Source organism: Toxorhynchites rutilus, chromosome 2 (assembly GCF_029784135.1).
Source record: "Toxorhynchites rutilus septentrionalis strain SRP chromosome 2, ASM2978413v1, whole genome shotgun sequence".
NCBI classification, from domain to species: domain Eukaryota; kingdom Metazoa; phylum Arthropoda; class Insecta; order Diptera; family Culicidae; genus Toxorhynchites; species Toxorhynchites rutilus.
In genome coordinates, this window is record NC_073745.1 from 156,349,642 (window position 1) to 156,421,730 (window position 72,089).

Here is a 72,089-nt window from a genome sequence, read left to right on the forward strand (position 1 = left end):
AAGACCAATGAGTTCGAGTCCTCACGGTGCGAGAGTAGAGTAAGAAATGAACGAAAGCAAAGGAAGCGTCATTTTATAAACCATAAAAGTATAGAATCTAAACCCCATCCTTATTATATTCGTAAGTATACAGTAAGCTTATATAATAAAGAGGGTGGGGTTTACATTCGATACTTTTATGTTTTATAAAATGACACTTCCCTTGCTTTCGTTCATTTCTTACTCTACTCTCGCACCGTGAGGACTCGTTTCATCGGGACTAAGCAAACAGCTCGTTAGTCTTTCGGTGGTAAGGCACACGAAAGCAGCTCGGATAAGCGCACCAGCCGCAGGATAGGTGAGGAAGCCACATCGCTATCGACCGGGAACTTTGCGTGAAATTCATCGCTATCGGAAGTCGACCGAATTGCTGATCCGCAAGCTACCTTTGCAGCATTTGGTTCGTGAAATTGCTCATGACTTCAAAACCGACTTGCGCTTCCAAAGTTCCGCGGTTATGACGCTGCAGGAGGCTTATTCGAATATACAAATTTGTGTGCTATCCACGCAAAACGCGTCACATCATGTCCAAGGACATTCAGCTGGCCCGTCGAAACCAAGGAGAGGGTGCTATATTAGATTAGCATATAATCAACGGCCCTTTTCAGGGCTCCAAATTTGATGGATTAGAGTTCAGAAAAGTTTTTGCAGGCCAAACTGAAACGAGAATTTTCGTTTGGATGCCATACAGCATCGAGAAAATTCCGGAAAGATCTAATCGTTGCTGAAAAATAATCTGCCAGTTCTCTGGGAATTGAAAAATACATCCATGCGAAAGAATTTATTTTAATGTTTTCTAACCATATAACACAGCGACCAAATACATTTGATTTCGTAATTTTTCAATCAAGTGTAATTAGCTGGAAAGCTTCTGAAGATTATTCTTTCCCATCAGTAGGATATTTTCGTATCCAATATTGTATGCGCGCGCAACGGAAAATGTTTCGTATCGCGAAAATTATATAATTTTCAATCGATTATTGCTCAGTCGCCGAAATGGTTCATACTCAGAGAGTTCATTCGCCTCTAGTTTGCCTTCCAAATTGCCATCGTAAACCACACCTTCTCTCGATTCAATCACGCACGAAAAGCATACTTAAATGATATTCTGGTGGTGAAACCCATTAATTTTTCGTGAGGCGTCGTGCACAAATTACGTAACGCGATAAGAGGGGAGGGGGTAGATGTTGCGTTACTTTCTGTTTATTAGAGATAGGAAATTGCGTTACGAAAGGGGTGGAGGGGGTTCAAAATCCGGATTTTTAGCGTTACGTAATTTGTACACGACGCCTGAGGACATCGACAAGACAACATCGTTACTGAACGAGCTGAACGGCGAGGGATCGAGGGATTCATTACCTGGCCTGACCTGACCTGAAATGCAATCAGTTTGTTTTAACTGTGAGGGAGCGCAGAAAAGCCGATCGATCAGAAGGAGAAGAGAAGGTGACCAAGAGAGTATCAGCATCGAAATACGGTTCCTCAGGAAGACATCGAAGCAGCCGCCACACACACACACACATACACGCGCGCAACTCTTTTCGTTTCGGTTATCGAGAAGAAACCTGGAAAGAAGTGATCGTTGCTGAAAAATAATCTGCCAGTTCCCCTTGGAATTGAAAATTACATTCAAGCGAGTATATTTTAATGTTTTCTATCCATATAATACTGCGACCACATACATTTGGTTTTGTGATTTGTTAATCAAGTGCCGTTAGCAGGAAAGCTTCTGAAGATTATTCTTCAGAACAGGGTTTTTTGTATCCAATATTGGATGCATAAAACCTTGAGCCTCCAACGTAACGCTCTCGTTTTTGAAGTCACCCAAATATTTATTTATTCATTCATTCAGGATGGATTTCGATTCAACTTCAAACAAATGATCTCTAAATCAACGATAGTCCTACGTCACCCTTGCGGTTATACCATAGATATAACCCACTTCCTGTTTTCTTGGTGAAATGCATCGATTTGTCTTTCTTTTCTCTCCGTGAGCACTTTTCCCTTCGGCATTTTACTTCTAGCGACCATTTTATGCACGACCGATTTACACTGATAGTAATATATAAAAAACAACATTTCCCAAACGACTGCTAGACAATGCTGTCGCTTGATTTGACGACAAAGTTATTGCTTGCGATATTCTCGGCGTTTGTAACAAATATTTGGTAACTCTGACAAGGACCGATGAATGAATGGTTGCATTGATCGACGCAAACAATTTGTGAAGCAGTATAAAACCTAGTGGCGTCAACTGGAGGCTGCGGAGGGAGCGGACAGCCCCCGGGTGTACGATTTTAGAGGTGCAGAATGAACCGAATTTATATGAAGTAATTGGATAAATATGATTTATTCCTTTTCTGGCGGGGTGATGGGAGGCGCATATCGACTTTTCCGCCCCGGGTGCGAAAGTTTAACTCGACGCCACTGATGAAACCAATTCGAAAATCGTCAAGTCAAGTCAGCATTAACATATGGTGCTGACGTCTTGCTGTCTCGAGAGATACTGAAACCCTAAAATCGCGGAAACAGCTTGTATACTGCTTCGCGGGAAATAGTGCTCCCTGATATGTTATTTGCTCGTTATAGACATCAAAGCTAAGTGAGCTGTCGAGCACCGATTGGACCTATGAGAGCATGAGATTTTCGTTCAAATAATGTTTGTTATTTCTCACTTGTTCAACAGTTTGTTTCCAAAAATATTTATTTCATTCAGTGTAATAGGTAGGTAGAAATATTTCCAATCGCTTGATGCAAACATATCTACGATCAATCGAGAAATGGTCGAGTTATAAGCGTTCAGAATCTTACTTTTCTCTGCATGCTCACTTTTAAGATTTCCATTTTACTCTATACTTTCCTGTCAAACTTAGTCCTCCCTGGAGGTAATTGAACTTTTCAGTTTAAAGGTTCTATAGTACAAACAAAGCAAGGAACCAAAACCAAATCGGTAACCAATTAACAGCTTTTCTTCAAACTTTCCAAATAGGCTTCATCAAGGACTTGAGATACAGTTTTTGGCTTTCTTAGGTCTATAATTTTCAAGGCACTAGGCACATGGAATGAAAATATATGTCCGTGGATGCCAAGCTTTCAAGAAACGTTAAGTTCACGGAATTTCGGAAACTTTCAAGTAAAAACGATTCGAACGGGCAACTCATCTACTTTCATAGCACGGTGGATAAGGCTTTGGATCCTATTATAGAAATCGAATCGAGAAGTCGATACAATCACTATCACTATCACACCGAGCAAAATTTCGTATTTTGTAAATCGATATAATCTCTTACTGAGCTCGAATTTCATGTGTTGCAATTGTATATATTTAAACGTTTCTGAAATGTTTCCTAAAGCAAAATATCAGGGACGCAAACCAGAACAAAATAATTCTCTGAAGATATACAACAAGCGAACCAAAAAACTCGAAAAATCTGACACTTGCATCGATAGCTATCACTCGGTCGATGGTATCCATTTGCTCTAAAATAGAGCTAACGAGAAAAATTGTCTTTTCGGATGAAAACAATTTCAAATTGTCCAAGACGACATATTGGAGGCCTACAGCTCGAAGAATATCTCAGATAGTAACAGACACATCCCACGGTAAAACATCGCCGCATCCGTAATAGTTTTGGGAAATATTTGCAAACGCGGCAAACTGAATCTTGTTTTTATTTAGTAAGGCATTAAAATTAGCGCTTTATATTATATAACGAATGTTTATCAGAATGTCTTAATGCCAAATATGGAAATATCATTACTTGTTTCAACAGGTTCTTATACTTATACAACGTGTTCTTATACCGCAAATCTGGTTCAAAACAGGTGTCGGGAAAATATGACGACCGACCTCTTGGACAAAGATATTCATCTCCTGCTCCACCAAATATCTCACATTTTCTTGAAAAGTGATAGTTTTGTTCCTTATCGCAAAATGTATGCGTATTTTTTATTTATGTACCGTTTATGTACTGTACCGATTCAGATGATCGACATATCAAATTAAAGCCAATTAGAAAAATCATTTTTTGAAATAATACTACAGTTGTAGGAAATATGAATTTTGTTCTCGTTATTATTGATTGTATTTGTTTTTTACTGTTTTCATGGTGTCGGGAATGACGGCGCTATATTTTTCTATATTTTTTCTTGAAAGTTGAGAATTTTTGCATACCATATCTAAAAATCAGAGGCGTTTTTTGTTTTTGATTTATGAAAATAGGAGAACTACGGTTTGGTTTGGCATGGAATGGCTAAATATTAGAGTGGCAATGAATGTATGAAAAAAAAATATTGATCGAATTTAGAGAACTGACCATGTACATTTTGTTTTCTGGGCCAAAAAAACCACATATGCTAAATTTCAGTTTAATCGGACATGATTGAGGGATGCCTTAAAGCGCTCAAAGTTTTAATTTTTTGATCCTTGAAAATCTTTGAGCGTTTTGATATATTATATTACATTATTATATTGAATGGCGTTAACGTTCCCATGAAACTTTTGCCGTCTCAACGTATACATTAACTAGCGTCATTTATTAATACCAATTTTTTAATTTAAGCCAAATGACACGCCTTGAATGTATTCCGACGGGCAAGCTCTAGAATACGCGTGACTACAGTGCAAATCGAAGGAAATTTCTTTGACGAAAAATCTTCCGGCCAGAACGGGAATCGAACCCGTGTGAGACGCTAACCACTCGGCCACGGGTGCACCGTTTTGAGGCACCCCTAAATCATGTCCGATTGAGCTGAAATTTCGCAAAGGTCATTGTTTGTACCAATAAACAAAGTGTACATGGTCAGTTTTTTTTTTAAATTTGACATGAACATTTTCGCTGCCCCCTATTATATATATATACAAACAAGCCTTAACTTTACCGACGAATTCTCTGATGACCTATAAAATTACGCCGCAAAATAAACTCGCAATTGTGTGGTGTTGTCAATGCAATTGTTGACAACACCATTGTTTTTACCAATACAAAGGTGTCTAGCGCATTGCCCCACCTGAATACTGTATCGAGTAAAGTCTGCGATTAGTGATGTCTAAATTTTTCATTTATTCGATTATCGATTAATCGTTCGGACATTTTTCAATATTCGATTCATTCGAATAATTCTCGCGTAACTTTTGAAAAGGTCCAATGTAACATTTTCGCCAACTCGAGAAAAACGTAGTTGAAGACTCGAACATTATTTCGCGAATTGTCTTAAAAGATATCAATCTTTATCACTGTTTTCACCACTAGCTGTCAAGAATAACTCCGTAAAACCAATCGTAACTATTGTTCCGTGATTTGAGATTAAGGTTGAAGCCTCGGAGCGAAAAATTTTACATTGGACGTTTTGACTGCCCGCGTTTGCACATTGGACATATTACGTTGCACTATAAAAATTTGAAACTAACTAATAAACAACAATCCAAATATCAGCATTTCGTTCTAAAGACTGATTATTATTGTTATCACTCGTTGAATTGCACTGAAATCGATAACAACACCTGTAAGAAACAAATTCCAAAACGACCGAAGTACGACTGCGAGTTGTATTGAGTGCTTTGTTACTTTGGACGTTTCGGCCGTCGGAGGAAAGTGGCGTCCGAAGTAACAGCCGGGTGCTTAAAATTCGAATCTGTACATTGGATATTTTTTATATCGGCGACAAAAAGATAAAGAAGATAGATACGTGAACGATTGTTTTTGTAGTACATTCAATGATTGAAAACAAATAGCGTGCATCCTTTAACTCGATTTGTTTACATTTGTTACATAGGACCTTTTCAAAAGTTACGCGAGAATTGTTTTTCAATATTCGATTAATCGAGCGAATATTTATCTCTTGTAATAATCACGTATCACGTTGTCATTCTGGTCGCGTGGTCTATCGGGTTGTCGATGTTAGATGGTTGGATGAAAAAATGTTGGATAAAAAAGCTATATAGCCTAATTCTTAACCTAAAAATGCATTAGCCTTGAGTAAAATTCTTTCTTTCATTAATCGCGATTACAGTGGCAATTATTCGATGTATTCATATTTTGATTTTAAATTATTCGATACCAAATTACTCGATTATAATTTCAGATATTCGATTATTTGAATTAATCGAACGATTAACCGACGTCTCTATCTGCGATTAGTTGACATTCAACATCTGTTGATATTCGTTATTTTTGTTGAATGTTACTCTATTACCTATAAAGAATTTAAAAATATAGTGAAGATCACAATGGCAGCAAAGGGAGCGCACATCACAAGCAATATAGAAGCACGTCCATCAATATTCGAGGTTGTAGCAGCTGATTATCTGAATGCAACATTTTATCCAGCGCTCCAAAAAGTAGCAAATGTAAGAAAGTTGAAATTGTGTAGTCCCAAATCAAATCAATTTTTAGATGACTTACAGTTTTATCGAATTATTATCGCTATTTCTTGAATTTCATTATTCATTGAACGTGAATTTTAAATTTTAGATGACTTATAAATACTTTTTCTTCTGCAGTTCTTGGATACAATAAAGCCAAACTTCTTCGAATGTCTCTCGAGTAACTATGACGAAATTTATTTACTGTTCAATTACATTGTCCAGAGTTATTACGTCCGCAACAAAGGCGGTTCTCTATCTGAGGTTTTTTATGGACTCACTCGCGTTTCTCCAAAGACGAATAAACTCACAAGGAATCAAGAACGATGGACAATAGGATCGCTCGTTTTAACTCCCTACGCGTATCAAAAAATCGATAAAAAAATACATAAATGGAAAGAAGATTATGAGCAGGGGAGAACAATATCAAAGTATAAGCAACAGATTGTCCGGATTGTACCATATTTGAAGGCATGTTTAGAAAGCATGAAACTATTGCAATACATTGCTTATCTCACTGGATTCAGCTCTACGCACTCACCTATTCTACGGATTTTGAACCTTTCGTTAACATATTCGACGGAAGAAAAATCTTTGACGTTTAAGGATATTCTATCTGGTCAAATTACGTAAGTATATGAATCGTACACATCAGATGTCTGGTATCATAATTTATTTTCAGGCCGGCCAGCGTACTCAGTACGGCTTTATTAAGATCTTTGGAATTATCCGCGTTCTTTCTGCAATTCATCGAATGGTGGCACAATGAGGCCAATATGGGAGATTTGTCGAAACTCCCAGTGCCTGACAGACCGTCGATTGATGCTACGAATGATAAATATAACGGCAAATGTCCATTGTGCCTTCAGCGCTGGCAAATACCAACAGCAGTATCCGTTTCGGGGTAAGCGTTTAGATTTTTTCGAAAAATACATTTATTATGAATATTTCGATCCACAGATATGTGTATTGCTATCGATGCATTGTAGCATACTTACAAAACAAGAGCCAATGTCCTGTGACTAAATACCCAACGACTATCAACGATTTGGTGAGGATCTTCGATGAAACTGATTAGCCTAAAATGCTACCAATGTATGCAGATTGGTATCATAAATGTTATATGGGAGAATGTGATATTTTACATACGAACTTGTTAAGCCAGACTAATAAATTAATTATTCCATTTGTATGTATTTTTATTATAGCAACACACTTTTCGGAATCCGTAGCTCTGACGCATTAGTCACTGGTTTGAAGATAGAAAATTGACGCTGAATGTGTTCACTTTCTCCGCTTAATTTTGGTTTCACTTCACAGAAATTTATCTGCGTTTGTATCATTGTCCAGTATTCTGAATGACTGAATGTTTCTTTTATAACGGGAAATGTTGCTTAGCATATCTGTTTTCACCATCACGTTATGAATTCATGCCCATAACTAATTAGCTGAAATCCACATGCTCATACTATTTGTTGAAATTCGCATAGATAATAGAAAATACTGGTGACTACTGTTTTGCGTTCCAACAAAATATGATATGTGATGAGAAATATAAAAATAAATAGACGATTCCAAAAACTAGGGAAATCTTGGAGAGAATATGCAAAACATCTAAAATTTGTGTTATTAAACATAAGAGCTAGGAATCGACTGTTAAAAATGTTAATTATAATTGAATAAAAGTTATACACACCAGTACTCCTTTCCTTCGACAAAGATCCGTAAAACGTTAGAAATCTCCATTGTGTAGTAGAAAGAACTAGCCTCGAATAGACAGAAGACCTCCTATTCCCTCGGTGTCCAGAATATGAGTTACGAAACCAAAGAGAAACGTTTCCAAATCCAAAATCCGAAATTGAAGACTATTCCCAGAATAAGTCCCACGAAGTCCGTTCTGGTAATTTCCAAATTTTCCTAAGTCGATCCTTGTTACTTAGTTGTAAAAATTGAATCCAATTCACCAAGTGTCTCCACTCTTATTCAAAATATCCAGAATTCCAAAAAAGCCATGATCGAGAAATGACTTTGACTGCCAATTGCCAAAATAAGAACTGCTGGAAATGTTCTTGTATGCGCGGTTGACTACAGAAATATCATTTTACCGTTCCGTCAAACGAATGTAGATTACTTTCGACTTACATCCGTTTTTTAATCCATTGGTACATAATAAATTCATAGTGACACTCCAAATGATATCCAAGATAACAGTATCCATATGCGTTTCGAATCCGACGTTCCTCCTCGTCCTCTAATCCTTGCCTCCTGTAGCGTTTTTTTGTTCAAAATCTAGACAGATTTGATTTGTCCACAAGGGGTATGGTTCCTCCATCGCGAGAAATGAATATCAATTTTGGTTCAACGATATTTCTGTGAACCGTCGATATACTATCCAATCTCCAACAACTCTTATTCTACCAATTATTATCATTAATTCCGAAATGTTGAAATGGTGTTGAAAACGGAGGAGCATAAACTACCAATTTCAACGGAAATATTTTCACGGAGCATCACATCTCCTGAAGCTAGGTCGTGTAAAATCCTGTGATCCCTGATTCCATTTCCTTTGAATATTCCAGTGATCCATAACACGAAAATTCGGTGTTCTAAATGACCAAGGGGGAATCCGATCTCTAGATGTGCTTAAAATCCTGATCCTATGTCCCAGCAGATTCACGTCAGGAAAAGTCCCATGCGTAAATTACAAACAGGGAGAGTCCTTGTCCTGTTTGGAAGAAGAAGAAACAGGTTTTAGAACAGATAGTTTTCATGATTTCGTCGAAAAAAATGCAGAGAAAACTTTCTGACTCATCCTTCCCCGATAGGAATCTTCGTGTCGATTTTCAGAGGCTAGAAGAAAACAAAATTCAGTATCTAAAATCCCTACGGAACCGTGCATATCTTATCTCGGAATTACACAATGATTATCTGATAGCAATAATACGTTCAAATGTTACAGTTTCGCTTGAATTGTTCTTAGCACTAATATCGTTCTGATTACAATAAGGACCGTATAGTATTAAAAGTATCAACTTCCGATGAAAATGAAATTATTCTTCCGGGTCACCATTATTTTTCCAAAGGAATGTACGAAAATGAATTATTTTTCTTGCGAAAACAGAACTGCTGAATCATCGCGACTGGTCCAGCTTTAGTGATTTATAGTGAATAAAATAGAACATTTGACATCTTCGCGGGATCAGGAAAACTGTGTGAATGATGGCGCTGAATTGATTTTTGTTTTGTTTTGTGAAAATGTACAAAATTCGTCAAATTACTTGGAATCCTTTCCTCAGAATTCGTGCTATCATCTTCCAATGATTCTCTATCTAGTAATTGAAAGAGCGAGAACGAGATCGCGAAAAACTGCGTTGTACCGGTGAATAGGTAGGCGTTCCACGACGTCTGCGAGGGGAGTAGGATCTAAAACAGAAACAGAAATTATTTTTGTAAAACCACAACATTTTTGACAAATTCCTAACCTGTCGCGATATTCACCACCGCGCCGTTCCTCGTTTCCGGAATCTTCTCTCACGCGGATATAAGCAACTTCACCCTAAAAGAAATATTTTTTTAAGAAACAGAAGGCTTTGAGTATTTTACCATATCTTATATTCGAATCCATCCTGACAGAGCTCTTCAGTCTATACATGCAAAGATCCAGCGCTAATGGCAATTGTGACCTTAGTAACGAAATAAACTAACCTCATGTGACCGGAACCGTGAATCATCCAGCTTTTTTATGGCATACTTCATATCTTCGTGTCTTAAGAACTCAACTACTCCCGTTCCATCCTTATAAACATCGGCAAAACAAACGTCGCCAGCTTCCCTCATATGATCTTTGAGATCTTGCCAGGATCCAGAAGCTGGCAAACCAGTGACAACAACTCTGAACTGTGATCTTCTTGCCGGTGGTCCACGATTGCTGCGTTCACGTCCACCACTGCGGTCACTATTTCCACCCCGGCTACCCCGGTAACTGCCGGGTCCACCACCGCGTGGAAATTCAACCCGCAGTCGATACCCATCGTAATCATAACCGTCGCGGGCTTTAACAGCATCGTCAGCATCGCTGAATTATAGAAAAAAAAACAATTGGATTTGTTGTTAACTGGACAAAACATATCTTACCGAGCATCTTCAAATTCTACGAAAGCAAATGGCGGCCCTCGACGGTTTTTCAAGTCAACGAATGTTACTTTACCAAATTTGTGGAATAAATCTTGTATGTCCTTGGTGCGTATATCTGGAGGCAAATTTCCGACATAAATGCGGCATTCATTTCGACCGTGTGAGGACATCGTTTAGATAACTATATTTGTTTCAAAAGTAAGCAAAATGGCTGTAGAATAAAGATTCACAAATCTATCGTTTTCGAACAAACGCGATGAACAGGATCACGAAAATGACGCTTCAAACTTCTTTCAGAAAAGCTTGAATGAGTCCAAGATAATCTCATAAAGATGGGAAAAAAAACCAAGTGCTCTGGGAAGGTGAAACGACATGTCAAAATTGTTGTACTCAGAGAAAAAAGTGTATAAATATATTCCATTTTGTTGTGTGCAAGACGGGTCTATGGTACTAGGTGAGGCCGTTTCGTCACTTAATTGTTTAGGGGAGCGGTATATTAAAACAGTACGGAAGATAGCAGAAGGGGAATTATTTGCTTGAAGCATGAAAAAACAGACTGATCACGAGTGAGCTTGGACTCAAGCGTATTATGTGACTTCCAAGATGGCCGCAGAGTGGTTTTAGCATATTGGCCCACTTTAGGATATACTTCTAGGCGCCTTGGTTGTGTGTATTATTAAGTGCGATTCACATCAACATTCACGAAACGTTCACGTTACGTTACATCGATTATTCTCCCATTGCAATTTTATGGCAGCATTAACATACACCAGCAACGACAAGTCGAAGTTGCCGTTACCGATGTATGTGAATGTTTTCATAAGAATTGCGTGGGAGAATAATCGACGTAAATAAACGTGGAGTGACGTGATATTGTCTGTGGCACCACTCAGTGTCGCACTGGAGGCAATTTTGACCTGTAATTGGACATTTTCGATGAAAGTGGTACAGTGTTGACATCTGGTGGTGACTTCCAATATGGGGCCATGATTTGGCCCCGAACACAGTGTTTACAAAAATGTTCAATTAGAGGTAAAAAAGTCCAATTAACCCCTTCCCGTATTATTTAATACGTCACACATCAAGTAATTTCACTAGCATTCTAGTACCCACGAGTGAGACTCGATGTTGTACGGGAAAAGTTAAACGTGTCGTATTACAGGACTGTCCAATTAGCAAAATGTCGTATTACATGTAAATTACTGTATATTTGGTTACCATTCTCGATCGTACTAATCTGGATCAGGCGGATAGATTCAAATTGGTTGTCAGAAAGAATCCAATAGAAATGTCAGAAGAGATACAATAATAAAGATGGAAAAAATGTGTTATAATCCAATACATAGAGGAAGTATTGTTATTAGAGGCAGAAATCAAATTAATAAAAATAACCGAACTGCCAAACGGTATACGTAGAAATTCAGTGAGCTGGAGACATGAAGGGCTATCTTCCAATACAATCTGGAATAACCGAGCCAAAGCCGTTGTAATCATACCGCTTTTAAAGTCCGCACACATTAAGGGTGCTAAAATGCATGTGGGCACAAAATTACCCGCACCATGCATATATTTGCAATGCCAATTTACCCAGACTACTTGGTTTAGGAGTCTGCGATGGGGAAACTCATTACGATCTGCAGAAATGCTTGCTGGTAGAAAAGTTGGCAGTGCGTTATCTTACTAAGCGATCGATAGTAAATCCAAAACAATTGACCTCTTTTTGTGTTATGAATCGTAAAAGTTATGGAGTTAAAGGAGTTTGTAATATATAGGGAAAAGTAGAACGACTTCGCTTTTCGGAGGTTGGACTCCGACTCTTTATTAAATTTCAATTGTTTACATCGCAGCTCACTGGCTATCCATGCAGCGTGCCTACGTGACGCTTTATGCTGCTGTCAGCATAAGTCGCAATCGCTCAGAATATCGAATTGCGCTTTATGCTGATAGCGTGCATACAAAGTATCGACAAGGTTGGTATGCATCACAAGAATAACTACATCCACACAACAAATATCAGTGATCCGCACACACCGCAACTCCTTCGACGTCACTGCCGTTCATGAGCTGGCTGAGCTGGCAGCAATCACCCTCGCATTGTGGATATTTTCCAACAAGCCTGCCTAACATTTTAAAAACAAACATTGAATTAGTGGAAAAAGTCCAATGTAACATTTACGTCAACTCGAGAAAAACAAAGCTGAAGACCGGAACATTGTTCAGCGAATTATTTAAAAAGGAAACGGGCTTTATCTCTACTTCCACAACTGGCAGTCAATAATAACTCTGACAAACCAAATTGAAGCCTTGGAGCGAAGAATGTTTTGAACGTTTTTACTGACCGTGTTTACACTTTGGGATGCACGATAAGAATTTGAAAATAACTACTATACAACAATCCAAATACCTGCACTTCGAGCTAAACTAAGTGGTGCGGACTCAATTCACTTCATTTTCAAGCAAATTCATGCATTTTTTCAAGTGATTTCTTGCAATAAATTCTCATACCACCAGAGATGCCAGATTTACAGATATGTTTGTAAATTCACAGACATATCAGTAAATTCTTTTAATTTTAGTTGCAGACTTTTTTGATATAACAATATTTCACAGGTTTATGAAAAATTAGAGGCTTTATTCATCACATCAAATATATTTGACTCACCGTATGATATTTTTCCATAGTTTTAATACATTAAAAGTCTTCATATTTAGTTTATATCAGATTGTAATTTCCCGATAATGTCAAGAACGACCGGAGACAAACCAACAAAACCGAATTAGCGCTACCGGCGCATAGCGAATCATTTTTTAGCAAACGTGTGGACGGCAACATGTGCGTCGCTAATTTTCTTAAAAATGACTCTCCTAGAGGGGTTTCTTTTGAGCAAACGACAATGAGTTGATTCTCAAAGCCCTGACTCAACATCTTTGAATAATATTAAGATTGACTACATCCAAGCGATAACGGAGATCGTTTCATCCCAGTTCATGAGCATCCCTTCAACCTCGCACTCTAAGCCTGTATCTATCTATTTATATAAAAATGGAAAACCAAATCTGTTCGTAAGCGGAAACCCCGAAGAAGGGGCCCGATTTTAGCCTTCTTTATTTTGTTGTACTTGTCTCTTCTCGTAGATCAATATAGTGGAGAGCAAAACCGGAAAACTCTGAAGGAATGTCGGAAAATTTGAAAAATTGAATCATTTGACATAAAATTACATCATGATGAGCGTTGTTAGGCCATTCGATATTTGCACTAGCGAAGTTGATCTTTGTTCGAAAGTGGAAATGGATTCTCAGGCAAAACAACGCATTCCTATATTTTGTATCCATCTATCTATATAAATAAAAATAGTAAAAAGGACAAATGTGTTGCTAATCGCAACATCCGAAGAAGGTAAAGTCCCTTTTGAGCCATCTTCATTTTGTTGTATTTGTTGTATTCTGCCCATAGAATAAACTGACCAGACGTCCCGCGTTTCGCGGGAGAGTCCCGCATTTCGACAAAATGTCCCGCGTTATGCTTTCTTTACAATGCAGGCTTTTAATCGCATGCGAAATACTCACTCGCAATATTTTTCAGTGCAGCTCTTTACAATGGTGCGCGATATCGAATATTAACAAAACATTTACACATTGAATCGAATATTAACAAAAATGTGTGAACATAATTATGATTTTGCAGCAATACGCTTGCAATAGATGATCGACTCAGCTCTCACTTCATGAAGCGTTTCATATGTATAAAGCTGAATATTTATTTCGATATATCGTTCCTCCCATCTAGCATATATTGTTCCACCTATCTTATGTATGTAGTATCTCCTGTCAAAGCAACGCGATTTTCGCAGTCAAAGCTTGGACAGTTCTATCTTTTTTCGCACTGTCATGGGTGATTTCGCACTTTGCTCTTTTGGTTGACGAATAAAAATCGTTAGTGATGATGATGATGATGATGGTCCCGCCTCCTTGTTTTAGATTGACTGTGAATACCCTCATTCAGAGAAATCGAGAAAATTTCCTTTACGAAAAATTCCTAGACCGGCACTTAAAAAAAACTTTCAATTTAATATCCTCTATATCTGTGTCTCGTGCGCGACGCTCAAGCTTTTGTAGACTACTTTTATTTTTTTTTTAACTAATACAACTATAAGACCGACAAAATAAAAATAAAAATAGTCCATCATCACCAAGATCATGACAGACATAATAGAGATCAATACAAATTTAAAAAAAGATGATTTAAAAAAAAATTAAATAATCTACATAATATAATTCGTTCAAAAAAAAAACTTCGTCAGTAAAGATCTTCGTCATAAAAATAAACAAAAACTCGTTCAGCTGTTAAGCGAACACAGCTTTTACATGTGAAATACAGTGCCTCTTAAATTCTGTAAGTGTTGTTGCGCATTTAATATGTCTTGGCATCGAGTTGAACACATTTATTCCTTTGAAGTACAACGAATTTTGTGAAGCACATGACAAGAAATTAGGTGTTCTTATTTCATTCGCGTTTCTAGTGTTATAACTATGAAAGTCACTTCCTCTTTCAACTCGATCACACAAATATCGAGGCAGCAAACCGTTAATTACTTTAAAAATGAACACCATAGTTAAATCAACAATTCTTTGCTTCACGGATAACCATTGCAGAGCGTCCAACATTAAAGATGAGGAAGTGAATCTGTTACATTTTAGTATCAACCGCATTATTTTGTTTTGCAAGCGCTGTAATCTCGATATTTGTGTGTCATTGGCTAAAAATAAAATGGAAGAGCAAAAGTCTAAATGAGGAGAGATGATTGATTTGTATAGCTGTATTTTGCTGCAAATAGTTAAATCGTTTTTCAATCGACATAAGATTCCATACTTCTTGGCAATTTTCTTGATGACATTGTCAATGTGAGTGTTGAACTTGAGTTTGTCATCAATAATCACGCCAAGATATTTAATGTCCCGAACTCGATCAATAGTCTCATTATCAATAACGATGGAGACGTTTTCATTTAAACGATTTCGCGAGATTACCATATATTTAGTTTTACTTATGTTCAATTTCAATTGCTTATACTTCAACCATCTACTTAAAGAATGTAAATCTCCATTCAAATGTAAAACGACCTGATCTAAATCATTAGCTGCAATGAATAACACAGTATCATCTGCAAAAAGATTGATATCACAAAATCGTAAAACTCTTCGCATGTCATTGATATACATAATAAATAAAAGGGGCCCTAATACACTTCCCTGAGGTACTCCAAGATTATTCCCTAGGGGATTCGAAATTGTATCATTAAAAATAGTCCGCTGAGTTCTGTCATTTAAATAGCTTTCGAACCATTTATATGCAGTACTCGTAAATCCAAAGCGCTTAATCGTGTTCAACAACAAGGGCCTAGAAATTGTTTCGAAAGCGCGTTTTAGATCCAAAAAACAGCAATGATCTTTGCACTCTAGTTTCTCTTTCCATTTTGCTAATACCAAGTTCAATGCGGTTTCACAGGAATGACCTTCCCGATATCCCGATTGTTCTGGTATTAGCAAAGCATTGCAATTTAAATATTCCAGTAGCTGGCCTTTAACGACTACTTCTAATATTTTCTCTAGCGTGTGCAACATATTGATGGGACGAAACTCTTCGGCTTTAATCGTTCCAGCAACCTTTTGAATTGGAACTATTAAAGATTCCTTCCACACCTTAGGCACATGCCCAGTTAGCAAAGATTTATTAATAAGGTCCAGCAAGATGTGATCGATGACATGAAAGCAATCTTGAATAACTCTAGCATTGACATTATCCACTCCAGCCGTTTTTCCTAAAAAAAAGCAAATAGTTCTAAGTTCATTTAATGTTATTGGGTGAAAACTTTCAAATCTACAACTACTGTTAACCGGCTGTTTTATTTCATCAGGTTCATCAACCAATTCAATGGACTGATTGATCAATGAAGCACTATTGACAAAATAATCGTTAAACTTAGATGCTATAGCCTGTTCAGAGTGTTCAAGTGTGCCATTAAAAGTTATGGACCGCGGTTTGCTATTACTTGGTTTTAATAAAGATTTCAAAATTTTCCATAACTCCTTGCTGTTGCTTTGATGCAGATCAATCTTCCTCTGAATATATTCACAACGAGTTTTCTTAATCGACTGTGAATATATATTGCGCGCGTTTGTGTACATATTCCAATGATTTCCATCATTTGTTCTACAAAATTTCTTGTACCATCTGTCTCTCTCACGTTTAAGGCGTAAAAGATTCTTTGACATAAATAGCAACACCGCCAGTGTGCCTAGAATGTGATAAACACGCAGCAACATTATATCCCGGAATAATATACTGATCAAATGATTCTATTTCAACAATGTGTGTTTCAGACAAAAGGACTAGAAATGGACGCTTTTCCTCAACAATCTGACGTAACGCTACGTAGTTTGTTGACAGTCCCGCAATATTCAAATACAAAATATAATATTGGTTCACAATTCTTCTGGAACCTGGTTGCTATTTATTGAAATGCAAGCTGCTTTTGACGTAGGACTACGTCTTTCATTTCTATACCGGGGTGTAAAACCAAAGTTTCGAGAACGAAAGCGTTACGCTGGAGACCGAGATTTTGAGCGTTAATAGCTCTTAAACAACTGAACGAAATGGTATGATAAACACTTCATTTGAAAGATAAAATGTCTACGCGTCATATACTTGTTACTTTTTCATCCAAAAACTTGTTTCAATAGTCTTAAAATTGCTTTCAAAACAGGCTATTGAAATCACCAATCGGTATATAAGCGAGCGCCGCTCGTAAACCCACTCAGTTATGATTGAACAGCGATTGGAGCATGTTGTCGCTGTTGTTGTGAAGCTAATTTCGTTTATCATGAAAACGCTGATGAACGGTGTCACCAAGAGCCTGTTTGTGCACCTAAGGCCAAAAGGGAATCCATCAGGAGGAGAGTGATGCCACGGTTCCGCTTGAAACATCGGAGCAGCCGCCACACACACACACACACATACACGCGCGGAATTCTCGTTGCTATCATCGTTGCTGAAAAATAATCTGCCAGTTCCCCTGGGAATTGAAAAATACATTCATGCGAAAGAGTTTATTTTAATGTTTTCTATCCATATAACACTGCAACCAAATACATTTGGTTTTGTTATTTTTCAATCAATCGCAATTAACAGGAAAGCTTCTGAATATTTTTTTTCCCCATCAGTGGAAATTTTCGTATCCAATATTGGATGCATAACATGAAAAACGGAAAATGTTTCACATCGCGAAAATCAAGTCATTTTCGAGCGATTATTTGCTTTCTACTCATATAATGCTGCGACCAAATACATTTCGTATTGGATTTTTTCAATCAAGTGCGATCAACGTAAGACCACGTCTTTCGGCAATTTATTAGAGGTGCAATGAATCTTTAGGAATTCCCGCTCTACGCGCACTGGCAAACAATGTTTACTCAACAATTTCTCAAACGAGAAATGGGTGTTGTGAGAAAGGATTAGCGAACGCGAAAACGACAAACGGGAGAAAGATACGTTTGGAGGTTGAAGGAAATTGGCAGAAAACTTCTTCATTCTATCATTCAAATAATGTGATTCATATCACATCGTTTTGCCAGAAAGAGATTATTAATGTTCAATCGAGTCCTCCGAGGAAATTACCCAGCGCAAATTAGAGTCGACTATCGATTGCGGCATTCGTACACAAATAATTTTATAATGCAGTTTCACCAAAGTGATTTCTTCGGATATATTCACTACATCATGTCATGTATTTCATATTCTTCATTAAGAAATCCATATCCATGGCACCTATCGGTAACGAATTATTATCGAAACCACGATTTTCGCTAAATGCTCCTTTCAGTTCGGCCTGTAAAAAACTTTTCTGTACTCTAATTCATCAAATTTGGAGCCCTGAAAAGGGCGGTTGATTATATGCTAAGCTAATATAGCACCCTCTCCTCGGATACGATGGGCCAGCTGGATGTCCTTGGGCATGATGTGACGCGTTTTGCATGGATAGCACACAAATTGGTATCTTCGAATAAGCCTCCTGCAGCGTCATAGCCGCGGAACTTTGGAAGCGCAAGTCGGTTTTGAAGTCCTGAGCAATTCCACGATCCAAATGCTGCAAAGGTAGCTGCGGATCAGCAATTCGGTCGACTTCTGATAGCGATGAATTTCACGCAAAGTTTCCGGTCGATAGCGATGTGGCTTCTCCACCTATCCTGCTACTGGTGCGCTTATCCGAGCTGACTTCGTGTGCCTTACCACCGAATGACTAACGAGCTCGAGTCCTCACGGTGCGAGAGTAGAGTAAGAAATGAACGAAAGCAAAGGAAGCGTCATTTTCTAAACCATAAAAGTATATAATCTAAATCCCACCCTTATTATATTCGTGAGTATACAGTAAGCTTATATAATAAAGAGGGTGGGGTTTACATTCGATTCTTTTATGTTTTATAAAATGACACTTCCCTTGCTTTCGTCCATTTCTTACTCTACTCTCGCACCGTGAGGACTCGTTTCATCGGGACTAAGCAGACAGCTCGTTAGTCCTTCGGTGGTAAGGCACCACGAAAGCAGCTCGGATAAGCGCACCAGCCGCAGGAAGCGTGAAGAAGCCACATCGCTATCGACCGGGAAATTCGCATGAAATTCGTCGCTATCAGAAGTCGACCGAATTGCTGATCCGCAAGTTACCTTTGCAGCATTTGGTTCGTGGAATTGCTCAGGACTTCAAAACCGACTTGCGCTTCCAATGTTCCGCGGTTATGACGCTGCAGGAGGCTTATTCGAAGATACCAATTTGTGTGCTATCCATGCAAAACGCGTCACATCATGCCCAAGGACATCCAGCTGGCCCATCGTATTCGAGGAGAGCGTGCTATATTAGCTTAGCATATAATCAACAGCCCTTTTCAGGGCTCCAAATTTGATGGATGAGAGTTCAGAAAAGTTTTTTACAGGCCGAACTGAAAGGAGCATTTAGCGAAAATCGTGGTGTCGATGATAATTCGATACCGATAGGTGCCATGGATATGGATTTCATAATGAAGAATATGAAATACATGACATGATGTAGTGAATATATCCCCATATCGAAGAAATCACTTTGATGAAACTGTTTACCGTTTGTCGTTTTTAAGTGTTGGGAAAGGGCATTATTTTTGCTGAGTAAATTCCAAGAAAAAATCCATTCCTTCTTTAAGCGTGATTCATTCTGCTTCGGATCAACGGAAGAGTGATAATCATTTCATACAAAAGATAAAATGTCCAAGAGTTATATGATTGCTATTTATTGAGTCGGAAAATTGTTTCAATAGCTTAATGATAGCTTCGAAAACAGGTTATAAAATGACGCTTCCTTTGCTTTCGTTCATTTCTTACTCTATTCTCGCACCGTGACGACTCGTTTGTTTGGGACCAAGCAGATAGCAGGTTAGTCTTTCAGTGGTAAGGCACACGAAAGCAGCTCGGATAAGCGCACCAGCCGCAGGATAGGTGAAGAAGCCACATCGCTATCGACCGGGAACTTTGCGTGAAATTCATCGCTATCGGAAGTCGACCGAATTGCTGATCCTCAAGCTACCTTTGCAGCTTTTGGATCGTGAAATTGCTCAGGACTTCAAAACCGACTTGCGCTTCCAAAGTTCCACGGTTATGACGCTGCAGGAGGCTTATTCGAAGATACAAATTTGTGTGCTATCCACGTAAAACGCGTCACATCATGCCCAAGGACATTCAGCTGGCCCGTCGAATCCAAGGAGAGGGTGCTATATTAGCTTAGCATATAATCAACGGCCCTTTTCAGGGCTCCAAATTTGATGAAAAGTTTTTTGCAGGCCAAACTGAAACGAGAATTTTCGTTTGGATGCCATACAGCATCGAGAAAATTCCGGAAAGATCTAATCGTTGCTGAAAAATAATCTGCCAGTTCCCTGGGAATTGAAGAATACATCCATGCGAAAGAGTTTATTTTAATGTTTTCTAATTATATGGCGAACACAGCGATCAAATACATTTGATTTCGTAATTTTTCAATCAAGTGTAATTAGCTGGAAAGCTTCTGAAGATTATTCTTTCCCATCAGTAGGATATTTTCGTATCCAATAATGGATGCATAACATGAAAAACGGAAAATGTTTCGTATCGCCAAAATTATATAATTTTCAATCGATTATTGCTCAGTCGCCGAAATTTTCATACTCAGAGAGTTCATTCTCCTCTAGTTTGCCTTCCAAATTGCCATCGTAAACCACACCTTCTCTCGATTCAATCACGCACGAAAAGCATACTGAAATGATATTCTGATGGTGAAACCCATTCATTTTCGTGAGGCGTCGTGCACAAATTACGTAACGCGATAAGGGGGGAGGGGTTAGATGTTGCGTTACTTTCTGTTTATTAGAGATAGGAAATTGCGTTACGAAAGGGGGGGAGGTTCAAAATCCGGATTTTTGCGTTACGTAATTTGTGCACGACGCCTGAGGACATCGACAAGACAACATCGTTACTGAACGAGCTGAACGGCGAGGGATCGAGGTATTCATTACCTGGCTTGACCTGACCTGAAATGCAATCAGTTTGTTTTAACTGTGAGGGAGCGCAGAAAAGCCGATCGATCAGAAGGAGAAGAGAAGGTGACCAAGAGAGTATCAGCATCGAAATACGGTTCCTCGGGAAGACATAGAAGCAGCCGCCACACACACACACATACACGCGCGCAACTCTTTTCGTTTGCTGGTTATCGAGAGGAAACCTGGAAAGAAATGATCGTTGCTGAAAAATAATCTGCCAGTTCCCCTTGGAATTGAAAATAACATTCAAGCGAGTTTATTTTAATGTTTTCTATCCATATAATACTGCGACCACATACATTTGGTTTTGTGATTTGTTAATCAAGTGCAGTTAACAGGAAAGCTTCTGAAGATTATTCTTCAGAACATGGTTTTTTGTATCCAATATTGGATGCATAAAACCTTGAGTCTTCAAAGTAACACTCTCGTTTTTGAAGTCACCCAAATATTTATTTATTCATTCATTCAGGATGGATTTAGATTCAACTTCAAACAAATGATCTCTAAATCAACGATAGTCCTACGTCACCCTTGCGATTATACCATAGATATAACCCACTTCCTGTTTTTTTCAAATCAAAAAGTCTCTGATATACTAAACATTCAGAGCTAAATGCGGCATGATTGACGTCCAAATTCAATTTCCGTTCTTTATTCATTTTCAAACAATTAACACATTTCAACACAGTTGACTTGCATTCAGATGTCTTGTGTTTCTGACTACACCTTGAGCACGTTTCAAAATTTTGTTTGCAATCCGTGCTCTTGTGTCCAAAAAGTGAAGAAAAAAAGGGAGCGATGGCAAAAAGACGGGTGGGTAATGTCGGGGACATAACCGGAGTGACGTAGGACTATACAAAGGGGACAGCTTTTGTTAAATATATATTTTAAATATTTTTTTTATTTTCTTCTCCTACGTGAATACCTACCTATCTACCTGAACAATGGATTAGTTTACTGTTTACTCTTTATGAATATGTTGAGGGTTGAAAAGAACCTTTGGTGTTGTGTTTTTGTTATCACTCGATATTCCCATCTTGTTCGGTTAAACCTTCCTGTTTAGCTATTACGTTTGCCACTCGCCACAGCATTCACAGTTGGAAAATTTCTTCGTATCCAGCTTGTGACATATTGTTCAGTAAATTACATTTAATGCGACGTGCCGGAGAAGCACTTTGCCACTCACTGAAACTAATTGTTGCCTTGATGAGCGCCGAACCGAAGCTGCTCTGTTCTTGAGGCGGGTTTTCTGATTGTCGTAAGCAGGTTTGCAAGCCAACTCGAGCACTCCGACGGCCGAAACTCTATAATCGCTGTTAGGTATACTGGTGCTCCGGCACCAATCCGTTCGGCCTAGTTACCCTTGCGGAGCAATCAGTGAATGCGACCAACAGAGAACTGGAGACCTGCACGGTTCGAGTGAGACTTTGCCTTTCCCTTGACTTGTCCTCCTTTGTTACGTCCGATGCCGATGCCGTACAACCACACGGGTTTACGGTTTGAAAGAAAATAAGATATTTTTTTGGGGTCCGCGTGTTTTATACTCTAGCGGTACACACTCACAGGATAGAGACAAATCGGCAGACTCAGCCAGAGGGGCGAGTCCAACGAGACGAAAAACTACATTCATTACGATTTGTTCGCTCGTTGGATTCACATGCAGGCTAAAAAGGGTCCTTTTCAGGATCACAAAATTATCTTCAATCTAAAGAGTTTATTGTTTTGTTGTCACTCGATATCCCCATCTTGTTCGGCTAAACCTTTCTGTTTAGCGATTGCATTTGCCACTCGCCTCAGCTTTCACAGTTGGAAAATTTCTTCCCATCCAGCTTGTGACATATTTTACAGTAAATTACATTCAATGCAACGTACCGAAGCGCCACTCAGTGTCGCATTGGAGGCGATTTTAACCTGTAATTGAACATTTGCGATGACAGTGGTACAGTGTCGACTTTCAATGTGCGGTCATAGTTTGGATCTCTATGTTTACAAAAATGTCCAACTAAATAAGTCGCATTACATGTCCGTCCAATTAGCTAAATGTCGAACTAATTGTAAATTACTGTACTTTCAATCTGGAAACAATTTAAGAGTTGGTGAAAATTGAATAATCTTGAAAGTCCCCAACTATCAATAAGCTCAGAACTACTGCCAAATTCACATACTCATCAGATCCTGGCAAACAAATTATGAAAACATCAATTTGTGTTTTATTATTATTTTGGATAATGTTTTAGAACGCATTGAACTTTATTTCCTAAACTCTTTTTTGGAAGGTTTAATGGCCCTGAAAAGCGCATTGTTTTATGGAATGGTTCCAATTTAGAAAACTTAGTACTCGTGGTTTTGAAAAAACAAACCATTTCGAACGCCCTCGATGCCGCCTTGTTCTGGATTTGCCACCAAAGCAGATTGTAAAAAGAACCAACTTTTTTGTTCTGCTACCTGCTGCCGTTTTGCGATTGCGTTTGCCACTCGCCACTCGCTGCAACTGCCTGTTGTTGTCTTGATGTGTTCTGTTCTGAATGCGGTTTTTCTTATCGTCGCGAGCAGCTTTAACAGCCAACTCGATCACTTCGGCGGCCGAAACTATATAACGGCGGCTAGGTGGACTGGTGCACTGGTACTAACGCGCTCGGCCTAGCTACCCTTGCGGGGAACTCCATATCAACACGGTTCGAGTGGGATTTTGCCTTTCCCTTCACTTTTCCTCCTTTACCATGTCCAGACATGGGTGCTTGGGTTGGTTTGTTGATGTGTTGTGATGCGAACCGATGTGGTGTACGGTTTGAATGAGAATGATCGTTACGGCAGCGGAGCGGGGATTTTTAAGCTGACTGGCTGGCTCGAGAATTACGCATGTGTGAGACTGCGACCAATGTTTCGTTCATTTTTTTCTTTTTCCTTTCCAATCGTGCTTCATTCTATTTCGCTGCTGCTCTGGTTGCCCGTTTTGGTCGGTACGATTTGAGGAGCACAAAATGGACCAATCAAAAATGGGCACATAGTGAATTTTGAGAATACTTGATATTTCACAATTATTCAATTATTTATCTCAAGAAAAATTAAATGTTATTCGTTATGATAGATGCGTAGATATATTTCCTATCAATTGATGCAAAAACCTTTGCGATCTATTGAGAAATGCTCGAGTTATAAGCGTTCCAAATCTTGCATTTTTTCCTACTTGTTCAGTGCCTAGATTTCCATTTCACCCCCTATTTCTTCCGGTTAGACGTAGTCCTACGTCAAAAATCGCGCTCATTGTGAAGGATTGTAAATCCGGCATGACAATGGTTAGCGTGGAAACACACTAGACGGCTCTGCCGCGCGATTTTCGCAATGACAAGTCACAGCAGGAGCTTCATGTAAAACACATTCAGCGACTTTCGACGGTTTCACTATCTGCCATTATTATATTTTTATAGACGGATCCAAGACGAGTATATGGTGTCGCGACCGCCTGGATGATCGTCCATTGTGATCGCTCGGATCAGCTTCGGTATCGACCGCTGCTGCTGTCGCTGCTATAAGCAGACCGATTCGAACTACCGTTGAAGGAGACCGATGCGACGCTCGGCTCAATTGCTGACTGCACGGAATCACTTCACTGCTTCTATAAGCAGAACGATACGACGCCCAATCCGATTCGCTACCGCTGCAGGAGACCGATGCGACGCCCAGCCCAATTTCTGGTCGCAAGGAGTTACTTCACTGCTGCTACCGCTGCTATAAGCAGACCGATGCGACGCCCAGTCCAATTAACTAACGCTGAGGGGACCGATGTGACGCCCATCTCAATTGCTGGTCGGACGAATTGATTTCACTGCTACTGTCGCTGCTATAAGCAGACTGATTCGACGCCCAATTCAATTCACTACCGCTTAAGGAAACCGATGCGACGCTCAGCTCAATTGCTGGCTGCACGGAATCACTTCGGTGCTGCTATAAGCAGACCGATACGATGCCCAATCCGATTCACTATCGCTGAGGGAGACCGATGCGACGCACAGCTCAATTGCTGGCCGCACGGAATTACTCCGCTGCTGCTGCCGCTGCTAAAAGCAGACCGATGTGATGCCCAGCTCAATTGCTTGTTTCTCGGGTCGGTGCCAATCCTCGTTGTTGTTGCTGCTGCTAGCACTGCTAGGTGTTGCTTGTTCCACGTCCGTTGTAAGAATAATTGCAGCGCCGAAATGCGCGCGCTTTTGTAGCATTGCTTACCCGCGTTCCTTCTTCTGATTGGTCTGTTGTTCTAATGGCATGTTACTCATATATCTTCTTCTTCTTATTATTCTTTTATTTTATTTATTCAACCGCCAAATGACCTCTGAGGAATAAAGTGATACATTTTAAATCATCATTCTCTATACTCTACATATGGTACAAGGTACAACTGTTGGAACAGTAAGCGGATTAGAGGGGTGGTATAAAAAACAGAATTGAGGAAAACGGAAGAGTGGATAAAATATTGCATTATTATTGAAATATTGCATTTCTCGACAATTTGGATGGGATTCGAGTATCCGCAGCTACATGACCGCAGAGTGGTTTCCACGTATTGGTTCACCTGATAGTACATTTATTATTGCCTTGCTTTATTTACACCTTTCAAAAGCGCATAAACACTGAGGCTGATGTGACATTAGGCGGATTCGCCGCCGCGCATTCCGCGACGGTTTTTTCTCGATATAAATTCGCTTTCAAAACCGCCCCGCTCTGTGTGACATGGCTCATTCACAATACACTGTAGATCATCCGCTTCGGTTTTACTCGCGGAATCCGCGGCGGCGAATTCGCCTAATGTGACATCAGCCTAATACTCTCCCAAAACCGTTGCGGCGCATCATCTTCATCGGGCCCCCGCAGCGAACGAGGAACCGTACAACAGTGATTTTGGAACCGTACACACCCGCCCCGCCGTATGTGTTTTATCGCATTCACATTTCATTATCGAGGTCCCGCGGCGGTCTGTCTTTGCAAGATCCGCGCGGGAGAGCCGTCCAGTGTGTTCTTACGCTTAGCGATATCGCGCGATAATCTGTCATAATCTGTCTGTCAAACCTGCTTCCCTCTAATCACACTGTCATTATTTGTTATGGACAATGTCGTACTAGATTAGTGGAACAAAATCATATCGCTAAAAATGTGATTGCAAGTATAAAACTCCAGATAATTAATAATTGAAAAACTAACGAATTCAATCAAATATAAACAAAAATGTGTAAAAATAATTATGATTATACGCTTACAATAGGTGATCGATTCAGCTCTCACTTTATGAAGCGTTTTATATGTATAGAGCTGAACATTTATTTCGATATATCGTTCCACCCATTATATATTTTGTTCCACCTGTCTGATGTATGTAGTATCTCCTATCAAAGCAACGCGATTTTCGCAGCCAAAGCTTGGAGAGTTCTATCTTTTTTTCGCGCTGTCATGGGTGATTTCGCGCTTTGCTCTGATTGGTTGACGAATAAAAATCGCTATTGAAAAAAATAATCGCACACAAGGATGATTGTAAATCCGGCATTAGATTACGTCCCGCGAAACGTCCCGCATTTGGCAAAAGAAGCGAAAATGTCCCGCGATATCAATACATTTCAATGTTAGAATTTGATCATGTTTATTTCTTAAATGGATGAACCTCAAAAAAAACATTTATTTGGCAGACTGTTCAATGAATCTGAAGGTTACCTCGTTGAGCAAGTTTTATCGCACCGAACGTGTACTTTTTGTTTAGAGAGTGTCAAGTGGGAACGACAGCAATAAAATTGGATTTTTTTTAATAAAAGTGTCCTATTGATCCGCAGGGACCGACGTGAGTCAGACGAAAAATTAATTCTCGGTCCTATAGCTCCGTCGGGGCTCAACGTGTTAGATAAGCCGGAAGAACTAGTGGATGCTGGAAAGGAAGAGGCAGAGATGTTTGATGAAGTATCGTAAATGAAGTGCCAGGCGGACTTACGGCCAGAACCTCAACCATGACCGATGAAAAGATAAATGTCGGCATGTTCTTTAATCTTTACGTGGCTTTAGCGGTCAGCTGTTTCTCCGTTTTGTCCATGAAGTTATTGAAGGAAATCTTCCGTTTGAAATTCACCCATTTTTTTATCCTTCGCAGCTGGGGGATGTTGGTGAGGTTGGCGGTCTTCGTTACGATCTTATTTTCGGTCGATTCCTCTCCGTTGCGTGTTACCTCTTTAGTTAGGTGGCAACTTCCGGCAGGCACTTCGTGTATATCTCTGCGTTCACCACAAGACTCGAAAGCAGTGCGGCTTGGACATTCCTTTAGCGCCGATCGTCAGCCAGAGTCATCAATGCTTACCTCATTTGTGGGGTACCGGTCCCCTGTCATTCGTTGAATTCTAGCATCAACTAGATTTCGTCATTCATTATGAGCACGACATTGCGCTTCGCAGGAAAGAAGTTTTTCACCAACACCTCCAGCTACTTCATCTGACCTCTTCTGACGCTTACATATAAAAATTTTAATTCTGGCCAGATACTTCTCTACCGTTTGGCCGGTTGTTCCGATCTCCCGGCTTGAGTAGCGGCAGGTCGAGGATGTTGTAAATACCAAATCGATTATATCCGGTGGACACGAAGTGTCTCAGAATGTCCATCTTCTTCGCTGGTGGAGCTGGCAGTGTGAAAAAATCATAAAGTTGCTTGAAGGCATTCACCAAGGCTGCTGCGAATCAACAGCGTTGAATCATTTTTGTTGAAGGCATAATAAACATAAGATTCAAGGAAAGTTTGTTCCATTGTATTATCTTTTCTAATTTTTTTCCATCGCCATCCGAAATTAGTGATTTTTTCTAATGCATTTTTAAAAAATGACTTAAAATATTCCATTCGGTATTTTGAAAAAAATGGTTGAATTCGAATCGTGATTTCCAGGGTTAAATGCTCTTACTGAGCGATTTTTTTTAAACGTGAGCAAAATCTGTACCACAGAAAAATTACAACTATGTGCCGATAAGATGAAAGAAATAATACAGATCAGGTTCAATTGCAAGGACACATGTTAAGAATTTCATGAATAAATGTTATGTTCAAATGACGTATATATATAAAGTTTTGGGTGTCCCGCGTTAGATCTCTGACCATCTGGGCACTTCACCATAGAACAATGTTATGATGAGAAAAAGTTTAAAAATTCGTTCTAATGAATTCATATTAAAACAATAATTTTGGGCGGGACGAAGTTCGCCGGGTCCGCTAGTATATATCTATCTATCTATCTATCTATCTATATATATAAAAATGGAGTGATGTCTGTCTGTCTGTCTGATTCTTATAGACTCGGAAACTACTGAACCGATCGACATGAAAATTGGTATGTAGGGGTTTTTGGGGCCGGGGAAGGTTTTCGTGATATTTTGAGACCCCTCCCCCCTCTCTAAGGGGGGCTGCCGTACAAATGAAACACAAATTTCTGCATTACTCGGAAATTAACCAAGCAAACGAAACCAAAGTTGGCATGTGAAAGTTTTAGGGTGCAATAAATGTTTCTATGATGGTTAGACAGTCCTTCCCCCACTCAAAGGGGGGGCTGCCATACAAATGAAACACAAATTTCTGCATTACTCGAGAATTAATCAAGCAAATGAAACCAAATTTGGCATGTGGAGGTTTTAGGATGCAATAAATGTTTCTATGGTGATAAGATACTCCTTCCCCGTTTCTTAGAGGGGGCTGCCATACAAATGAAACACAATTTTTTGCATTACTCGGAAATTAATCAATCAAACGAAACCAAAGTTGGCATGTGAAAGTTTTAGGGTGCAATAAATGTTTCTATGATGGTTAGACAGTCCTTCCCCCACTCAAAGGGGGGGCTGCCATACAAATGAAACACAAATTTCTGCATTACTCGAGAATTAATTAAGCAAATGAAACCAAATTTGGCATGTGGAGGTTTTAGGATGCAATAAATGTTTCTATGGTGATAAGATACTCCTTCCCCGTTTCTTAGAGGGGGCTGCCATACAAATGAAACACAATTTTTTGCATTACTCGGAAATTAATCAATCAAACGAAACCAAAGTTGGCATGTGAAAGTTTTAGGGTGCAATAAATGTTTCTATGATGGTTAGACAGTCCTTCCCCCACTCAAAGGGGGGGCTGCCATACAAATGAAACACAAATTTCTGCATTACTTGAGAATTAATCAAGCAAATGAAACCAAATTTGGCATGTGGAGGTTTTAGGATGCAATAAATGTTTCTATGGTGTTAAGATACTCCTTCCCCCTCTCTTAGAGGGGGCTGCCGTACAAATGAAATACAAAATTTTGCATTACCCGAGAATTAATCAAGCAAATTAAACCAAATTAGGCATATGGAAACTTTAGGGTGCAATGAATGTTTCTATGGTGGTTAGATACCCCTCCCCCCTCTCTTAGGGGTGGCTGCCATACAAATAAAACACAAATTTCTGCATTACTCGAGAATTAATCAAGTAAATGGGCGGGACGAAGTTTGCCGGGTTAGCTAGTATATTATATATATACAGCCATTCCATGCGTTCTCAAGGGGAAAAATGATTTTTCATACCACCGGTTAACTTTGAAGAATCATATCTCATAAACAAAAAAAATGCATCTCTGAAATCGAGATATGTTATGTAAAACAGCCTCATCTTTCAAGAAAAATATTAAAAATATAGCCCTCTAGTTTAAAGCCATGAATACAATATAAAACAAATGCAATAGATAATTACGAAAATCTTTCAAACTCAAAGATCCTTGTTCCGTGTATGTCGCAGAAACGGGTGCGATATACTATGCTCTAGGGATCATTGAAACACTGCCCATCGACCATTATTTTATTTTTTCAGACAGTCTCAGCTCAATAGAGGCAATCCGCTCAATGAAAGTTGATAAACGCTCATCTTATTTCCTAACAAGAATAAGACATCTATTGAGTGTTTTGGTCGAAAAATTATTCAAGATTACCTTAGCATGGGTTCCCTCTCATTGCTCGATTCCGGGGAATGAGAAAGCGGACTCGCTAGCTAAGGTGGGCGCTTCAGAAGGCACAGTTTTTGAAAGGCAAATTGCCTATAATGAATTTTTTCACATTCCTCGTCAGGACACACTCGTTAGTTGGCAGCGCATGTGGAGTGAAGATGAGTTCGGTCGCTGGTTACACACGATTATCCCTAAGGTTTCGACGAAAGCTTGGTTTAAGGGATTGAATGTCGGTCGTGATTTCATTCGCGTGATATCTCGGCTTATGTCCAATCACTACAACCTAAACGCGCATCTCTATCGCATTGGGCTCGCAGCAAACAATCTTTGTGATTGTGGCGATGGCGATGACATCGAGCATGTTGTCTGGTCGTGTATCCGGTTCCATGCTGCTCGCTCTCAGCTCTCTAGAGCACTGAGAGCAAAAGGCAGACAATCGGATATCCCCGTCCGGGATATCTTAGGTAGCCGGGATCCTGATCTTCTGCTTCATCTATACCTGTTCCTCAGAAACGCCGATGTCAACGTTTAATGATGTTTCCTTCGTTGTGTCCCCGTTTCATATCCCTCCTATCCGATCGATAAACTTTTACTTAGTCGCGGCAATACATACACACACTCATTACAGATGTACGGGCCAAAGATTGTGCAGTCCACTGATCATTCAACAAGAGCCAAAGGTTGTACCGCTCATGACAACTCTACACGAACTGATGATTGCGCCGGCTAGTGACCATTCTATCCTGGATTCCTCGAGTCGAGAAAGATGCACCACGCTAGATATGGGGTACAGACTAGGGGGGCGTTGCTGATTAATGGTCAGCTGCATCCCAATAGGAAGTAGCCCGTGTCGGGCACACGTATAGAGCATCGAAGACTGCAACATACCAATTATGAGAACACTTGTAATACTAACCTCGAGCCAACCGCGAGTAATCGGTTACACATTACTAACATAGTTGTAAGACAAAAATTGTCAAAATATTGGACTCCCGGCCCCGTCAGGCTAACGCCACATGTGCCTTAATAAAAAATATATTTTGGAAAAAAAAAAAAATTACGAAAATAATATCCATTTTTTTGCAAGTTAAATATTTTTTAATGAAAAGCTAGCTCATTGGCTTCATTTAGATATGTCGATAATCTAAACCGGGTCAGTGGTTCTGAAGTTATGATTTTTTGAAAAAAGTCAGTTTTTGGAAAAAGTGGGGAAAAAATTATTTTTCGGACAACCCTAAAATGGAAATGGTCACTCTAACGAAAAACAGGAAGTGGGTTATATCTATGGTATAACCGCAAGGGTGACGTAGGACTATCGTTGATTTAGAGATCATTTGTTTGAAGTTGAATCTAAATCCATCCTGAATGAATGAATAAATAAATATTTGGGTGACTTCAAAAACGAGAGTGTTACTTTGAAGACTCAAGGTTTTATGCATCCAATATTGGATACAAAAAACCTTGTTCTGAAGAATAATCTTCAGAAGCTTTCCTGTTAACTGCACTTGATTAACAAATCACAAAACCAAATGTATGTGGTCGCAGTATTATATGGATAGAAAACATTAAAATAAACTCGCTTGAATGTAATTTTCAATTCCAAGGGGAACTGGCAGATTATTTTTCAGCAACGATCATTTCTTTCCAGGTTTCCTCTCGATAACCAGCAAACGAAAAGAGTTGCGCGCGTGTATGTGTGTGTGTGTGGCGGCTGCTTCTATGTCTTCCCGAGGAACCGTATTTCGATGCTGATACTCTCTTGGTCACCTTCTCTTCTCCTTCTGATCGATCGGCTTTTCTGCGCTCCCTCACAGTTAAAACAAACTGATTGCATTTCAGTTCAGGTCAAGCCAGGTAATGAATACCTCGATCCCTCGCCGTTCAGCTCGTTCAGTAACGATGTTGTCTTGTCGATGTCCTCAGGCGTCGTGCACAAATTACGTAACGCAAAAATCCGGATTTTGAACCTCCCCCCTTCCGTAACGCAATTTCCTATCTCTAATAAACAGAAAGTAACGCAACATCTAACCCCTCCCCCCTTATCGCGTTACGTAATTTGTGCACGACGCCTCACGAAAATGAATGGGTTTCACCATCAGAATATCATTTCAGTATGCTTTTCGTGCGTGATTGAATCGAGAGAAGGTGTGGTGTACGATGGCAATTTGGAAGGCAAACTAGAGGAGAATGAACTCTCTGAGTATGAAAATTTCGGCGACTGAGCAATAATCGATTGAAAATTATATAATTTTGGCGATACGAAACATTTTCCGTTTTTCATGTTATGCATCCATTATTGGATACGAAAATATCCTACTGATGGGAAAGAATACTCTTCAGAAGCTTTCCAGCTAATTACACTTGATTGAAAAATTACGAAATCAAATGTATTTGGTCGCTGTGTTCGCCATATAATTAGAAAACATTAAAATAAACTCTTTCGCATGGATGTATTCTTCAATTCCCAGGGAACTGGCAGATTATTTTTCAGCAACGATTAGATCTTTCCGGAATTTTCTCGATGCTGTATGGCATCCAAACGAAAATTCTCGTTTCAGTTTGGCCTGCAAAAAACTTTTCATCAAATTTGGAGCCCTGAAAAGGGCCGTTGATTATATAATAAGCGCACCAGTAGCAGGATAGGTGGAGAAGCCACATCGCTATCGACCGGAAACTTTGCGTGAAATTCATCGCTATCAGAAGTCGACCGAATTGCTGATCCGCAGCTACCTTTGCAGCATTTGGATCGTGGAATTGCTCAGGACTTCAAAACCGACTTGCGCTTCCAAAGTTCCGCGGTTATGACGCTGCAGGAGGCTTATTCGAAGATACCAATTTGTGTGCTATCCATGCAAAACGCGTCACATCATGCCCAAGGACATCCAGCTGGCCCATCGTATCCGAGGAGAGGGTGCTATATTAGCTTAGCATATAATCAACCGCCCTTTTCAGGGCTCCAAATTTGATGAATTAGAGTACAGAAAAGTTTTTTACAGGCCGAACTGAAAGTAGCATTTAGCGAAAATCGTGGTTTCGATAATAATTCGTTACCGATAGGTGCCATGGATATGGATTTCTTAATGAAGAATATGAAATACATGACATGATGTAGTGAATATATCCGAAGAAATCACTTTGGTGAAACTGCATTATAAAATTATTTGTGTACGAATGCCGCAATCGATAGTCGACTCTAATTTGCGCTGGGTAATTTCCTCGGAGGACTCGATTCCTCCTTTGAACATTAATAATCTCTTTCTGGCAAAACGATGTGATATGAATCACATTATTTGAATGATAGAATGAAGAAGTTTTCTGCCAATTTCCTTCAACCTCCAAACGTATCTTTCTCCCGTTTGTCGTTTTCGCGTTCGCTAATCCTTTCTCACAACACCCATTTCTCGTTTGAGAAATTGTTGAGTAAACATTGTTTGCCAGTGCGTGTAGAGCGGGAATTCCTAAAGATTCATTGCACCTCTAATAAATTGCCGAAAGACGTGGTCTTACGTTGATCGCACTTGATTGAAAAAATCCAAAACGAAATGTATTTGGTCGCAGCATTATATGAGTAGAAAGCAAATAATCGCTCGAAAATGACTTGATTTTTGCGATGTGAAACTTTTTCCGTTTTTCATGTTATGCATCCAATATTGGATACGAAAATTTCCACTGATGGGGAAAAAAATATTCAGAAGCTTTCCTGTTAATTGCGATTGATTGAAAAATAACAAAACCAAATGTATTTGGTTGCAGTGTTATATGGATAGAAAACATTAAAATAAACTCTTTCGCATGAATGTATTTTTCAATTCCCAGGGGAACTGGCAGATTATTTTTCAGCAACGAGAATTCCGCGCGTGTATGTGTGTGTGTGTGTGTGTGTGGCGGCTGCTCCGATGTTTCAAGCGGAACCGTGGCATCACTCTCCTCCTGATGGATTCCCTTTTGGCCTTAGGTGCACAAACAGGCTCTTGGTGACACCGTTCATCAGCGTTTTCATGATAAACGAAATTAGCTTCACAACAACAGCGACAACATGCTCCAATCGCTGTTCAATCATAACTGAGTGGGTTTACGAGCGGCGCTCGCTTATATACCGATTGGTGATTTCAATAGCCTGTTTTGAAAGCAATTTTAAGACTATTGAAACAAGTTTTTGGATGAAAAAGTAACAAGTATATGACGCGTAGACATTTTATCTTTCAAATGAAGTGTTTATCATACCATTTCGTTCAGTTGTTTAAGAGCTATTAACGCTCAAAATCTCGGTCTCCAGCGTAACGCTTTCGTTCTCGAAACTTTGGTTTTACACCCCGGTATAGAAATGAAAGACGTAGTCCTACGTCAAAACTAAAAAAATACGGGTCTAATGTTTTGGGATAAAGAACAAAACTACCACTTTTCATCGAAATCTGAGAACCACTATATCGGTTTGGCATGGTATGGCTGTATATATACAAAATATACATATACAAAATATATAATAGTATACAAAAGACAATCTTACGTGCATCGCGATGCACTAAATATCAATGAATCTATGAAAATCAACGTTAAAAGGCATTTCTACAGATCCGTACACCTTTATAGACATTTCCACATTTTGAACAGACTTTCACATATTTTTACAGACTTTTTTAAAAAATCATCTGACAGCTCTTCGTTCCACTTTTTATCGAATGTTTTCAAATCGCATGAGTAAACATTTACGTGACTGTGACTTCGTTTGTTTTTATTTCGTTAGGAGAAATATTATATCAGGGAAAGTGGACATTAAAAATGCGTTGCTCAGTGAAAGGCTGCCCGAATACGAGTGAAAATGTTCGCGTTAGCTTTTATCGTATACCCTCGGAAACGTGACACGCTGGGTCCATATTTGCGGAGACGACAAACTAATTCCGAATAATGGTTCCCGTGTCTGTGGAGTAAGTACGATGTTTCAATTATTGAAAACCAAATTTTAGCAAATCTTTCAAATACATTTACAGGTTACAAATACATCGTTACATTTCATCCGGAAAAGAAACCGTATTGTCTTCTCCACCATTAAGCCGGAAGTTGACTCAGAAGATTACGTCCATCATCAACACGAAGCGCAGATTGCTTTACCGTTATATTCATCACCAGAACTAGCGGATCATAACTAAGCGGATTTCATTCCGTCAGCTTAACTAGCATAGCTAGTTTCACCAACGTTAGAAAAAGAAACGTCTCCAAAACATTTCACATTTCACTATGTATGTACGTATTGAAATTCGCCAATGCCGAATTTTGCTCCCACATTAAAATCTTGGAGTGAACTGGGCGTTATTCGTAGGTTGTTTATATTCTGTCAGGTTCTGATACCTTGCAATATACGATGCTCTTTCAGAGATGCAATGGTCAATTAGAAATTGACGGAAAAATGTAGTTCGTTCATTTTATAAGTTTAATTATTTTTGCCTTTGATAACAATACATTTTTCATAGTGTTGATTATCATAAGAAAAATAACACTCCTGATCATTGGATCTTTTTTGACATTTCAATTGGATCTTTTTTGGCAGCCGTTTTGATTCAGTCCGCATTACCTAGGAGCTAAAGGTAGATTATTATTGTTATCACTCGTTGATTTGCACTGGAAATTATAATAACACCCGAAAGAAACAAAAACTCAAAATGACTGAGGTACAACTTCTTGTTTTGATTGATTGTTATTTCGAACATTTCAAGCGTCGAAGGAAAGTGGCGACCGAAGTAACAGTCGAGTACTTAAAATCCGAATTTTTACATTGAACATTTTTTGCATCAGTGATTAAAAGACGCAGAGAATAGATACTTTAACGATAGTTTCTGCAATATATTCAACGGTTAAGAACTGATAGTGTGCACCTGTGTGCACCCATTAACTCTATTTGTTACATTTGTAACATTGGATCTTTTCAAAAGTTACGCAAGAATTAATCAACAACCACCTGTCTCACCCGTCCATATTTATTTTAAGTTGAAGATTTTTGAATCATTTGAATAATCAATTAACGAAAACTTCACCAATATGTATATGTTGGCCGAAGTCCCTTCTTTTTCAATGAAAAAAAGCGAAACATGTACGACTTCGAGCAGCGCATATAGACCGCAGAAAATAGTGCATTGACAGCAGAAAAACATACCGCCTCTAACTGACAATCAGATACGTCACATTTTTTTCATTCAAATACATCTAAATTTATTTTATTTCTTTATCATTCCAGAATTATACAATTAATTCTGTTGTTTTTTGGTTTAATGACGTTAGCATTACTGTATATGCAATTATATTAGGACTATGTCCTCGAGACAAACATTGGGTATAGTTTTGATTGATATATTTTTGATATTTCATCTCTCGTGAACGAGAAAAAGAAAAAGTATACAAGTGCAAAGAGCAGAAAGCAGAAGGGTATATATCTGTGAACGAAAGATAATAGAAAAACTCATCGGGAAAGCGAACGTGTGCAACTATCCAGCGCATAATTTTAGTCGTCTTTCAATTTTATATACCGAAAGAGTGCGTCAATGCATTGAGCGATGTCGAAAAATAAAATCGCGAGTTCCAAACTCGAAAGTGATCATATTGAAATAAAGTCAAAAGTAGGTAATTGGTACGCATATCTGTTTGAAATATGTTATCATATTTATGTTATAGTTTGACGCTGAATTCCGACGGTGGTCCCTCAAACGATCCGAACATCACAATTTCGAGGAATTCCAATCCCTGATCGAGCGCCTGCACAATTTAGAACGTTCCCAGTTGCTAGTATCTTATATTGATCCACGGGACAACGATTTATTGCCAATCAATAATGACGATAACTTCGGTAGAGCTCTCTCAACCGCCCGACCCCTGCTTCGAGTTATTATTCAACGAAAAGGTAAGAATGACCGTAAGCTTCTTTATGATTCCGCTGTCGCAGAAGCGAAAGTATGCTCGTTGCATATGATAGTGTATAATGTGTTTGATTGTTTCCTCAATTGTCGCGATTCTCCTATCAGAGTGTATCGTATTATTGCATTCTCGAGGAATGAATCACATAATTCATTATGCTGCCTTGTTATTGAAGCCGTAATCATACTGTTCTTTATTTGCATGTTCAGATTTTTTCATAGCAGTTCGATTTCCGGGAATCTGCTCCCACTCATCTCGAGAGAAACGTTCTATCGTGGTCGATAAGAACAATAGAAATATGAGGGGAGGCATGTTTCTGTTGTTCCTAACAAGCAAGATAGAATGTGTTATTTTGGGAGCTTACAGTTTCTTCGTTAGATTTGGTCTTGAAAATGTGTATTGTCATTACATTTTTGTCGAAAATTGTTATATCGTTAATTGTATTTTCTATTTTCTATTGCATTTTCAAGGTGACAGTATAGAAGAGATTACTGGTTATGGAACTATAAGACCACGTAATTTGATCAGCAGTATTCTTGGACAAACGCCGGTTAAATCGAAAAGTTTAGCCATTTCCAATCCACATGATTTCCGGCAGGTAAGTAAACCCTGTTATAGAATGAGCGAATTTTTCAGGTGCGAAATTGGTTTTTGCGAAATTTTTTAACTATAGTAATTCACATTGAATTACGAAATCATGCGAATCTGTCAAACTATCGTCCTTACAACAAAAACAAGTTGTATGAGATTGGTAAAACAAATTCATATTACTCACAATGGTAATGGTCGGTGTTAAGTGTTAAGAGAGAACCGAGTCGCAAAAATGATAAAAAAGAGTTATTGATTGCATTTACTTAAACATTTCGTAAGCTACATACCACATTTATTAGATACTAGCAATCCATTTTTATTATATATATGAACAATCATGCATACAGCGGGAAGAACATATCGAAATTGTTTTGGAAGCTCAATAAAACCTTCAAGTTCGTTTTTCTCGAAATCATAAAAATGTCACATTGTCCGGTCTGACTTAACATCGATCAAATGTGAGTTCAAGTATATCTTGAACTCGATACAATTCAATATTAGAAAATTCAGTAGAGTACAAATAGAAATTCGGAAAATTATGTATTATCCTGCAACTAGCTTGGGTATTGCTTAGATCGTTCCATTGATGTGAAGTTGAGCGTTTTTTTTTATATCTTGTTGCACCCATCTTGATTGTTTTGTTTAAACTTTCTGATGCGGGCAGAGGATACTGTCAAAGCAACGCGACTTCGTATTTTTCCGGAGCAACAGTTTGGGAAATTCTATCTTTTGATGTAAGACTTCGTCTTTCATTTCTGTACAGGGGTGTAAATTCAATGTTTCGGAAACGGGAGCGCGACGCTTGGAGTGCAAGGTTTTGAACGTGAATATCTCTCTACCGGCTGAATGGAGTGGAATGATAATTACTTCAATCGAACGATGAAACATCCAAGAGCTATATGATTGTTAATTATTGACCCAAAAATTTGTTTCAATGGCTTACAAATTCTTTTGAAAACATGATATTGGAATCACACAAATATGTATATAAACTAATGCTCGCTCGGAAATCCACTCAGTTATGATTGCGCAGCGGTTGATGTACGATTGCTGGAATCTCCGTGTTTCCCAAACACAGATTGTCTTCATTGAGAAGGGTTGAAAACCAGACTTAAAAACAGGAAGTGGGTTATATCTATGGTATAACCGCAATGGTGGCGTAGGACTATCGTTGATTCAGTGATCATTTGTTTGAAGTTGAATCTGAATCCATTCTGAATAAAGAATAAATGAATATTCGGGGGACTTCGAAAACGAGAGCGTTACGTTAGAGGTACAAGATTTTATGCATCCAATATTGGATACGAAAATATCCTACTGATGAGGAAGAATAATCTTCAGAAGCTTTCCTGCTAATTGCCCTTGATTGAAAAATCACAGAACGAAATGTATTTGGTAGCAGTGTTATATGGTTAGAAAACATTAAAATAAACTCTTTCGCTTGCATGTTATTTTCAATGCCAAGGGAAACTGGCAGATTATTTTGCAGCAGCGATATCTTTCCGGATTCTTCTCGAAGTCCATCATCAGTGGTTGATGCTAACTCGATGACCACCTGTTAATTGCACTTGATTGTAACATCACAAAACCAATTGTATTGTATTTTAAACCAATTGTATTTGGTCGCAGTATTATATGGATAGAAAACGTTAAAATAAACTCTGATAATTGCACTTGATTGAAAAATCACAAAAACAAATGTATTTCGCCGCAGTGTTATATGGTTAGAAAACATTAAGATAAACTCTTTCGCATGAATTTATCAATTCCCAGGGGAACTGGCAGAAAATTTTTCAGCAACGATAATATTCTTCCGGAATCTTCTCGATGCTGGATGGCATTTAAACGAATGAAGTTCCGCACGTATATATCTGTGTGTGTGCCGGCTGCTCTGATGTCTCAAACGGAACCGTTTTTCGGTGCTGATACTCTCTCGGTCGTCTTCTCTTCTTCTGGTGGATCGGTTTTTCTGCGCTCCCTCACAGTTCCAAACTAACTGAATGCGTTTCTTTCTTTCTTTGTTTCTTTGTTTATAAGAGGCTTTAAACTTGTAAGTTCATTCGCCTCTAAAAAGCGTTTCATGTCATGTAATGAATATCTTGATCCCTCGCCGTCCAGCTCGTCCAGCACGTTCAGCTCGTTCAATAACGATGTTGTCTTGTCGATGTCCTCACGAAAAATGATTGCGTTTCATGATGATGATGTTGAATTAAAGAGGCTTTCAACTTTTCAGTTCATTTGCCTCTAACAGATTGCGTTTCACCACCAGAATATCGCTTAAGTGTGCTTTTTGTCCGTGATTGAATAGAAAGAAGGTGTGGTTTACGATGGCAATTTGGAAGGCAAACTAGAGGCGAATGAACTCTCTGAGTTTGAAACTTTCAGCAACTGAGCAATAATCGATTGTTTTTCGCGATGCGAAACATTTTCCGTTGCGCGCGCATCCAATATTGAAAACGAACATCTTCAGAAGCTATCCTGCTAATTGCACTTGATTGAAAAATCACAAAACCAAATGTATTTGGTCGCAACGTTATATGTTAGAATACATTAAAATAAACTCTTTAGCATGAATGTATGTTTCAATTCCCAGGGGAACTGGCAGATTATTTTTCAGCAACAATAACATCTTCCCAGATTCTCTCCGATACTCGAAGCCCATCAGTGGTTGATGCTAACTCGATAACCACCTGTTAATAGGGTTAATAGCACTTAATTGAAAAATATTTGGTCGCAGTTTTACATGGATAGAAAACATTAAAATAAACTCTTTCACATTAATGTATTTTTCAATTCCCAGGGAACTGGCAGATTATTTTTCAGCAGCGATTAGATCTTTCCGGAATTTTTGACGTAGGACTACGTCTTTCATTTCTATACCGGGGTGTAAAATCAAAGTTTCGAAAACGAAAGCGTTACGCCGGAGACCGAGATTTTGAGTGTTAATAGCTCCTAAACAACTGAACGAAATGGTATGATAAACACTTCATTCGAAAGATAAAATGTCTACGCGTTCTATACTTGTTACTTTCTGATCCAAAAACTTGTTTCAATAGTCTTAAATTTGCTTTCAAAATAGGCTATTGAAATCACCAATCGGTATATAAGCGAGCGCCGCTCGGAAATCCACTCAGTTCTAATTGAACAGCGATTGGAGCATGTTGTCGCTGTTGTGGTGAAGCTCTTCATTTATCATGAAAGCGCGGATGAACGGTGTCACCAAGAGCCTGTTTGTGCACCTTAGGCCAGAAGGGAATCCATCAGGAGGAGAGTGATGCTACAAACGGTTCCCCGGGAAGATCTCGAAGCAGCCGCTACACACACACACATACACGCACGGAATTCTTTCCGTTTGGATCGGATTATAATCTGCCAGTTCCTCTAGGAATTTAAAAATACATTCATGTGAAAGAGTTTATTTGAATGTTTTCTATCCATGTAACACTGTGACCAAATATGTTTCAATCAAGTGCTATTAACAGATGGTTATCGAGTTAGCATTAACCACTGGGGTGGGCTTTCAGTATCGAGAAAAATGTGGAAATATCTAATCGTTACTGAAAATAATCTGCCAGTTCCTCTGGGAATTTAAAATTACATTCATATGAAAGAGTTTATTTTAATGTTTTCTATCCATGTAACACTGTGACCAAATACATTAGGTTTTGTGATTTTTCAATCAATCGCAATCAACAGGATAGCTTCTGAAGATTATTCTTCCCCATCAGTAGGATATTTCCGTATCCAATATTGGATGCATAAAACCTTGTGCCTCAAACGTAACGCTCTCGTTTTGGAAGTTCTCCAAATATTCATTCATTCAGAATGAATTCAGATTCAACTTCATACAAATGATCTCTAAATCAACGATAGTCCTACGTCACCCTTGCGGTTATACCATAGATATAACCCACTTCCTGTTTTTCGATGCTGAATGGCATCCAAACGCGTGTATGTGTGTGTGTGTGGCGGCTGCTTCGATGTCTTCCCGGAGAACCGTTTTTCGATGCTGATACTCTCTTGGTCACTATCTCTTCTCCTCCTCATTCTTTGTGTGGACACCGACTGGACAACATCGTTGCTGTACGGGCTGGACGGCGAGGGATCGAGTGCCTTTCTCAAGGCAAGAGGGCGGAGGTGGTAGCGCTGGAGTAGAATAGAGTAGAGTTTTCAAAGGGCCTTTCTCAAGGCTAGAGACGAATGAACTGAAAAAGTTTAAAGTCTCTATAATACAATACCTTCCTTCCTTCCTTCTCCTCCTGATGGCTCGGCTTTTCTGCCCTCCCTCACAGTTCCAAACAAACTGCATGTCTTTCAGGTTAGGTCAGGCTAGGTAATGAATATCTCGATCCCTCGATTCCTCGCCGTCCAGCTCGTTCAATTATGATGTTACCTTGTCGATGTCCTCACGAAAAATGAATGCGTTTCACCACCAGAATATCGCTTAGGTATGCTTTTTGTGTGTGATTGAATCGAGAGAAGGTGTGGTTTACGATAGCAATTTGGAAGGCAAACAAGGGGGGAATGGACTCTCTGAGTTTGAAACATTCGGCGACTGAGCAATAATTGATTGAAAATTATATAATTTTCGCGATGCGTAACATTTTCCGTTGCGCGCGCATACAATATTGGATACGAAAATTTTCTACTGATGGGGAAGAATAATTTTCAGAAGCTTCCATGTTAATTGCGATCGATTGAAAAATCACAAAACAAAATGTATTTGGTTGCAGTGTTATATGGATAGAAAACATTAGAATAAACTCTTTCGCATCAATGTATTTCTCAATTCCCAGGGGAATTGGCAGGGTATTTTTCAGCAACGATTAGTTTGTTCCAGATTTTCCTCGATACTCGAAGCCCATCAGTGGTTAATGCTAACTCGATAACCACCTGTTAATAGCACTTAATTGAAAAATATTTGATCGCAGTGTTACATGGATAGAAAACATTAAAATGAACTCTTTTGCATGAATGTATTTTTCAGTTCCCAGAGGAACTGGCAGATTATTTTTCAACAACGATTGAATCTCCCCGGAATTTTCTCGATGCTGAATGGCATCCAAACGAAGAGTTCCGCGCGTGTATGTGTGTGTGTGGCGGCTGCTCCGAACTCTTCCCGGGGAACCGTTTGTGGCATCACTCTCCTCCTGACGGATTCCCTTCTGGCCTAAGGTGCACAAACAGACTCTTGGTGGCACCGTTCATCCGCGCTTTCATGATAAACGAAGAGCTTCGCCACAACAGCGACAACATGCTCCAATCGCTGTTCAATTATAACTGAGTGGATTTCCGAGCGACGCTCGCTTATATACCGATTGGTGATTTCAATAGCCTGTTTTGAAAGCAAATTTAAGACTATTGAAACAAGTTTTTGGGTCAAAAAGTAACAAGTATATAACGCGTAGACATTTTATCTTTTGAATGAAGTGTTTATCATACCATTTCGTTCATTTATTTAGGATCTATTAACGCTCAAAATCTCGGTCTCCGGCGTAACGCTTTCGTTTTCGAAACTTTGATTTTACACCCCGGTATAGAAATGAAAGACGTAGTCCTACGTCAAAACAACTACTGCGACAAGGGCAGATGGAAACAGTTTGACCAGGCGGGTTTGTTATTGATTCAATCACATTTATCATCCAACAAATCCAATACTCTTATTAAGTAGTAGCTGACCCTGCGATCTTTGTCCAGCCACAATTGATATTTTGATTTAAATCATTTCGAACACACAAGTTCCCACAGAAACTATTTTTATATACGTAATTTATACTCGCGCTATACAGTGCCGAAGAAAGCATTAAAAACGCTGCTCAAACAAAAAAAGAAAGTGACAAAACTTTGAGAAAAAACAATCCAGTGCTTCAATCCATTTATAATAATTTATTTACATTATTCGAAGTAATTTATTTATATTGTTCAAAGCCAACGCGAAATCGCAGAGTATTTGGGACGATCCAAACCCTTTGTGTCCTCCACGACCGCGAGAAATCCGAAACGACTGGACGCCCAAGGTAAACGACCGCGAAGGATGACTCTGCCGTAAAGCGAGCCTCCAAGAAAGATCCCTTCAAAAGCTCGAAAAGATACGGGACTAATTGTACTTGTTCGTGAGTTCCCGGCCAGTTTAGCGGCGGTTGGCGGAACAGGGGCTAGGCGATAAAAGCCCTCGGAAGGTCCCGAGGCTGACGCCGAAGCATCTGAGACGCGGCTAAAGTTCGCGAAAGGCTACTTCGATTGGATCGGTCAGGAGAAGGATATGCAGTGGCGAAATGTACTGTGGTCGGATGAGACGAAGGTAAACCTCATCGGCTCGGGCGGAAAAACTTGGATTCATCGCCCAATAGGCTGCGCTTACATGCCAGCAATATTCCGTGTTTCACATAGAACACTGCGTACGAGACGAACAATGTTCACGCTGCTCTCGCAGCTTGGTGTTTGTAGACAAACATGATTTTTTCGTACCTCAAGTTTGAAAATGTGTCGTGTTTGTTTTACATGATGTTCAAATATCATGTACATGTCTCTTGTATTTTCACCCAAGCAATGGAAATGTGTAAAGTTAAGGAAGCGAATTAGACACCACACCACCACCACTCAACACACGGTGTATTGGTGTGTTGACATGGGAAAGGGAAGAATCTATCATAACAATGGGTGCTTCCGCTACATGAACAAGTACCAAAATTGATTAGAGCGTGACGGAGATGTTTAGTTTCCCACATCAAAATACCAAGAATAGGTGTGAACTTTCCTTAAAAACATCCATCTAAAACTAATTTTTAAGTATTTATTTATTTACTAGCTGACCCGGCAAACTTCATCTTGCCCAAAATTTGTTTTTTTTTTGTTATCAATACATTCAAACATTCAAGTTTTCTTACTAAGCGCAAGTTCATGAGTCCAATCGTAGAATTGTTCATTGATTGATCTTCTAATCGACCCCGTTGAATTTAACTTTTACTAAAAAAATCATAGTACTTATACCAAAACTCATCATTATAATATCAGATTATTTTCAGACACAATTCTCGTTCAAGATTTTTCAACAACTTGCAAATAACATGTTTCTCCGTTACATGGAATAAATGTTTGATACAGAAAATATGATAGAATAAAAACAGACTCCTCCCCTCTTCTCCCCTGCGTTGCGTGACTATATTGCCCTGTTAATTTTCCCAATGGGCTCGATCTGTTGTTCGGTGACTACTGTTTCGACAATGAAAGCATTTTTCTTCGTCTTGAAGGTGAAGGTGGAAGCTAGTCACTGTATTAGTATAGGTAAACCCACGTGTAAAAATGAGGGTAATAGTGTTTGTGAGAGAAGAGCAAAGCACACGTAAATAGATCAACTCACAATTCAGGCTGTGCGGCGCTTCATTGACACGAGTCTTTGAATACATTTGAAAAAATAACAATACTCTAATAAAATGTTTGAACGATATGTTCCGATGAACAATTGCAAATATAAATATATATAGAAGGTGCATTTGCATATGAAATAAAATTCTGATTATACGCGAGCGTAACATGAGCAAATTTATAACACATGCGAGTTGGGGCTCTTTTGGTATTAACAAGTTCTTTCGTATAGTAACTCGATGTTGATAATTCCTTAATGTTTTCCTTCGTTGATCGTATTGTTTTCACATATTCACGTTGGAGAGCCTTAACCCTTCTGTTCGTTGGCCACACATTTTAATTGAATGTAATACTTTTCCGTTTACTGTTTTTGAAAACATAGGCAGCCGTGGCAGTGTTCCGAGCTCTGCAATACAATTTTCTTACCCTATGTTAAAGTTGCTAAAACTTATATTATAGACTCATTAAACGTAAAAATAATAATTGTATTGACATCAACACAATTTTATTCTATTGATTTTTATGGCATGAAACGCTATGACTCAGGAATAACACTTTTTTGAGTGGTTTTTATAGCTGTTTCGATTATGTTGTCTGGCATCAGTGTCGAAAAAAAACGATGCTTTCACCATTACAAACAAAACCGTTGCCGAAAATTGAAAAATGAAAGTTTAACTTTCAGAGCACTAGCTCGAGTTTTCCGACGTTTTTCACTATACAGTGCGACAGCAGATGAAAATTTAATATCTTGTGAGTAATCGATTAGAGTTTGGTTGATATTACTTGATGGGAAGTGTGAGAAAACGACCATTTTCTTCAGACTGTTTCGCAAAATTATTGATATTCGGGCGAGGGGTGAGAGAGGGAGATGAAAGAAATGAGCGCCATTTGTGGCTAGCTTCCACCTTCACCTTAAAGCTCGGGAAATTTTGCTCCTCGTGTGTGTGTATTTTACGAACACTGTTCACATCGTGTCTTTCCTCTGAAACTCCCGGCATTATGGTTAAAGCGGTGACAATTTGAACAAAATTCCACTTTTTGGTTGAAAGGAATCACTTTACAATTCGTGCTGAAAATTCTTATCATTTCTGGTAACGTTTGTGCTAGGAATGTGATACTTATCCTGCTGCTTGGGATTTTAATTCCGTCGACATAACGCGAAAGCCGAAAAACTTTCAAAGTTTGCACCTCAGATTCTATTTCTGATTGAATTTCCGTGTCCGAAATATTGCTTGGAATTCCATTTATCACTCCGGATATGCTCACAAGGTGTTTTGGGATATATGATTTGTAACCAAACTGCTCCAGTTTGCTCTCACGAACCAAAGTGTTGGCTTTATTCACATTGTTGAAAAATATAATTATTTTATTTCGGCCGAGATATTTCATATCTATTACGATTTTCTGAAATATTTTTTTTAAATTCCTATCGTTTAAGCCACTTTCTAAAAACTTCCAAAACTGTCAAGAACACGTCTTGTACGCAAGAGCGTTAAACTGCGAGTGATGATGTGCTTGAATCATAAACATCGTGTTTGTTTATGATGTGAGAAACGCATGTTTATGTTTGAATATCATTGTTCGTGTTTGGAGTAAATATTGAACACTAGCGAAAAGAATGTTCGTGTTCAAACAAGAACATGAAATTTTCACAACGCGTGGACATATGTAAGTGTTTTTTTGTAGACTGCATACCACAGTATACCACGAAGACATTCAAGCGAGGAGGGAATATTATGGTTTGGGGGTGCTTCTCCTGGTACGAGGTTGGCATCCTGTACTGGGTGGATAAGATCAGTACCCCCATTACGCCCAAATCCTAAGGGATGTTATGCTGCCACACGCCGAGTGGGAGACTGAAATAGCAGTTCATGCGAACGATCCGAAGCACACCGTCAATACTCTCAAAAAATGGTTCCAAGATAACCAAATCGACGTCATGAAAAAGGTCGGTGTACACGGAGAAGTCGAAGAATAAGCAGCAACTGTGGGATAGAATCCATGCTTGTTGGTACGCCATCCTGGTCACCACGTGCCAGAAGCTAGTGGAATCCATGCTGAACCGGCTGCGTGAAGTGATGCGTAACAAAGGTTACACGACCAAGTACTAACCCAAGAAGCTTTGCACGGTATGAATTTTCTTGTTTTTATTTTTTTTACCATGAATTTTAAAACCGGTCCTAATTTTTGTTGCGTCATTTTAGTTATTAAGTATGCTTAAAACGTATTTTCTAATGAATGACTATTGTTTTAACTACAGATGTAATAAATTTCTTCGAACAATACAAATAAATTATTATAAGTAGATTGAAGCACTAGATGGGATTGTTTTTCCTCAAAGTTTTGTCACTTTATTTTTTTGCTTGAGCAGTTGTCTTAATGTTTTGTCCGACACTGTATGTCCAAGCTGCAACTATGGAAATAGCAGTTATCGGATTTCGCAAAACAGGAATCGCTCTATTCAATCGGTACGTGTTTCACGACGTCGATTCCGCGCGGACCAACGTTGAAGTAACAAAAGCGTCATCTCAAGAATGCATTACTTCCAATAATACGGGGTGACGGAACTCCGCTCCAACCGAAATCACCGTCATGTCATCCCAATAACACAAGGCTTCAAGCTATCTGGAATCGGGCTGAGAAGATTTTTTTTGTTTTGATAACGAGCTATCAGGGGGTCTTCGTAGTCACATTGATTACGCGTTCACTTACTAAGCGATCGATCGTAAGTTCCAAACTCAGGGCCCTCAATTGACCATCTTTGTGTTGTGATGGAATAACTACGTCCACGCAACAATCATCAGCGATGGATATCGATCCATGGTCGAATGAAGGTCGATTCATCCATACAACTGCTCTGCTCTACCAGAAACATCGGGCTGCTGTTCTTATTCATAACACAACAATGATCATATCAGCTGTCTCCGCTGTCCGGTGGTCTAACTGGATAATGGAAGAACAGAAGGAATACTCTTACGCCTAAATAGATACTATGTAATGTTCCATATTCAATGGTATAGAAGGGAATACTCTTACGCCGACAAATGGCAACTGTGTAATGTACTTTTTATAGATATGATAAACATGTGACATGTACACGATTAAAATTCGTCTCTGTTACGGCTAAAATGCTAATGAGCCTAAAATAAACAAATGGAATAAAAAAAAATAAACAAGATTCATTTCGAGAGGTTCATCTATCATTAGCTTATGTGTGAAGTTTCACGACATTCTGTTTATTTAAGTTGTTTAAGTGTCATTATCTGGGCATACGTATAGAAAATGGAGAAAGAGGAATATCGAATAGCTCCTTATAAATTTTTTTTCGCTCCGTCGATGGTAACAATGCATTCCCCACTTCGGGACGATAATATTCGGCTACTCGTTCAGTCTGATCGGATGGTTTTTAGTTTCAAGATGTACAATTTACAAGAAAGTGTATTTTTAGTGAAATCGTATTACTTGAGCAACTTTGAAACTTTGTTTTCGTATAGTAAGAATTTCTCGTCGTCGATTACTTCCTCTGAGGGTACGTGAAAGACCGTTGCTATGTTAATAAGCCACACAATTTGGAGGAACGTAAAGAAGAAATAAATCGGATTTTCAACAGCATCGAAGTCGTAATGTTAGAGTTGTGTATGAAGAATTTTGTTCACCGTTTAAACGCGTTGTCGAAAAAGGGGTGGTAACATCGGAAATGTCCTAAAACAAGCTATATTTTCGTTTTTTAAAAAATAAAAATCGGTTCACTTTTGTAAAAGTTATTAAAATTTTTTGCGTGAGCGTTTAATCTGAAAGACCCTGTATTTTGATGAGAAAACTCCTGAACAATCAATGTGGTTGACGAAATGTTATTTCGGTTATTTCACTTCTGCTCCTTCGAGAACAACAGTTTATCGTTGGTTTGATGAATTTCAAATGTGCACCGCAAATGCACCTCGCTATGGAAGGCCAAAAAAGCCTACGAATCCAAAAATCGTAAAACAAGTGCATCGACTCCTTTTGAACGATCGTAAAGGGAAGTTACGCGAGTTAGCTGAGGTCGTAGGTATTTCAAAAGAACGAGTGGGATACATTTTGCACGACATTTTGGACATACAAACGCTATCCGCACGATTGGGGTCGCGTTTGCTGACCGTCGACCGAAAACAGCGGCGCGTTGAAGATTCAACAGCCGGTTTGGCATTGTTGAAGTGTAATCGAGTTGCGGGCTTTCTTTCGGCGTGTTGTGACATTGGTTGAAACGTGGATCCTTTACCACACTCCTGAGTCCAATAGGCAGTCTGCAGAGTGGCCCTGAGGCACATTTCGAAGACCTAGACGTTTCGTACTGCAGAAAAGGAATCGAAATGTTGGAAACTCTCCATACCAAGTGTGTTGCCCTTGAAGGAAGCGATGTTGAGGAATAAATACAGCTTTGCCCAAAAACGATTGTGTTCATTAAAAATCCTGGGACATTCCAGCCCATGTAGTACACGTGATATTCGCAATAGAGAACAAATTCGTTTTACGAAAGACCATATTACTCATACCTATCCTACGTAGTATTTATTACCTATACCTATCCTACGTAGTATTTATTTATGTAAATTATTGTGCACTTTAGGTATCTGCTATCATCGATGTTGATATCGTGCCGGAGACTTGTAGGCGTGTTCGTTTGCTGAAGCATGGTAGTGACAAACCATTAGGATTCTATATCCGGTGAGAAAGCATTTTTTTTTATATTATTGTTTATAATAAATAACTCTTCACAATTTCAGTGATGGAAACTCTGTGCGCGTTACTGCAAACGGCCTAGAAATGCAGCCAGGTATATTCATCTCTCGTTTAGTGCCAGGAGGTTTGGCCGAAAGCACTGGACTGCTTGCAGTCAACGATGAAGTGCTGGAAGTGAATGGTATTGAAGTAAATGGGAAAACGTTAGATCAAGTAACTGATATGATGGTGGCAAATAGCTCAAATCTAATAATTACTGTAAAACCAGCAAATCAAAGAACGTTGGCCCCGCCACGGCGTGGATCATTTTCCCGCAATAGTCAGTTATCGGGCGGCTCGCACCAATCTCATCATACGACAACTTCAGACGACAACGATCAAGAAGATCAAGATGAAATTCGCGATCTTACTGGCGCGGTTACATTAGAGGAAAACACTTTGATTACGCAGAAGGATGGCGTTTTACATCTCTAGATTGTACGACAGAATGGGTGTTGTTGCAATCTTGAGTGAAAAATCATCCAAGCTTAATGAGCACCTGCGCACCTTTCGTAAATTTACATCTTCAAACAATGACATGTTCCAGAAAGGCGTTCGCGCTGTTGGTGTTGATTATGCCTTCCCACATTTTTTACACAACGGTGAGAAACCGCACTCGATCCACTTATAAATGGAGAATATTTACACTTTACCTGGATACCGATTTAGAAGTATATCTCAAATTAAGCAGTAAACAGTATTCTACAAACATTCCTTCGATATTCAATGTCTTCATAATGAAATGGAAAAAAATGTATGTGTATGATGATTGTTTTTTGCAATCTCGTTTTATGTCACTCATTTGCAGTTCTGCTTCTTGGTTCTGTTTGCGTATTTTTATATCTTGTGGAAATATTTCATTTAGACCACCAATAAAAATCATAGTTTTCGGACATTCCAGTAGAAATAATTTTGTTCCCGACGTTGTGGTGTCATATTCATCGTACATTTTTCTATGTTAATTTCATCGTTTCTATACTTCTAAGAAGTTATTGTTCTATAAATTAATAACATAAATGAAGCAATATTGTAATTACAGTTAAAATCACATGTGTTGTAATACTGCATTGAATCTAACAGTGCTCAATTGGAAATCACGCATCAAAATTTGCCTTTAAAACGTTAGATATTAGTGCCTTTTTTGGTATCGAACATCTATTTTAATCGAATCAATCAAATAGGTCTATCCGAACCATGCCTTGCTATATACAAGTTATAACGAAAATATCAATGATCGTCGTATCATCAAAAAACGAGAGAAGCATAAAACGATATCACATTTTAGTATCATGTGTGATGCGATGCGATGTGAGATGATTATAATGTAGTTTACTACATCTTTTAGTCAGATAACAAGAGCAACAAGAAGAGGTCAACCGTCCTTTGTCTCAAATGAAATTTAGTGTTAGAAACGTATATTATACGAACCAAGTAATAAAGATGTGCTGGTCTTTTATATAGATACCAAATAAACTGCTCGAAAACTGATTCAAAAGCAAAAAAAACTGTATTTTCCCAATCAGATCAATGAGAAATTCTATTACCCGAAAAATCGTGTTATAAAAAGTTAATAAAACATAGATTAAAACATAACCACGAATAAGATTACTTATACATTACGTATACTCTTCACTTGAAAAGTATATTTCAGTTGAGTTAAAGTATATTTCAGTTGAGTTAATTCAATGGATAATCCATTTGAAATAATATTCAGTGTGTATAACAACTGTTCTGCATAAAACAATATTTTATTAAACGGAGACATGTATGTTAACTAGATTGTTTTTCATTTCTCATAATTTATTTCCGAAAGATCCAATCTTGGGTTACTCTAGTATTCTCGCCAGGAGCAAACACCTACAGAGTGTGAGGCCCGTCTCGAAGTTGTCGTTCTCTCTCAGGGTTCCTGAACATTACGTATATATAACTGGGATAAATCTACGATATGTGAACACTGGTGAGAAATCATCAAAATTGGCATCAGTTCAACTTCAGGTGAATAAATCACCGAGAAAGAGTGAGACGACTCATTCTCTCTTTCTTTCACTCGTACTTATAGGAAATTGAATGTGTTTACTATCAGCAGATGTAAACAGCGTTCATTTTTAAAATCATTTTTTTTATTAATTTGTTTCTATCATTGATGCTCAATTCAAAATAAATATACGCATATGTAAACGGGTCGTACATTTATCATAACTTCAAATTGCATGAAGGGAATTCATGAATATATTCATCATATAAATTCGCGCTAGTGTGAACGGTTGATGCGATCTCTATAAATCTCATCATATTTCTTCACATGAATATATGTATCCCTAGTCTAAACCCATCGTGAGACGCAATGAATTCTTTCTTCTCCCAATTCAACGAAAAAAGTATTGCAGATCCTAAATTTATCCGAAATTAGTATGTTTTGAGTGGTCTGTATCTGGATGTGACTTATTTGAAGTGATTAAAATAAACAAAATTTTCAGAAAAAGAGAAAAAGAAAAGAAACAAACAAACAAGAAAAATATGCGCTAACGTTTGCATTAAAAAAATTAACAAAAATTGCCGATTTTTCATGGCTTTACCTACACACGCAGTGACGAAACTATCCATGCATCATCAATCATAGTAACCCATGAGTCAGCAGAAAAAAATTGACAGCTCTATGAGTCGAACTCTAATCGTGATGGCAAGAGCAGTGAAACTACTCGGTATCCCGCCGCGTCGTAAGCGGACATCGTGCGGCACTTTGTGGACGCCGGATACGCCCATTCAGGCATGTACAACATCTTGGCACTATTGGACAACAATCAAAGCATCGAAAGAAAGCCCGGTTCTGAACGGCCGACGACCCTGGGCGAAAAGAAGCTCCAAAGGATGCTGAAGAGGAAGATCTAGGGAAAAGTGGCTACATCGATGCGTGCGCTTGGCCGGGAGGTCGGTGCAACCGGCCAAACAGTGAAAAAGTACCTGGCGAATATGGACATACATGTCAGGAAGCGTAAGTCCCGTCCACTGGTCGCGGAGCTGCAGGCAATGACGCAGCGGCAGCGGCTGAATAAGATGGTCAAGTCGATTTTCCCGACGAATCGCGACGTGGCGGTGGGGGTGGTGATGGACGACGAGACCTATCTCTGAATGGCAACGACTGGCAGGGCACTTCTTATTTTACTTCCCCCACGAAGGAAGTGAGCTCCGAAGTGAAGTTTATTTCACATACCAAGTTCCTCAAGAAGGTGCTGTTGTGGCTGGCAATCAGCGAGAAGAAGATGTCAAAGCCGCTCTTCTTTAACTCCGGACTGGCCGTGAACGGGGAAAATTATAGTACGAAGTGCCTGCCGGAAGTTGCGTCGTTCATTGAGAAATACCATAAGGGCGAAGACGCGGTGTTTTGCCGGATCTGGCGTTGACCCACTAATCGAAGCAAACGTTAGAGGAAATGGAGCGGCTGAATATCGATTTGGTACCCAAGTCGGCGAGCTCGCCCAACGTCCCCCAGCTGCGTCCTATCGAGAATTTATGGGCAAATCTGAAGCGTAAGATCTACTCCAACAATTTTGTCGCGAAAACTGAGAAGGAATTGATAAATAAAACGAAGAAAGAACTCAAAAACATGCCTACACGCATGTTACCGTCCGCCATGGCGAATGTTCCGGTGAACCGCTCGCAAGGGCGTAGAATTTTTTTGCAAGTAAATTAATATAGTTACCTTCCATGGGAAATTGATCAAACTCAATTATTTGTCTTAGTTTTTTCTTATCATCATCCGAAGAAAAGTCCACTTTTAATGCAAACGTTATTCCCGTAGGCGCTTGTCCTGGACATGGAGATGACCAGAAAAAACTCAAATTCAAAACGCCGAGCAGCAGACTATCAAGGATTCCCGGAAAGTACTCTCTGTGCACAATTGAAATTGAATGGTAACAAAAAACGCCATGGAAAGCATAGGCGTCGCGGCTGGAAGAGGGAGATAGCATCGTCTAGTGGGAATCTGGGCCGGGCTTCCGATTGATACAAAACGTTTGAAAACGTCCGTGGTATATTTTAGGGACTCATTTAAAGGAGATGTTTCAGGATACAAGTGGCTGAACTTTGGTTGGTTTGGAAGAATTTCCCAATTTAGTTCAAAGAAATGTTTCTGAATGTGAATTGGCCCGGTCCTGTGAGCGATACAAATCTGTGTTATACACGGTAGCAGATAAAACGCTTATCTCTATATCTCTTTATAGAGAAAAACGGCATGATCCGTCAATTTTTGAAGATGTATCTAAAAGGATATTGCATCCTATTAACTTTAGTTTCTCAATCACTGACACGGTTAAGAAACATTTTTCGGATAAACATTTCTTACAGTTTTTCGGAAACGGTCTACAACACGAGGAAATTTTGTTGCAGTATACTGTTAGGCCGAGGTGCGCTGGATCGAAGTACGCAGGAAAATTTGATTTTGCGATATCTGACGAAGAGAAACAAACAATTTTGTTCGATAGAAGCTGATGAATTCGAACGAAGCAAGTGGGAAGCAATGTAACCACATAAATACAATTCTATGTAGCTGTTTACTTCTCACGATTCTATGCGTTTCTTGCAGCCTCATTTTCGTAAGAACACTGAGAGGAATCATTAGTAAATATTACTAATTTTTTGGTACATGTTACCAATTCCCGAGTGATTTTCTACCCTACTAATCATTGGTACATTCTACGAAAACAGATTGGTAGGTTTATATGTCAAACGAAACTACGATCCGGACTGTACTACTGGTCCAGTGTTGGATCAATATCAGCTCAATGAAGGTGATTTGTCGGTTCAATAAAGGGCGTTTGTTGATTAACCTTTGGAACGATATCAGTAGAAATGTTGTTTCTCAATTGTAAGAGTTAATCATCAGGGTTAAAATAATATTTTTTTCCTTTTTGTTTTATTTAAAATCCTGTGTTTGATAACATGTTATTTTAATATAATATTTCAAAATATGAAAACAACAATAATTCTCGTCGCAATAACTCCTTCTACTGCATCGCTGTCTCTAGAGAATGGGGCGCTGATTAGCAGGAAGTTGATGACACCAGTACCCAGTACTCTTAGTTCGTATTTATTCCTCTCGTGCTCTGAAGAAGAAAAGAAATATTGATATATTAATGGTATTAAAAATATAAATTTAAGATTTACAGATTGTGTCTACTTACGATCTTGTCGTGGATATTTAAGAAGAAAACGATTACGTCTCCGACCAGGTATCGCCTACCGAAATTTTCGACCCTGCGCAGGTGTAGTTTACTTGCCCATTTAATTGTGACGCTCTGGAATGCCCCAGAGTTCGAAGAAGGGGGTTCATATAAACTTACATTTGAAATTTTTCGGCAACCATCTATGTGATTTGCTCTTGGTGAGGCAGTGGAAATGTGTCTTCAGTAGGAATTTGGGGCTTGTTTTCTTGTAACAGAACGACTACATTGGATTGAGGGGTCGTGATTGGTCGTATTGAACAATCGGATTCGATATTTGTGCTCATGCTTATATTGTAGCCATCAAAAGCACACGATGGATCATCATTCCCCAACATCGTTTCGGAATTGCAGTCCTGATGAAACAGAAAAAAACTAATTCAAACAGATTGTTAACAAAAAACTACTTTTACAAACCCTCATCAGTCCCACAGTCCGTACCTCAAACTAAAAGTATGTGTGTCTTGACATAACAGCATACGTCTTCTCCGCTAGGTGCGTTCTGATGGTTGCGAAGTTCTGTCTGAATGCTTCCGCCGCAAGGGGCTCATTCGTCTCACCAGTTTGTTGGTCCGAATTGTATCCATAGATCAACAGCTTTCTGATAGTCGCCATAGCCGTATATGCTATACGGAACTGAATGGGAGCTACGATGGTTTTCGTTGTCTTTGTTTAACTTTGTTGAATTCGCTCTTTGTCTCACAAGTTGTGAGTGCTCTCGACCAGCAGATCGCCGAATTCTTCCATCTTAGGGTTCAATATCGCAGACAGAAACGCGGAAACCAAAATAAAATTGACAACTTAGCTTCGACGAGCAGCTCATCACCGGAAAAAAAAAAACATTCAAGTTAGATTAAAATCAAACATGCATTGGCTCTCCATTGAACATAAACCGTATCACCGAGACGCTGAGATCTAGCGTGCAATTCCATTCCTTTTGCGATGAATAGTTTTGTCACGTCCGGAATCATGAGTATGCAAATTATTACCAACGTCATTTTCGCCCCATTTTTACATCCTCAACATATTCAGCAGTATTGGCCCAATTAATTCGCAAACGCGGTGTCAAGTTTGTGCACGTTTGTCCGTTATGGTCCATAGTAATTTCAAAGTAACACTTCTGGTACACCCCAGATTCCTCAACACGATGAACGAGGATATTAGGATTACCGACCAACCAACCATACCGACCATTACCAACGCACAGTGAACACAACACATACAAAATCATCGGAGCACGATTATGGTTCTCGAGAGGCGAGATATTTACAAATCGATCCGGAGTCCTTACTAGATGCTTGCGTTCCAAGATGGGGGATGAGCCAATTAAAATGATTTGAGTTAGCAAACTGAGTTTTCCTTGATGACAACCGCTAGTAGTTGGAACAGATATCCGGATATCGACTCCCAACTTTTTCATCACTAGCCAGGAGGAAATCATGAAACCTAGTGACGATATGACATTGATTTTGTCGATGCTTTCCAGTATCAAATTCAACACTCTCCTCCTGGAACAGATCCTGATGATTGCACAGAGCACGTAGTCGGTTCTGACGTTCTTCATGTTCCATGTCATCCTCCGGTTGAGAAAAGCAGTTGATTGGATCTTCCTGACAAATCATTATCACGCAGAGGTTATCAGTTTGTAGAAAAAACGAATGACGACACTTTTCCTAGAGAGTTTCGATACATCTGGAAAACGAATGAAAAGATGATCGAAAAATCTACTTTCGTTCATCGGAAGGCCATACCTTGTAAATTTTATGAGCAAATGACTATACTTGCGGTAGCGTAGCTTGCTCCTCCTTCATTGATTCTTGCCTGCACCTGAGCCTGATAGGGATTTTCGATGCTCCAGTGAAGAAACAGAAGAGCTATTCGTGCTGGAATCAGCTGCACTTGTTGATTCGCTGGTCGCTGCCGTTGGTCGACGAAAAGATACGCTCATTTGATACCGTTTGCACGGACCGATGGTGAATCGTTATTGGTTCTTCCTTTCCCTAGTTTGTATCGCCAAATATTAGCATCGAATCATGGCTGTTGTAAAATGTTCGTTTACGATTGATCGCAAATGGAAATGCTTCTATCAGTAGTAGAATAGAAGAAACGTCGTCCAAAATGAGTATATTTCGGAATATCTAGAATTTACCAACATAGAGAAAACATTAGATAAGAACGGAAACATAACAAAAACAAATGCTTACCTCCGAATTGTTTCGCTTCCACAAAAAAATGGCGATTACGAAGTGCGCACTTCACAGTCGCTACCCTTAGAAAAATCCTCGGTCGAAAACTACTAAATACATTTGGTAATACAAAATTAGTAGAATGTACAAATGTTTTGTACATATTGTCAACAAACCCGCATCCCTACCAGAGATTAGTATATTTTACTCGATAACATTAGTAAGCTTGGATATTGTCATATCTGAAAACTGGTGAGAAAAGCGCGTATTAACCATTTTCATTGTTCCCATAAGGCAATACGGAGGTATAATAAGGATATAATTCTGATACGTGCATTTTCGGCGAGAAAATGTAGCCGATATTGGGCTTCCGAATCATGGTTCTGCTTGACATATGTGTTTATTAGTACGGTCGAAAATGACTATAGATTGGTAGTATTTACCAAAAAAATCGTTATATTTACTAATTATTTCTCTCAGTGTAGGAATGAAAACATTGAAGGTTACAAATGGCATGAAGTAAAATGTACGAATCTCTGGTAGGGATGTACATTACATCTGACATCAGTTTTACCGGATTTTGGTAATATGTACAAAAAATTTGTGCATTTTACCAATGTTTCAACTACTAAAGATTTGGTAGCTTCATTTACTAATGTTTGTCTCCAGTGAAGGGGCAAGCAGTGTCACCGCGGCCTAAGGCCACGGTGAGGCTGAGGCTGAGGAAACGCATACAATCGAGGCTGCAAGAAACGCATAGAATCGTGAGAAGTAAACAGCTACATAGAATTGTATTGGTGTGGTTACATTGCTTCCCACTTGCTTCGTTCGAATTCGTCAGCTTCTTTCGAACAAAATTGTTTGTTTCTTTTCGTCGCTCTTCGCACAATCAAGTTTTCGTGCGTACTCCAAGCAAATGTAACCTTACCTTAAGGCCTTGTATCGGCCGCTGTGACACTACTGTACACTACTTGTATTGTGGTTACATTCAGCTGGGTGACGTCTTTAGAGAACCCCCATTGAACTGACAGGAGCCAACATATCGGGTATCCCACTGACATTTTCCCTTTGTTTTCATATGAATTAGGTATCCTACTGACAGTTCTGCTCGAGATTTTTCTAACGATCCTAGCATCAATCATAGCACCCGGCTGGTTACATTGCTTCCTCTCGCTTTGTTCGGAATCGTCTGCTTTGAGCGAACAAATTAGTTTATTTCTTTTCGTCAGCTCCAAAGTAATGTAACCGCGGGCTTATTTACTCTATAAGGAAGATTGTTCGACTGATGAACGATGTTTGAATCAAGGCACCTAGAAGTATATCCTAAGGTGGGCCAACTTTTTAAAGCCACTCTTCAACCATCTTGGAAATCTACTGTGTTTTGTTTGTAAACAATACACAATACGCTTATGCAAAAGCTCACTCGCGATCAGTCTGTCTCTTTGGCGCTGCAAGCAAATAATTCCCCTTCTGCTTTCTTCCGTATTGTTTTAATATACCGCTCCTCTAACCAACTTAGTGACGAAGCGGCCTTACCTTAGGATATACTTCTAGGCGCCTTGGTTTGAATCTGAGTAACTTTATATATATATACAGAGGTACCATAAAAATACCTGACTTCCGGTACAATCTAGGCATGACGTAAACAAGTTGATTGTGTTTGTACCCATAACATCCGGTTAAATCAACGAGATGTATTTGTGTTGTTGGGATTTCAATTCTACTTTGAAAACTGTTCGCGTTTTGATTGTGCAACACGAATAATGGGCCTGATCATGAACGTCACTTCACGGTGAAAACGAAATGAATTGTATGCAATTTGTATGCATTTCATTCCGTTTTCACCGTGACGTTCGTAATCAGGCCCAATATGTTAAAAGTTTTTATTAATAAAAAAAAGATTTTTTAATATCGCTACGTTTTGTAGTAACCCACATGTCTTCAAATGTTTTCCAACATAACTCTTAAACATAGATTCTTACCATAATGATGTTTTTAGAAAAGTCCCCTCGTCTCACCGTCGCCTTCTTTCTATTGCCAGTCGAACACAAGATGCAAACTCTGGCTTTAATATACAACGCCACAGTACCGCTGGCAGCTTTTTATTGAGACAATGATATCCAATTTCCATATTACTCGCCTCACCAGTCACTCAAATGTATTCCTTTTCTATCCGCGAGTGATATAAGTTGGTAGAAATAAGTTGGGATTCTAAACAAATCGAAAAAGTATTATAGGCCCCGTTAAGCCAATGCGGTTGAGCCTTACAAATAAATGAATTAGGAAAAAAAATTCTCGGTTGAGGTTGGTGAATCGAAAATTGACACCCTGTGATCGGCAATAACAAGCAGTGAAAAAGGATACCATGGACAGAGGAATAGTTCACTAGATATTAGTGACAGGGTGACAGGCTTGGTTGTTTTGCTAATTGCAACTTGTTCGGCGTGGTGCATCGTTGGTTGATTCATTTATTTTTTCCATTCACTTATATATTTTTTCTTAGAATAAACATTTTATGATTAATCTCATATCGTTCAAAAGTTGAAATTTCTCGCGCAACTTTTGAAAAGGACCTTTCTGCTCTGGTCGATTCTCTTCATTGATTTTCTTTTTCGTTAATAGCCCAGCTGTTAAAGCGTTTCCTAATGTGTTCGATGGTCAGAAGTGTAGATACCTTCTCGTTTATCAAACGATGTGGTAAAACTGACGAACAATTTCGAAATATTTTTCAATTAATTAACTCAATATAATGGTCAAAATCGAATTCATTGTCATCGCAACAGCCCAAACTACTCGCTGAAATAGTACATTTTGCGATCACTGAAGACCAACATTTTTCACTGATCCTTTCAGTCAGAGTGAACTAAGTCCTTTTTTATTATAATCAAAATGTGCACCTTTTACGGTAACGGGTTCAAGCACATTTCGACAAGGTACCTAGTGGCTTGAAGAAAAGTTTTGTTGTTTTGAATTTAGTGTATGCTTAATTTAATACAATCAAAAACTCGTTTTTTTTAAATTTTGCCACTTGGTCCCCTCTGACTTGACACCGACCATATCATCATTCAATACGACGGTCTTCCGCTCGCAAACCTGTGTTCCAGTGATTGCCCGGTTAGTTTGAAACATAGGATACGCAATATGGATTTAGCAAAATCGGCACGGCAAACGTTTGCCCGATTAATTATATGCATTTTGGTTTGAACATTAGGCGCGCAAGGTACAGCAGACCGTATTGTAAGCGTGATGTTTTCCCGCGCCACAATATTGCTAGCCTACTACACTTTTCTGAGCGGTTGTTTCTGTAGAAGTTGTTTTCTGGGGCGATTTATTTGGGGAACCGTTCAATATGGTTTTGAATGGGCTTGAAAAAACCGACATCACTAAATTTATAGCACAGTCCTGTTTTGGCAATCAGGAATTGTAGCAAGATAACTCTATGTAGGAGGTGCGGCTGTTTGTTGTTCCGATTGGTAATATGTGAACAGTGTGACGAAACGTGGAAAAGGTTGGTTTACTTGAAGCGAAAGTTAGGAAGAAGCCGATCACAAACATCTGAAATATGGCACTTCCTCAAAAATCTTACAAATCTAACAAAAAATGCTTTATTCGAAGAAAAACGCTTTCAGTATAACAAAGATGAAACGTTTGCAATGTAAAGTGTCGTATTGAAACGAATACATTTCTCGCGTAACTTTAGAAAAGGTCCTAAGTAACAAATGTAAACAAATCGAGTTAATGGATTTACTATTACTTGGAACGCCACTTTCCTCTGACGCTCGATACGTCCGAAGTAACAAAGCAATCAAAACAACAAGCAGGTGGCACTTCGGACATTTTGAGTTTTTGTTATTTTCGGGTGTTGATATCGTTTTTAGTGCAATTCAACGAGTTATAACAATAATGATCTGCTTTTGGCAAGTGCAAGTATTTGAAGCGTTGTTCGGTTGTTATTTGCAAATTGTCATTGTACAACGTAATTTGCCCAATGTACGAAGCGGTCAGTCAAAACGTCCAATGTAACATTTTTCGCTCGGAGGCTTCAATTTCAAACTAAAATCACATAACAACAGTTACTAGTTATTATTGACTGCTAGTGGTAGAAGTAGTGGTAAAAATCGATTCCTTTTGAAACAATTCGCGGAACAATTTTTCGGTCTTCAACTTCGTGTTTCTCTAGTTGATGTAAATGTTACATAGGACCTTTTCAAAAATTACGCGAGATTTCTCTTTTTTCTCACTCCATATTCAATAAAATTAGTGACGACATCGTTTTTCAAAATTACACAAATAAGTTTTGTATACTGCCCACCTGAGTATGTATACGTTGATCCAAACCCATAATGCACATAATGGAAAATTATATGTTATGATACATTTCCAGTTTTAAGTGCAACAATATAATTTTCATTTCTCTTCGGCATAGATTTCCAATATTTTCACCGAAGAGCTACTGTGAAAACAAATAACGGCAGTTCAAGTACATTCGTTATAATATGCCAGAAAAATCAATTAAAACTGAGGCTAAAAGGGATGAAGTTGAGTTGGAAACGCAGATCATAATGCGATTACCTGTGGTATGTATTGCTACGAGAGCTCAATAACTATATTAATTTATTCTTTAATTATATTCTATAGGAACCTGCCAAAGCACTGCGGGAAGCCATCCAGTCTGGGGCAAATAATTTGAAAGACCGTCTTTCAATACGGCTCGAAAATGAGTTGCGATACGGAGAGGTCCGTTTGGATCATTGGCTGTTGCACGCCAAAGTGGTGGACTTGCCAACAGTTGTCGAGACGCTTAAAACTATTGACAACAAAAACTTTTATAAAACCGCTGACCTGTGCCAAATAGTAACTGCTACATTTTTCCTTATAATTCGATTACGTTTCTCAATTGCGACCAATCTCTAATTTCTAGATGATCTGCAAAGAGGAACCGGATCTTCCCTCTACCGAAGAAGAATCACCTAACAAAAATAAAAAGAAAGACCCGAACAAGGTGGACAAAAAGTACTTGTGGCCACATGGAATAACTCCACCCTGTAAGAACGTCCGAAAACGGCGATTCCGAAAAACATTGAAGAAAAAATATGTGGAGGCTCCTGAAATTGAAAAGGAAGTGAAACGCTTACTGCGGGTCGATAATGAAGCAGTCAATGTGAAATGGGATCTGATCACTGAAGACGAAGATCCAAACAAGTCGTCATCTGATCTGAAACATGATTCGAATGCTTCCAATAAAAGTCCATCGAAAGGCAAGAAAGGAACCACTAATAAAGATGTCGGAGAACATGATATTTTCGGCGAGGAGGTATCTGATTCGGATGAAGATGATAATCCCATCAATAAGAGTATCGATATTGACGAAAGTAGTAGATTGTCGGCTGAAGCGGAAGACAGTCGTCTCTCTGATTCGAGCTCATGTCAGGGTACGCAATCGTCCGATAAGAATGCTATGCTTGAATTTAGCAAGGGAATGTTCAACTCTTCGGTTGAAGGTAGCGGGAATCGTGTGAGAAAAACCGAAACTCCGTCAGGATCTAAGTACAACGATAACTCCCGCATGGATTCCGACAACGAATCGTCGGAGTTCGTAACATCATCGCGAGATACTGTAAGCAGCCGTATGTATGAGCTTCGCCGTCAGTTGAGTGAGCTAAAATCGCAACGAATCCAAAAAGAGCAAGAAATACGAACGATTGAAAATCAAACTCTTCGTCAACGGCTGCAGGATAATCTGGATAGTCTACTGAGTCAAATCGTGGATAAAGAGTTGGAGGTTAGCTGGTCCGGTGTAACACATAAAATACGAAATTATCCTATCTTTCGTTTTCAGATTCAAGAGCTTGAACTTGAGAGCTTACGATGAAGCTGCAAATGGTGCGAAGTAATGCCTTTCATAAATTCCAATATGCTGCGTGTAGATTTTGAACACTAGGAAATTACATATGTAGGTACACAATAATTCGAATCGTGCATTCGTTTCAAAAACCAAATGACGTAGAAATGCGGTTTTCGAAGTGTATTACTCTGAGCTGAAAATAGTGAATATATTGTGTCGCATTGGTATAGGCATTAACTATTCTTTGCTTTGATCCGAATTATACCTAATAAATTCCCGTACAACATGTACATGTGTGGTGTACTTGGATACAATAGGCGCTAGAACGCTCAGCAGAATAGTGAAATCACTTGATTTGTGATGTATTAAATAATACGGGAAGGGGTTAAGACCAGAAAATACATCCCCAAACCTACACAATGCTATAAATGCTACCAGATTGGGCATATCTCTGGCAAGTGCTAGAAAGAGGCGGTATACTGGAAGTGCTCGCAAGAGCATTGCGAAAACGATTTGTTCTGTAGGAATTGCAGAAGCTACGGCCATTGTATAACCCTTCCGCTACGAGCGTCGTCTATAGGCGGCATCCGCGCGACGACCAGTGTGTACGAGCGTCGTCTATAGACGACATCAGGGTGATACTGCACATCGATCACTCCAGTGCGATATGCATACTTTTCGGCACAGCGCTCCGTTCAGCGGTAGCACTCCTACGGAGCACACTGCCGTGGTGAAAGGGTTCAACAGCCCTGTTCTTTTAAGGAACAAAACATTATTAGGACGAAATTGAACGCCAACGTTTCTTTTGCGGAAGCAAGGAAACTCGAGACGGCCAAAACGGCGGTAACGTCGTATGCGGCCGTCTTCAAGTTCTCAGGGTTAACCGACTCTGCGCCAAGTGCTCCTCCTAAGAGTGTTAGCACCAATAGCGCACCAACGCGTTCTTCTCCCGATAAGGCTCTTATCGTAGAATTAAAAAAAGCTCAGAGCTGGAAAAGATCGTTAACGAACTAACCATCAAATTGTCTGAGGGTAGTAACACCCCCAAAGGGAGAACTATTAGTTTGAGCAAGAGACCAGGTGCAGGTCTCACCTCAAATTTTCGAAAGCCCACTCTCCCCAAGTGGCGTATTTCAGTCTATGTCTGGCTCCTTATCCAGCGCGGGTAAGACCGTACCCAGCACCTCATCCTCCCCCCGGGAGGTTAGGCCCAGCACCTAACCATATCTCCGGTGCTGTTGCTGTACCATTGCCCGCAAGGGTGTATTTGTGAAGAGAGATGTGTTGGGGGAAGGTAATGCGTACGGCCATACCCTAAGAGGTGGCGAAATCGATGAGTCTTAGGTCGTTTTCATTTGTTTACTGGTGTACGCTGTATATACCAATTACAGGTCTGAATTCCTCTTTACCTATCTGAACATTTAAACTTCGATGATCCAGCTGCGCGTAGAGTTCGTCTTTGTCATCGTCGGGGCTTGCAAGGGGAGGGCTGTGCACTAGAGGTGAGCAAAACGGTTCATTTCTGTAAGCGGCTCATTTAAGACTCTTTTGGGAAGTGGCCCTTTTTCGAACCGTGGCTCATTCTGACGAACCGGCTCAAACGAGCGGCTCGTGAGCGCTCGCCCTTCTCTACTACCCTTAGAAAAAACCTCGGTCGAAAACTACTAAATACATTTGGTAATGCAAAATTAGTAGAATGTACAACAAACCCGCATCCCTACCAGAGATTAGTATATTTTACTCGATAACATTAGTAAGCTTGGATATTGTCATATCTGAAAACTGGTGAGAAAAGCGCGTATTAACCATTTTCATTGTTCCCATAAGGCAATACGGAGGTATATTTTTTTTATCCCATTTATTTATTTAAGGCTCATTAGCATTTTAGCTGTAACAGAGCCGAATTTTAATCGTGTACATGTCACATGGTTATCATATCTATAATTAGCACATTACACAGTTGCTATTCGCCAGTATTCCTTCTATACCATTACATATGGTACATTCACACAGTAGCCATTTAGGCGTAAGGGTATTCTTTCTGTTCTTCCATTATCCAGTTGGACCACCGGACAGCGGAGACAGTTGTTTTGATCATTGTTGAGTTATTTATAGAACAGTAGCCCGATGTGTCTGGCAGAGCAGAGCAGTTGTATGGATGAATCGATCTTATTTCGACCGTGGATCGATCTCCATCGCTGATGATTGTTGCGTGGACGTAGTTATTCTGTAACAACACAAAGATGGTCAATGAGGGCCCTAAGTTTTGAACTCACGATCGATCGCTTACTAAGCGAACGCGCAACCAATGTGGCTACGGAGACCCCCTTAAATACGGAGGTATAATAAGGATATAATTCTGATACGTGCATTTTCGGCGAGAAAATGTAGCCGATATTGGGCTTCCGAATCATGGTTCTGCTTGACATATGTGTTTATTAGTACGGTCGAAAATGACTATAGATTGGTAGTACAGTAAACATTCGCTAACCGGGCGAAAAGGGACGACCAGTTATTGACATTTGCGTTTTAACTGGTCCGGCATGTTAAACGTCAAATAAAATCGAGGGGAACTTCAATGAATTGTTTGATTCGCGTTGATCATGAAATTGGATAAACAAAAGGATTCCAATGGAAGTTTCGCATTGAGTGTGACAACAGATATGAAATATAATTTGAGGAAATTATTTTTCTGTAATTTAATCAATGTTTTTGTCATGTGAAAATAATGTCAATTTTCATAACATTTTAAGTTTCATTCGAATGCCCCTCACAGCAAATCTTCCATTTGAATATGGCGTCGATTGTTTACGAAATTCTGCTTTTTAACTGGTCCAAGGACCAGTTAACGTTCGCCCAGTTAAAACGCAGACCAGTTAAAACAGGACCAGTTAGCGAACGATTACTGTATTTACCAAAAAATTCGTTATATTTACTAATTATTTTTCTCAGTGTATGCACGTTAATGATGCTGATGTTGAAAAATCGGCCCTCAATCTTCAATCTGCACATTCTTGGATTAATTGGCCACCACCGAATCGCACGCTTTTTCACATTGTCCATCACAATGAAAGCTGTACCTAGCTCGTTTGTGTTACCGCACCTCTGTGAGATGATCTGATTTAAAACTTCTTGTATATCGTTTGTTGATTGGTGTTCTTGTGACGCGGCTTGCAAGGCTAACCCCAAGTGGGGTTGGTACTATTTCGTAGGAGGACCATCGTGATATTCATGTTTTACGTTCCGAGTACCGTCAGGCAAAGACGCTTAAAGTGCGATTCACATACAACATCCACGTCACGTTCACGTTCCGTCACGTCACGTTGCGTCAATTATTCTTCCAAGCAATTCTTATGCAAACATTCACATGCAACGGCAACTTTAACTTGCCGTTGCTGGTGTATGTGAATGCTTCAATAGAAATTGCATGGAAGAATAATTGACGCAATGTGACGTGACGCAACGTGAACGTGACGTGGATGTTGTATGTGAATCGCGCTCAAAGCGACGTCAATTCGCTTAGCTGTTTACGTTTTTTTGTGGCTTTTCTTTGAGACTTGCAATGCTCATTGCTCATCCCATCACACCCTAGACTGTTCCCCTGAACCAGTGCAAGCCAGAAAACGATCTTTAACGATAGAATTTCTGACCTGAACGGGAATCGAACCCGAAGCCCCCCATCTTAGTAAGCATCACGCTTTCCACTAGGTAGCATCTAGAGAAACCGTCTTTGCGTTGTGTTTGGTGTATTTTTTCCCGAAATATATATATTTTTTATTTAGGCTCATTTGGCGTTGGACTGAAGGGGCCAAGGGTTCAATATTGCTTATAAACTATGTGTCGTGTACGCCATGGCACAATTTTTTTTTTTGAGACCCATCACTTCACCAACTAGTAAATATTCTAATTTCGAATATTTTAGTACTGAACTTTTTTTTTAAACTTTAGGACATAGTACTGAACTATCGGCACCAGCCTACACCTGTTCTTGAAAACGATCGTACAGCTATATCGGGATCGCACGGTTCTGACTAACTTCTCGATCCCTCGCAACCGTTCAGATATAATGGATTACGATAAGAATAATCGAAGACTCATCATCATAGATGTCGCTTTTCAACTGAACCAAAATCTAGAGTAGACAGTCGCATAATCTGAAAATTATCCGTGAAATTCAAGGATCTGTGGCTGGAACAGCCCAGGGGGCTGGAAGTCTCATAAACAAAGAACACAAAAATTCCAAATTCTTCAACAAGGGTCTGTTGATCAACTGCTTCTACCTCACGCCTCCGCGTAGATCATATTATGACATTTTGTTAGATGGGGGCGTGAGCTGCAAGAGCACACACCCGGTCTTGGTTCCGATAGCGGATGATCGATTATAGGTGAGGGGGTGCGAGCGGGTCAGAGTGCTATAACTCTCCCGCGATAGGCCTTTAGGGGTGCGTCTATTCTCCATGTTAGGAATGGCACCCGCAAACGTTCTATTGACAGCAGTGCCGAAAATATTCACGTTCACGACATTCTAATACGGCGAATTAGAACGCAACAATATGCTATCCCAAATGGAAATTGAAGAGACCAAGCAGCAATCGCAAAGAGAACTAAGCTCCAGGAATAGCAGAGCAAGCGATGTATCGAGACGAGATTCAGTACGGCTGAGCAATTTATTTGCGAGTGGGGTTCGCGAACCATTATCACAGCCAGAAGTCAGAAGTTATGGTGTCCAATGCCCCTATTCCGTTGAACCAAAATCTGGAGGACACCCATGGTCGCAAAATGTTGCAAGTATCGACCATTGGCCGTGGAGTTCAAGTAGCTGTGGGGCTAAGAAAGGCCCCAAGAATTGTTCCAGTCTTTCTCTCCGGAACTGGAATTGTTCCGAAGACGCTATGGGCCCTATTCCAGAAAACGAGACGAGCAATTCGTCTCGTCTCGTCTCGTCACGGCTTCAGTCACTGTCGAGACGAGCAAAATATCCTATTCCAGTACACGAGTTTCATTGAAATGTTTTCTTAGGTAGACTGGTAGAGCTCTTTCATTTTTGACGGATGTCAATATCAATATTTACATTTGGTTGTGACCAAGGTGTGTATATTGATTGTGATCAAGGTCTATATATATCTGTATAGTTGTGTATATATATGTACACCAGCATCATCGTCACTTTAATATAAAAGTAAATACGGTTTGTAAAGCAGGGGTTTGTTTTGTTATTGCTTGATACCTGGTGTCCAGATCAAAGGATATGGTGTTTGCTCGAATCATTTATTGAAGAGAGGTATGAGGAGCTAAGGTAAAGATTGGAACTAAACAGCGCAGATATTTTTTGGAAAATGGTGTGGCAGGAACCTCAAATTATAAAATGATATTCACAATACATTTCGCTTTTAGCATTATATATCGGACCTATTAACCAAGATAATACTAAATTTTATATTTTCGAGAATTAATTGTTGGAGGCAGCGATAATAACACCATACTGAGTGGAACAGCTAGCAAAAGCATGTGCAACAATAGCAACAAGAGCAGTAGCAACAATGAAAAAATTCTATGAAACAGCCTATCCTATATAAAACATAGAAGAAGATCGCTTACCTGTTTCTGTGTAAATCAAAAATTGGCCATCACAGAGTTCTAGCGAATTGTCAATGCGCAAGAAGCATTGAAAACTAACAAATAATGACTACAGAGTGCACTGGCGACACCTTGCGTGACCATAAATGGATATAGAGTATGAAGAGTATTATGGTTTGTTGATACCCAAACTGTTCGATGTTTATTTTTTAAACTTTTACTTACTGTTTAATATGTACAAAACATTCTATGTAGGCTTTATATATATCAAAAAATATCTACGTAAATATCATTTTTGACAACCAAGAGTGGAACTATATTATTATCATTCAATCTGTAGAGTTTTAGTGGTAGCGGTAACAAAAAACGCATACTGTTGCCTTTTCATGCAAAAATTTGTATGTGTGATAGATGAAAGTATTCTAAAACCTTCTAATGAGAGTGACCATTGAAAATAACGTCCGAATAATTTGAAAAAAAAATCTGTGAAGCCCGTCTAAAGGCGGGGTTAGGTTGTAGAGCGTTAAACGTCTTCGGAGAATGTAGATGAAATCTGAATGAATTATTGAATAGATCTCATTTTAATCAACTCGAATGAGTTCCAACTTGCAATTAGATTTCGTATTTTAAATTTCAACATTTTTCCAATTTTATTTTTTTTTTCCTGAAATCTGTCAATGTTTACAAAATGAAAAACATCATGTTCTCACCTGTGTGTAACCGTATGTGGTATTTCATCAAACCTCCGTCTGCGAGGCTTTTCTGCTTTTATGATGGATTTTCTTTTGCGGAGCATCCAATCTACCTTTTCTTGCACCCGGAATTATTAAGGTGTTGTTTTCTTCTTCGTCTCTGTTTCTGATATAGGAGTTTTTCATCTTGTCTCGTGATTAGCGTTTCGGCTTCTGTTTGATTGTATCCATCTCGGAAATGTTATCATTATATGACAGTTGGTGGCCATCAATCAATAACTCTGACTCCATCTTGGAAATGTTGTTGACAGTTTGAACTCTTGGTGGCATTTGTCGCACGTAGGATAACTACTTAACTGGGGAGTGGAACTGCACAATTTCTGCAGGATATGTTTTAGTATCTGCTCTTGATGGTGAGTGCATTGGTCACTGTTTAATATGCATACGAATTTAAATTACGGCTTGCAATGAAACGGTTTCTCAATAAACTTACATGTTGTAGCTCACAAACGCCATGCAGTTTTATATACCCGAATAAAAGCTTTTTTAATAGCTTTGCCGAAGGCTACTTTCTTCCTTTGATTGAACAGTTTACCCTTGCCGCTTGCATCGAACCAATCCGAGATTTTATTGGTTTCATTAACATTCGCCGCTTCGGATCATAGCAATACTTTTCTATCATTCTCGGTATGGTTTTCAGAATAACACTTTTCTTTTAAGACCACTTGTAACAGTAATTCATTAATTTACAAACTAAAAACATCTAAAGCTTAGACTCCGTATTAGATTGTGTAGCATCTCCAATCTGTATATTCTACGGGTGACGTAGTCGGCGACAGTAAACAATACTGACAGTAATTCCAGTATGGCTCAAAGTACATATCGCATGAAGGAAGGAAGGTCTTGTATTATAGAGATTTTAAACTTTTGCAGTTCATTCGTCTCTAAGGAAAATCGCATGATTACATCACCTGATATTTATATAAACACATCTTATTTATATATACACACCTTATTTATATATACACATCTCGATCAAAACAAACTCAGATCGTCGGGCTGACAGTTCAGACACTGGATTTGAATCCGTCGGCTCAGACGAGTTACTCGTCTGTTTTTTGTCGAGCTCGTCATCTGGAATACCAAAACCAAACGAGACTAGCGCTCGTCTCCTCGACTCGTTTTCTGGAATAGGGCCCTATAGGTGTTGAACATGACGAAGGAATCGGTCGGTATTTAAAAGTCAGTCAACCTTAGCACCTGCGCGATTTTCTCACAATTCGTTGGTCGGGAGTGACGAGCTCGAGCAGAAAACGAGATGAGCAGACGAGCGCTCGTCTTGTTTGTTTTCATATTCCAGAAGCCGAGCTCGATTAAAAACAGACGAGTAGCTCGTCTGGCTCGACGACCGTTTGGCCGCGCTCGTCGTCGAATCGTCTAGTTTGTTTGATGTGTTTGTTCACCTTGTTGATTGAAAGCATCGGTATTCTTCTGCTCCGCCTTTATCTTCAAATTTGTTTCACGGCTAAATTAGTATTGCATAAGCAATGTATGTTTTCAACTGCAACCATCAAATTCAATTCAGTGAATGCAAGATTTTACAGATTTTCAAATGGACCTCTTCCAAACAACACAACCAATGTACACATTGAACTCATATCCAGGGATGCTAGATGACTGTTTTGAATATATGAACACGGCACGAAAAGGGTCTTAACATATTGAACGAAAATGAGTAATTCAAAACAACTACTTTTTTTCGGAAACACGTATATATAGATTAAAAACTTTTCTTGATAAATCGTTGATTAGGTGAACAAACATTGCCCCCAATAAATCCATAATAACAAAACGTCTGAGTGATAAAACCATATGCTCGAGAAAAATATCAATGAAACCAAAAGATATATGAAATTTGTTCCATTTTGTTGTTTTTTTTCTAATATTTTGACTCTGAGAAAAGAGTATCGATTGATCAATTTCAAAACTGTTTGTTGTTTTTTTCAAAACAAAAACATGTCTTCTCATCAGACATCACTGATCATACCGAGAAAAACTGACTGAAGTCTCTCCAGTCTACCAAATAAAACATTTCAATGAAACTCGTGTACTGGAATGGGATATTTTGCTCGTCTCGACAGTGACTGAAGCCGAGACGAGACGAGACGAATTGCTCGTCTCATTTTCTGGAATGGGGCCCATATGCATTTAAAATATTTTGACTAGTTTCGCTTAATTACGAAATGCCGAAACTCGGATCTATGGGATCATATGCATTTCGAAGTTACTTATGGAAGCGCGTGTATAAGATAGATAATGGAGTGATCTTCTTTCAAACAATCAGCCGTCCTTAGCATTAACGCGATTGTCCAGCAGTTTCTTGGCCAGGAAAACATGTAGATACGGGCATTCCGCAACACCTATTCCCACTTTGACATAAATTTGATATTAAATTACATACTATTACTTCTATCAAAATCCGTCATCTATATATAAAAAATGTTCTGTTCGTTTATATACGCGTCAAAAACTCGATATATTCGGAACCGATGATTTTTGAATGAATGTAAAACAAGTACAGTAGAATCCGTTTAATATGACGTCTTTTTCAATTCCCTTAGATTTCATTATAAACGGATTCCACTGTAATAAAATAATGCATAGTAAAAATATTTTTAGTTTTATTTGTTCAGAGTTCGAAAAAACGTGCCGAAATTCGTGCCTCTACACTAGAATACCCTTTTAATCAGCAACCTCCCAACGTCGGTAACCCACACCTAGCGTGGTGCATCCACTCGAGGAATCTAGGGTAGAATAGTCTCTAAGATAGTTGGTGTATT

At 39.1% G+C, this 72,089-nt stretch overlaps 4 protein-coding genes and 1 long non-coding RNA gene across 8 annotated transcripts; 3 read left to right on the top strand and 2 right to left on the bottom strand.

Moving 5' to 3' along the window:
* Nucleotides 1-6,122: 6,122 nt before the first annotated feature.
* LOC129770383 (peroxisome assembly protein 12-A) lies at nt 6,123-7,591 on the top strand. The gene is made up of 4 exons (XM_055773199.1): nt 6,123-6,388; nt 6,542-7,032; nt 7,086-7,307; nt 7,364-7,591. Exons 1-4 carry the CDS (start codon nt 6,269-6,271, stop codon nt 7,479-7,481), a joined length of 951 nt encoding a protein of 316 aa, XP_055629174.1. The 5' UTR covers nt 6,123-6,268; the 3' UTR covers nt 7,482-7,591.
* LOC129770385 (serine/arginine-rich splicing factor 1A) lies at nt 7,574-10,834 on the bottom strand. 3 transcript variants are annotated; one of them, XR_008742105.1, is made up of 5 exons: nt 10,538-10,832; nt 10,109-10,478; nt 9,886-9,959; nt 9,682-9,826; nt 7,574-9,128 (listed from the first exon to the last, which is right to left on the bottom strand). XR_008742105.1 is itself a non-coding variant. In XM_055773202.1 (4 exons), the coding sequence occupies exons 1-4, from the start codon at nt 10,705-10,707 to the stop codon at nt 9,733-9,735; spliced, it is 708 nt and encodes a 235-aa protein (XP_055629177.1). In that variant the 5' UTR covers nt 10,708-10,832; the 3' UTR covers nt 7,574-9,732. The 3 variants fall into 3 exon arrangements, 2 of the variants coding, with proteins under 2 accessions (XP_055629177.1, XP_055629178.1); XM_055773202.1 differs by having other exon boundaries at nt 7,574-9,826; XM_055773203.1 differs by lacking the exons at nt 7,574-9,128; nt 9,682-9,826 and having other exon boundaries at nt 9,910-10,047; nt 10,538-10,834.
* Nucleotides 10,835-36,290: 25,456 nt separating this feature from the next.
* Nucleotides 36,291-51,507, top strand: LOC129770384 (partitioning defective 6 homolog beta). The gene is made up of 5 exons (XM_055773200.1): nt 36,291-36,721; nt 36,777-37,002; nt 37,487-37,614; nt 49,579-49,676; nt 49,736-51,507. The coding sequence occupies exons 1-5, from the start codon at nt 36,659-36,661 to the stop codon at nt 50,163-50,165; spliced, it is 945 nt and encodes a 314-aa protein (XP_055629175.1). The 5' UTR covers nt 36,291-36,658; the 3' UTR covers nt 50,166-51,507.
* Nucleotides 51,508-54,706: 3,199 nt separating this feature from the next.
* LOC129770389 (uncharacterized) lies at nt 54,707-58,015 on the bottom strand. Of its 2 annotated transcripts, none has more exons than XR_008742108.1 (5): nt 57,154-58,015; nt 56,701-57,087; nt 55,367-56,641; nt 54,911-55,305; nt 54,707-54,832 (listed from the first exon to the last, which is right to left on the bottom strand). It is a non-coding gene; the product is annotated as an uncharacterized LOC129770389 (long non-coding RNA). The 2 variants fall into 2 exon arrangements; XR_008742109.1 differs by having other exon boundaries at nt 55,391-56,641; nt 57,154-58,014.
* Nucleotides 58,016-61,467: 3,452 nt separating this feature from the next.
* LOC129768050 (transcription initiation factor TFIID subunit 7) lies at nt 61,468-63,207 on the top strand. The gene is made up of 4 exons (XM_055769424.1): nt 61,468-61,712; nt 61,774-61,989; nt 62,057-62,917; nt 62,975-63,207. Exons 1-4 carry the CDS (start codon nt 61,632-61,634, stop codon nt 63,005-63,007), a joined length of 1,191 nt encoding a protein of 396 aa, XP_055625399.1. The 5' UTR covers nt 61,468-61,631; the 3' UTR covers nt 63,008-63,207.
* The last annotated feature ends 8,882 nt before the right edge of the window (nt 63,208-72,089 follow it).

Bases quoted from the DNA above. Each gene is read 5' to 3' on its own strand.
- LOC129770383 (XM_055773199.1), top strand. From the start codon at position 6,269: ATGGCAGCAAAGGGAGCGCACATCACAAGCAATATAGAAGCACGTCCA. The intron at 7,033-7,085 runs GTAAGTATATGA...ATTTATTTTCAG, and splicing joins ATTCTATCTGGTCAAATTAC to GCCGGCCAGCGTACTCAGTA. The intron at 7,308-7,363 runs GTAAGCGTTTAG...TTCGATCCACAG, and splicing joins ACAGCAGTATCCGTTTCGGG to ATATGTGTATTGCTATCGAT.
- LOC129770384 (XM_055773200.1), top strand. From the start codon at position 36,659: ATGTCGAAAAATAAAATCGCGAGTTCCAAACTCGAAAGTGATCATATT. The intron at 37,003-37,486 runs GTAAGAATGACC...TGCATTTTCAAG, and splicing joins AGTTATTATTCAACGAAAAG to GTGACAGTATAGAAGAGATT. The intron at 37,615-49,578 runs GTAAGTAAACCC...TGTGCACTTTAG, and splicing joins ATCCACATGATTTCCGGCAG to GTATCTGCTATCATCGATGT.
- LOC129770385 (XM_055773202.1), bottom strand. From the start codon at position 10,707: ATGTCCTCACACGGTCGAAATGAATGCCGCATTTATGTCGGAAATTTG. The intron at 10,479-10,537 runs GTAAGATATGTT...TCTATAATTCAG, and splicing joins GTAGAATTTGAAGATGCTCG to CGATGCTGACGATGCTGTTA. The intron at 9,827-9,885 runs GTTAGGAATTTG...TTTCTGTTTTAG, and splicing joins GGTGGTGAATATCGCGACAG to ATCCTACTCCCCTCGCAGAC.
- LOC129768050 (XM_055769424.1), top strand. From the start codon at position 61,632: ATGCCAGAAAAATCAATTAAAACTGAGGCTAAAAGGGATGAAGTTGAG. The intron at 61,713-61,773 runs GTATGTATTGCT...TATATTCTATAG, and splicing joins TCATAATGCGATTACCTGTG to GAACCTGCCAAAGCACTGCG. The intron at 62,918-62,974 runs GTTAGCTGGTCC...TTTCGTTTTCAG, and splicing joins TCGTGGATAAAGAGTTGGAG to ATTCAAGAGCTTGAACTTGA.